The sequence below is a fragment of the Rhincodon typus genome, chromosome 2 (genome assembly GCF_021869965.1).
Source record: "Rhincodon typus isolate 14 chromosome 2, sRhiTyp1.1, whole genome shotgun sequence".
Taxonomy (NCBI): domain Eukaryota; kingdom Metazoa; phylum Chordata; class Chondrichthyes; order Orectolobiformes; family Rhincodontidae; genus Rhincodon; species Rhincodon typus.
This window is the reverse complement of record NC_063333.1, coordinates 120,780,601-120,844,651: the sequence shown is the minus strand read 5'-3', so window position 1 is coordinate 120,844,651 and position 64,051 is coordinate 120,780,601. Positions and strand designations below refer to the sequence as shown.

General features: G+C 40.8%; 1 long non-coding RNA gene across 1 annotated transcript; it reads left to right on the top strand.

Moving 5' to 3' along the window:
• The first annotated feature begins 4,642 nt into the window (after positions 1 to 4,642).
• On the top strand, positions 4,643 to 30,187 carry LOC125486674. Its single transcript, XR_007265322.1, has 3 exons — positions 4,643 to 4,744; positions 19,503 to 19,507; positions 30,177 to 30,187. It is a non-coding gene; the product is annotated as an uncharacterized LOC125486674 (long non-coding RNA).
• The last annotated feature ends 33,864 nt before the right edge of the window (positions 30,188 to 64,051 follow it).

Sequence of the window (64,051 nt, the reverse complement as noted above, 5' to 3'; positions counted from 1 at the left end):
CACTTGTCACTTGTCAGCCCAAGCCTGGATATTGTCCAGATCTTGTTGCATGTGAACATGGACTGCTTCAGTGTCTGAGGAATCACGAATGGTGCTGAACACTGTGCAATCATCAGCAAACATCCCCACTTCTGACCTTATGATGGAGGGAAGGTCATTGGTGAAGCAGCTGAAGATGGTTGGGCCTAGGACACTATCCTGAGGAACTCCTGCAGAGATGTCCTGGAGCTGGGATGATTGACCTCCAACAACCACGACCATCTTCCAATGTGTCAGGTATGACTCCAACCACTGGAGCGTTTGCTCCCTGATGGCCATTGATTCCAGTTTTGCCAGGGCTCCTTGATGCCACACTCGATTGAATGCAGCCTTGATATCAAGGGCTGTCACTCTCACCTCACCTCTGGAATTCAGCTCTTTTGTCCACGTTTGAACAAAGGCTGTAATGAGATCAGGAGCTAAGTGGCCCTGGTGGAACCCAAACTAAGCGTCACCCAAACTAAGCGTCACCGAGCAGGTTATTTCCGAGCAGGTTATTTCTGAGCAGGTGCTGCTTGATGACACTGTTGATGACACCTTCCATCATTTTACTGATGATCAAGAGGAGACTGATGGGGTGGTAATTGGCCGGGTTGGATTTGTCCTGCTTTTTGTGTACAGAACAATTTTCCACATTGTCGGGTAGATACCAGTGTTGTAACTGTACTAGAACAGCTTGGCTAGGGGAACGGCAAGTTCTGGAGCACGAGTCTTCAGTACTATTGCCAGAATGTTGTCAGGGCCTTTGCAGTATCCAGTGTCTCAGTTTCTCGATATCACGTGGAGTGAATCGAATTGGCTGAAGACTGGTATCTGTAATACTGGGGACCACTGGAGGAGGCCGAGATGGATCATCCACTCGACACTTCTGACTGAAGATTGCTGCGAATACTTCAGTCTTATCTTTTGCACTGATGTGCTGGGCGCCTCCATCATTAATATTTGTGAGTTCTTTAATTGTTCACTACCATTCATGACTGGATGTGGCAGGACTGCAGAGCTTAGATCTGATCTGTTGGTTGTGGGATCGCTTAGCTCTATCTATCACTTGCTGCTTTCGCTGTTTGGCATGCAAGTAGTCCTGTTTGGTTGATACCTCATCTTCAGGTACGCCTGGTGCTGGTCCTGACATGCCCTCCTGCACTCTTCTTTGAACCAGGGTTGATCCCCTGGCTTGATGGTAATGGTTGAGTGGGGGATATGCCGAGCCATGAGGTTACAGATTATGCTGGAGTACAATTCTGCTGTTGTTGATGGCCCACAGCACCTTATGGATGCCCAGTCTTGAGTTGCTAGATCTGTGCGAAGTCTGTCCCATTTAGCACAGTGATAGTGCCACACAACAGGATGGAGGTCGTTCTCAATGTGAAGGCGGGACTTCGTCTCCACAAGGACTGTGCAATGGTCACCCTTACCGGGTAAAAACAAAGAAAATGCCAAATAATTATAGGCAAGTTAATTTCACTTCAGTGATGGGCACATTGTTAGAATCAATCCTGAGAGATCAGATAAACTGTCATTTAGAATTGTAGCGACTAGTCAAGGATAGTCAGCATAGCTTTGATAAGGGGTGGGTCATGCCTTACAAATTTGATTGAATTCTTTGAGGAACTGACAAGGAGGATCAATGAAGGTAGTGCAGGGGATGTTGTCTACATGCACTTTAGTGAGGCACTTGACAAGGTGGCAGATGGAATTCAACTCTGCTAATTGTAAAGTTAGGGATTTAGGGAGGTCAAATAATAAAAGGGAATACGCAATATATGAGAATATACTGACAGGAGTGAATGAAATGAATGAACTTGGCATGCAAGTGCACAAGTACCTAAAGGTAGCAGCACAGGCAGATAAGATTATAAAGAAGACATATGGAATGCTCTCTTTCATTGGCAGAGGTATAGAATACAAAAGGATGAAATTTTATAAGACACTGGTAAGGACATAACTGGATTCCTGTGTGCAGTTCTGGTCACCACATTAATGGAAGGACATAACTATTCTGGAGAGAGTGCAAAGAAGATTTGCTAGAACGTTGCCAGAGCTGGAGGACTGTAGCTACGAGGAGAGACTGGAGAGGTTGGAGTTATTTTCCTTGGAACAGAGAAAGCTGAGGGGTGACATCATTAAGGTATACAAAATTGTGAGGGGTAGAGATAGAGTCGGCAGGAGGAATCGGTTTCCCTTAGCAGAGAGTTTAAAAAAAACAGGGATCACAGATTCAAGTTAAGTGGCAGAAGGATTAGAGGAGACTTGAGGAAAACTTTTTTACGTAGAGGGTGGTAGGTGTCTGAAATTCACTACCCGATTTGGTAGTGGAGGCAGAGATCCTAAACTCTTTTAAAAGATACTTGGATCTGCACCGTAAGTGCTGTAAACTGCAGGGCTATGGGCCATGTGCAGGAAGATGGGATAAGAAAGGGCATGGACAAGATGGGCTAAATGCCCCTTAACGTGCTGTATCATTGCTATGGTTCTAAGGAGAGTACTGTAGGGGCACTGGCGGCGCGGGGGGGGGGGGGGGGGGGGGGGGGGTGCAGGAGGTGGGGGGATGTGCACAAAGGAAGATGTAGCCCGAAATAAGTCGCTGTTTGTTTCTGTGCAGCGCTGGCTATTGTCAATGGAAAAGGCTTTTCTGCCTGCCGACAACAATGTAATTTACTCCCATATAGACGAACATTTTGTTGGCGTGAACAATAAAACCCAGAAGCCTTCAGACCTCCAAAAGGGGAAGTGATGTCTGTCTTTTTGTAGTGAAAAATACCTAAAGCCTGAAGAATACCACTTTATTTTCTCGCACCACTTGCTTTTAGCTGCGGCTTTTAACCAATAGGTCAGACGCTTTATAAGTTGTGAACAAGTTGCTCTGAGCCTCCTGCAAGCCAAGTGAAAGCACCTGGAGAAGAGAGATTGCCAAACATCAAATTCTGGCAAACCAATAGGATCATCTCAGTGAACCCTGTCGACAGGGACCATTGAACTGCTTGCCCAGCTTTTCCCTCCATCAATTATACCAATTTTTAAAATTTATCTGCATGTGTTTGCAGGGTGAGTTTTACAAGGAGGTTAGGATTTAAATATTAGAGTTATACATAAACAGTCCATGGTTATTTACTTGTAACAAGAATCTATTTATTTGTAATAAATAGCAGTTCTTTTTAAGTACAGCAACCTGATTCACGTTGTCACCCTCGGTCAAGAAAGACAGGTAAATCGGGGAATTTTGTACACTTTGATAAATTCTTTAACTTATGTGATGACTCCTGAAATAGCGGGGCTTGATTTCCAGGTGTGCTACCCTAGTGAGGCGTGGCTGTCAATAATAGGTTTGATAGTCACAGCACAAATAGCAGGCCCTTCCCACTCAGCTCAGGAATTATATTATAAATTTGATTGGTAATAGCCCAATCCTACCTTTCCTGAATTATCAGTAACATTAAACTTTTCAATATTTAATGTTGTTCATTAGCATTATCTTCTGAAACACAGAAATTTGATTTGATGACAATGGCTTCTCAAAAATATTTATAGCGTACCCCAACTCAATGGTTGCTGTTTGAAAGCTTAAGTTCACGATACAAAACATTAGCCAGCAGAACCGACAAGGTAGTGCAAACATTGAGGTTTTACTCATATTGGACAACGTGAACCCTAAACACTCCTATGACAAATCACCTTTTCACTGGCAAGTTTCCCAGAGATCTCAGGAACTTGTGCTAGAGGCAGTAATATTATACATGTGTTTAAAACAATGCAAAGTAGCTGAATTTTCACATACTAATTATATAAATAGCTGTACTAAATACTGATCTGCTTGTCCAACATTATTCCATCGCCTCTGGTGACCAGGTTATTTGCATGCAGTCAAGTACTTTTTCATTAAATCCATAAGGGAAGGCAGGTATAGTCGTGCTTGAAATTTCAGAATATGGCATTCCCTCCCCAATTCCCATCCACTTAGGGATTTAAGACTCTCCTCAAACTATTTAATGATCTTAAAAAGGAGCAAAACACAAAGCAGAGATTTTTTTTTTAAAAATGGTAGAAAACTATTGAGGAGAAACTATGGACTTCACATAATACTGCAAGAATATGTCTCCTTCCAAACACAACATTCAATTTGCCAATCTTCTAGATTTTAACACTTTGAGATCCTCAAGACAAGGCATTTGCCAAATCCAAACCAGGCATACACAAAGATCCAAGAATTGTAGGTGTAACGGTGGCTCAGTGGTTATCACTGCTAACGCATAGTGCCAGGGACCCGGGTGTGATTCCAGCCTTAGGCGACTATCTGGGTGGAGTTTGCACATTTTCCCTTTGTCTGAGTAGGTTTCCACTGGGTGCTCCGGTTTCCTCCCACAGTCCAAAGGTGGTTGGCTGGATTGACCATGCTAAATTGTCTTGCAGCGTCCAGGGATGTGCAGATTAGACGGATTAGCCATGGCAAATGGGGGTTACGAGGGGAGCTGGGTCTGGGTAGCTGCAGATTCAATGGCCCGGACGGCCTCTTTCCACACTATAGGGATTCTACACTTCTATGAACCAATGTAAACTTCTTGAAAAGCTGAATTTTTTAGGTGACTTATTAGAAAAATATTCTTACCCCAATAATGCTCAAGCCTTTAATGTAGTCCATCCGTGGTTGGGCTTGAGGAACACATCCAGCAACTACCACCTTTTTATTCTGTTCTTGAGCTTTCCTGAAGTAGAAATAATGTGATATGAAATTACATGATTTTACATAGAGTAACTAATAAAGTCAAGAAAATTGTAACTACAATTATTAATTTGGTACCTCTAAAATTCTGAAAGTACATTTACTTCTTAAGTCTCTTTAAAGGTCAGAACTGAAGTGATCCATGTTTACTACAAATCAAACTAAAGCAGCCCCTTTATCAAGTTTTTCCATAGTTATTACTACTCAATTACAAGTTTGATTCGCAAATATTTCCAATGCAGAACATACATTTAATATAATGGAACTCCCATGAATACAAGTATGCACACCCACAATTTAACATCACTACAAATTTGATCCACAAAATTCAATCAAAATACTGACTTTTCCAATTTAATTGTTATGAACTGCATAACCTGGTAAATGATACAATTAAATATGGTCAAGTTTACTGCATGGTTCTTTAACATTGTGACAAAGCCCACACAGAGATGTTGCAGGGTCACAAGCTGGAAAAGTTGAAAAAGCTGACCAACTTCAAACTGGTACTAACAACAGAGAAAGCAACTCAAAAACAGCCCACATATAGATCACTAACTACAGTCATTTTAGTTTATTTGAGTTGGAGTTACCGATTCATTGCAAACACTTTTACCGCAAAAGTATAGAAAAAACGTGGGACATCCCTTCATTTCAAGTAGTATATTGTACAGGTTTCCAAATAAGATAATGAATTTGTTATAAGATTTCTCAAACAGTTTTCGCATTTATAGAAATGCTATGTGTGTCTCCCTTGCCTTCGGTTTATGTTGCCATTTTCCTGTGTTTCATTGAACAACATGGTTCAATTGGTAGAACTCATCTCTGAATCAGAAAGGTTGTCGGGTTCACACAGCAGACTGAGCAGTCACCCAGTCTTTTTTTTGGTCTCCATTGTAAAGCAAACCACATTGTGAGCAACAAGTACACTAAACTAAAGTGAAAGAAGCACAAGATGGTTGGAGTGTTTGGCAGCTTGTACAGTTACGACAAAGGAGGTAAAAGAGCAATTGTTACATTTCCTACAATTGCATGGCAAGATGCAATGGCAGGCCTTCTAATTTCCTGACATTTTAATTCACTATAATGCTCTTACACTCACATCTCTGTCATCAGCCTCCTAGAATGTTACACTGAAGGTTAGTGAAAGCATGACGAATAGCACATCACATTGTGATTGGGTATTGATCTTGACACGGAGTTCAACATATTCAGATCATGAATTCTGCCCTCCAGTTTGATTTCTTTTTGACCAGATGTATTTTTTTTTTTATCTTGTTTTCATGTTTTTAGTTTAACAGGTCTATCCTTTATTCTTTTCTTCATCACAGCATAGTGGCTAAGGGCGGCACGGTGGCTCAATGGTTAGCACTGCTGCCTCACAGCGCCAGGGACCTGGGTTCAATTCCACCCTCGGGCGACTGTCTGTGTGGAGTTTGCACATTCTCCCCAAGTCTGCATGGGTTTCCTCCGGGTGCTCCGGTTTCCTACCACAGTCCAAAGATGTGCAAGCTAGGTGGTTTGGCCATGCTAAATTGCCTGTAGTGTTCAGGGATGTGTAGGTTAGGTGGACTATAGGGGGATGGGTCTGGATGGGATGTGTTGAGGGTCATTGTGGACTTGTTGGGCCGAAGGGCCTGTTTCCACACTGTAGGGATTCTATAATTGATTCTGTGATCTATGATTGACTTAAAATCTGTTTCTAATCCACCTCAAAGGATTCATTGTGAACAGCCGTACAATTTTTTTTTTAGTATCTCTATACCTGATTCTCACCAGAGAGCCTATTAAGATATAGCTAATCTCACAAAATATGACATTTACTATACATTGCTGATCAGGTGCATTATCTTTTGTTAAGAAGTTAAAGGACAAAGAATCAGCCATCATGATGACCACAGAGGTAAAAGAGGTAAAATTCAAGTAAATGTTCAGATGTTGCATTGCTTGCATTTCAAGGACCTAAAGTTTGTAACAGGAAAGAAAACTGACTCACTTTTCTAAAAAATTAAAACACCTTAGAAGTTGGAGGAATACACAAACATTACAATGACCATGAACAAAATCTGGTGGTTATAGAAAATGTCAGAATTTTCATGCTGAAGAATAATTCATTGTATATTGTGAAATGCAGAGATTAGGCAATATAAAAAAAAGAACAGAAGGTTAAAAGGAAAACATGGAATCATTTGCCCTTGGAAAAGGAAAACATATACACAAATGCCCAAGGGCAAAAAAGGACTCAAAGCAAAAGAAAATCAAGATATGAAAAGCACAGAATTAAGATTAGAGGTGGGCAGATGCCTAGGTACAACGAGAATAATACCAACAGGATCTGTTGTCTTTTGACAAACTAAATGGCAGGAGAAAAGTCAGCTAAGTGCGAAAATGTAAAGTTGTTTAGTTTAGCAGGGAGAATAAAGTAGTTCTGGGTAAGTCCAGAACTAAGGAACACTGTTAGGGATCACCGTTTTAGGACAGAAATTAGGGGACTTTTCTTCTCTCTGTGGGTTGACAGACATTGGAACTCTGTCTCTGAAGGCAGCACAAGCAGAGTCATTGAGTATGTTTAAGGCCCATGGTAAATACTGTAGATTCTTGTTAGACAATAATTGAAGGTTAATCAAAGGTTATTGGGTTTACATGAGAATGTGGAATTTAGAACACAAACAGATCTTATTGAATAGCAAACAAGCTGGATGGGCAAAATTGAGTTCATTGTTTCACTAATGCCATTAAGGGAAGGAAATCTATTAGGGCCATCAACCCCTGTTCAATGAAGGGGGCAGGAAGGTATGCCAGAAGCAGCATGAGGCATATCTAAAATTGAAGCACGTAGCTGTACCACCTACATGCCAAACAGCAGAAGCAGCACACAACAATCAGACCTGAGAAACTTAGATCTGATGCAAATAAACAATCCCACAACCAATGGATCAGATCTAAGTTTCTCAGTCCTACCGCACCATCATGCATGATTGTGGACAATTAAGCAAATAACAGGAGATAGAGGCTCCTCAAATATCTTCACTCTCAATGATGGGGGAGTCCCCAGCACATCAGTACAAAAGACAAATCTGAAAAACTTGTATCCATCTTCACCAAGAAGTGCTGAGTGGATGATCCATTTCTGACTCCTCCTGAAATCACAGTATCACAAATGCCAATCTTCAACCAATTCAACTCACTCCACAAATAGAATAGAATAAAATATCCTTCATTGTCACGTGTACTCCGTTGCAGATGTCCAGTGAAAAGCTTTTACAATGTCTGCCTCATCTAGAAAGGAATAATTTGATTAGGGATAATCAACACGGTTTTGTGAAGGGTAGGTCGTGTCTCACAAACCTTATTGAGTTCTTTGAGAAGGTGACCAAACAGGTGGATGAGGGTAAAGTGGTTGATGTGGTATATATGGATTTCAGTAAAGCGTTTGATAAGGTTCCCCATGGTAGGCTATTGCAGAAAATACAGAGGCATGGGATTGAGGGTGATTTAGCGGTTTGGATCAGAAATTGGCTAGCTGTAAGAAGACAGAGGCTGGTGGTTGATGGGAAATGTTCATCCTGGAGTTCAGTTACTAGTGGTGTACCTCAAGGATCTGTTTTGGGGCCACTGCTGTTCGTCATTTTTATAAATGACCTGGATGAGGGCGTAGAAGGATGGGTTAGTAAATTTGCGGATGACACCAAAGTCAGTGGAGTTGTGGATAGTGCAGAAGGATGTTGCAGGTTACAAAGGGACATAGATAAGCTGCAGAGCTGGGCTGAGAGGTGGCAAATGGAGTTTAATGCGGAAAAGTGTGAGGTGATTCACTTTGGAAGGAGTAACCGGAATACAGAGTACTGGGCTAATGGTAAGATTCTTGGTAGTGTGGATGAGCAGAAAGATCTCGGTGTCCATGTGCATAGATCACTGAAAGTTGCCACCCAGGTTGATAGCGTTGTTAAGAAGGCGTACAGTATGTTAGGTTTTATTGGTAGAGGGATTGAGTTTCGGAGCCATGAGGTCATGTTGCAGCTGTACAAAACTCTGGTGCGGCCGTACTTGGAGTATTGCGTACCGTTCTGGTCACCGCATTATAGGAAGGATGTGGAAGCATTGGAAAGGGTGCAGAGGAGATTTACCAGGATGTTGCCTGGTATGGAGGGAAGGTCTCGTGAGGAAAGGCTGAGGGTCTTGAGGCTGTTTTCGTTAGAGAGAAGAAGGTTAAGAGGTGACCTGATAGAGACATACAAGATGATCAGAGGATTAGATAGGGTGGATAGTGGGAGCCTTTTTCCTCGGATGGTGATGGCTAGCACAAGGGGACATAGCTTTAAATTGAGGGGTGATAGATATAGGACAGATGTCAGAGGTAGGTTCTTTACTCAGAGAGTAGTAAGGGCGTGGAATGCCCTGCCTGCAAAAATAGTAGACTCGCCAACTTTAAGGGCATTTAAATGGTCATTGGATAAACATATGGATGATAATGGAATAGTTTAGGTTAGATGGGCTTCAGATTGGTTTCACAGGTCGGCGCAACATCGAGGGCCGAAGGGCCTGTACTGCGCTGTAATGTTCTATGTTCTATGTTCTATGTTCTATGCCTCTTATGGCATTATCTTAGGTGCAAGTACCTAGGTACAAATCATGAGAACAAAAGAGGAATAAAAAGTAGTTGCATTACTTTACATGACATCAAGCAATGGCTGATGACACTGGGTACTACAAAGGTTATGGGCCCTGACAATATTCCATTAATAGAATTAAAGAGTTGGGCTCCAGAACTAGTTATTAACATAGATAGGACAGCTCCAATACTGACATCTACCTAACAAAGTGAAAATTTGCCCATTTATGCCTTGTGCAAAAAAGCAGGACAAATCCAATTCCACCAATGACCACCCAAACAGTTCGCTCTCCAATTATTAGCAAAGCAATGGAAACGAAAACTAACAATGCTACCATGCAGCACTTATTAAGAAAGTGACTGATGCTCAGCTTGAGTTCTGCAGAACCAGTTATTGTCCTCAAAACGGATTTGGTCCAAATAAAAGGGTTGAGTTCAGAGATGAGGCAAGAATGACTTGAAAAGCAACGTTTGAATAAGTTTGGCATCAAGGAGCCCAGACAAAACTGGAATCAATTGAAATTGGGAGAAAACTCTCTGCTGGTTGGAGTCATACCTAGCACAAACGACGACGCTTGCAGTTGTTGGGAGTTCAATCATCTCCACCACAGACATCAGTGCAAGGTTTCCTCAGGGTAGGGACCTCAGCACAACTATCTTTATCTCTTTCATCCATGACTTTCCCTCCATCATAAAGTTAGAAGCAGGGATGATTGCTGATGATGGCACAACGTTCAGCACCATTTGTGGTGCCTCAGATACTGAAGCAATCCATGGTCCAAATGCAGCAAGCCCTGGACAAGTAACATTGGTGCTACACAAGTGCTGAGCAATGATTATCTTTAACGAGAGAAAATCTAACAACTGTCCTTGACATTCAATGGCATTACCGTTTCTGAATACCCCACTATCAATATCGTAGTGTGTACCATTGGCCAGATGTTTAACTGGAGTAGGCATTTAAAGCTGCCTACAAAGGCAGGTCAGACGCTAGGAATTGTGCAGTGAGTTACTCACCTCTCTACCACCTACAAGAGGCAAGTGAGCTGTATGATGGAATACACTCCACTTGCCTGGATGGATACAGCTCCAACAACACTAAAGCAGCTCATCCAGGCCAAAGTAGTCTGCTTAGCATCGTTCCATCACCTTAACCATTCACACTCAATTGCACAAGTGCATTGTAACTGTATTGTGAACAATCTTCAAGATGAAATAACCATCAATAATACCTTCTAAACCCATCATCTCTACTCCTAGAAAATCAAAGACAGCAGATGCATGGGAACACCACCACCTGTAAGTTCTCCTCCAAGATACACAGCATCCTGACTTGGAACTTCAGAACTACTGCTTTATCATTACTGGATCAAAATCATGGAACTTCCCTCATAACTGTACTCAGAGTGTCCCTAAAGCACGCAGACTGCAACGATTCAAGAAGTCAGTTCATCTTCTCACAGGCTATTAGGTAAGGCAATAAATGCTGAAATCGCTAGCAACATGCATTGTTCCATGAAAGAAAATGTCACAGAAAAGGCAATTCAACTCAACCAGTTTATGCCCATGTGTTTATGTTCCATTTGAGCCTTTTTAACATACTTTATCTAAATTGAACATAAGCATCTACTGTTCTTCCTTAGTTTAGTCTTTATGCTCACCTGCCCTATATTTATGTTTCTTGATATACATCAATTTATACCTTTAAGAAAGAAGGGATGTAAGGAGAAGCCTAGGAACTATAGACCTCAGAGTCTGACTTCAGTGGTGGGTAGGTTGTTGGAAGTGATTCTGAAAGATTGGATTTATATGCATGTACAGAGACAAAGCAAGATTAGGGATAATTGGCATGGTTTTGCATGAGGGAAGTCGTATCTCACAAACTTAATTCAGTTTTTTGAGGGAGTAACCAAGAAGATTGATGAGGGTAGAATGGTAGACATTGTTTACTTGGACTTTAGTAAAGTCTTTGACAACGTTCCACACAGTAATTAGTAAAGTTAGATCGCATGGGATTCAGGGAGAGCTTGCCGGTTGGATACAAAATTGGCATAACAGCAGGAGACAAAGAGTGATGGTGGAGGGTTGTTTTTCGAACTGGAGGCCCGAGACCAGCGGTGTTCCATAGGCATTGGTGCAGGTGCACTTTTGTCTGTCATTTATATAAGTAATTTAGATTAAAATACAGACGGCATGATTTGTAAGTTTGACACCAAGATGAGATGACCCCACAATTGGTGGTATAGTGGACAGTGAAGGTGGTCATCTATGATTACATAGAGATCTTAATCAATTGGGTCAATGGGCTGAGGAGTGGCAGATGGAGTTTAATTTGGATAAATGTGAGGTATCACATTTCAGTAAAACACACAAGGGCAGGACTTGCACAATTAAACACAGGCCCTTGAGTAGTGGTGTAGAACAGAGACACTCAGGGGTTCAGGTACATAACTCTTTGGTTTTTGCATCACATATAGATACCGTGGTTAAGAAGGTGTTTACCATGTTTGCCTTCATTGCTCAGACTTTTGAGTATAGGAGTTGGGACATTGAGGTTGTATAAGATGTTGCTGAGGCTTCTTCTGGAGTACTCTGTCCAGCTCTGGTCACCCTGTAATAGGAAGAATATTATTAAGCTGGAGAGGGTTCAGAAGAGTTTTACCGGGATGTTGCTGGGAATGGAGGGTTTGAGTTATAAGGCGAGGCTGGACAGGCTGGGACATTTTTGACTGGAGCATAAGGTTGAGAAGTGATGTTTCAGAAGTTTATAAAATCATGAGGGGTATGGATAAGGTGAATGGCAGGTGTCTTTTCCCTAGGGTGGGGGAATTTCAAGAATGGGGGCATATTTTTAAGTTACAAGGTTTAAAAGACACCTACGTTAATACATGAATAAGAAATGTTTGGAGGGTTATGGGCCAAGCACAGGTAGGTGGAACTAGTTTAGTTTTTAATTATGGTCGGTATGGACTGGTTGGACCAAAGAGCCTGTTTCTGTGCTGAATGACTCTGTCTTACCCCACTCTCACCTATTTACTCCCCCTTTACTCTCTCCACATGGACTTGAATCCCATCCTGATTCAGGCAGAGTCCACCCCAATGGTACACATCTTAGCCCCAAAAATTGTGCCAGTTTCCCAGAATAGGAACCCCTACACTAGCCCACCAACTATGTGTTAATGCTCCTGACTATTCTGTTCCTATGACAATTTACACGTGGCTCATTGAATAATCCAGAGTTTATTAACCAAGCATGCCAAGCGTCTTCTTAACCACCCTATCTATATGTGAGCAAACTTCAAAGAATTATGTACCTGAACCCGAGTCTCTCCATTCTGCAACAGTACCCAAGGCCCTATGTCTAACTGTACAAGCCCTGCCCTTGTTCGTTTTACCAAAATGTGATACCTCGCATTTATTCAAATTAAACTCCATCTGCCACTCATCAACCCATTGACCCAAATGATCAAACTCGCTTTGTAATCATAGATCGCCTTCTTCACTGTCCACTATAACACCAATTTTGGTGTTATCTACAAACTTACTATCCATGGCTTCTGCGTTTTAACATGGATTGAGGATTGATTAATGGTCAGAAAATAGAAAACAGGAACAAATAGGCAGTTTTTGGGTTGGCAGAGAAACCAGAAGGGTATGTTAAAGATTCAGGTTTGAACTTCAGCTATTTATTATTTATATCAGTGACTTAGATGAGGGGACTGAAGCTAACGCTTCCAAGTTTGCTGACAATACAAAGTTAAGCAGAAAATCTTAAAGAGGATGCAATGCAATATGAAGAAATCTTAAGTTAGTGAGCAAGAACATGGCATGGCAGATTGAATAATAATATTGCAAGTGGGAAGTTACCTACTCCAGAAGAAAAGAAAGATAATTTGTTTATAATGAGGGACTGGTAAACATTGGTGTTGACCTGTTTATTCGTGTGCACGATTCACAAAGTTAATATGCTGCTGCATCCAGCGATGGAATCCTGTTACAACTTCACAGGCCTCTGCTGAGACTGCATCTTGAGTAGTGTGCTCACTTCTACGGAAGGAAAGATATAGTGGAGTTGGAGTGAGTGCTAAGATGGTTCACAAGACTGTTACTTGTGACAAGATGACAGTCCTATAGAGGATAAAGGAGCCAGGGTAATATTCCCTGAAATTTAGAACACATTTCTATACCAACGATGGAGTGATGAAGAGATCAAAAGAAAAGACTATTCACAAGTGATATTAAAAAACATAATTTGGTTAAAAATGAGGTACTCGAACAATCTGGACAGGCCAAGTTCCTTCCTTAGAATTGAATATTCACTGAAAGCGCCAGAGCTGGACAGAAAGAAGAAAGTAGCGATGGTCAAAGACACGTTCCAATACTGCAATATGACTTGCAGAAAAATTTTCTGGACACATCTATGCGACTACAAAAGGGCAAAGCCATTTAAGTGCAGGTAGGACACTTTCTCAATAGCCATATCCTAAAAACTGGAAGAGAAATTGAAGATAAAAACGTGTAAGGAAGGAAAAAATCAATTGGGGCAAGTGACACCGATATGGACTCTGGGTGGCTTGAAATAACCTGGAGAAGAAGCACAATAATGCCACAGGTATCCAATAAGAATATGGTGACAAATGAGAGCCTTGTCATCTCCAATGACCTGAAGATCCATCGGCACATATATTCAGTATAGAAGCAGTGAGTGTTCAGTCTGCACCCCAGGGTTTTCAAACCAGCAGAGAAACTCTACAGTCCAGCAGAGCATGTACTTGGATAAGAGGCTATACAACGTACCTAATCTGCGCCCAGTTTGTGTCTTCCAACATGCTGGCCCTGCACCAAAAACAGGCACTCTTCAGGAAGAGTTTTGTCATGTGCTACTTCACCATAAAAAAAAGCATCATGTTATTCATGCTATGAGGCCTCTCAGATACAGAGGGGAAAGGAGGTTGTTCTGCCTAGTAGCTTTAAAGGAGATCGCTAACAAAATTTTTGCCTCCACATTCCAGAGATGCAAGTTCCTATTGGGTGGTATGGGTCCTACTAGTGTTGGCTAATGTCTGTTACCTCAATCAAGTGTCCACTCTTTCCTACTAGGCCTAAGACCAAGAGTTTAATAGGCCATTCAATTGTAAGGTGCCTCATAGATCAACTCAAACACGACCTTACCTGACACTTGTATTCAATGATAGTAATTGTAACAGATCAGGAAGTTGCAGTTCAAGTCCCAGTTGAGAAACTGCAGCATAAAATCTACAGTAACATTTCTATTCAATAATGAACATAGTCTGTTAGAGGTGCCATCTTTTGATGATACATTAAACTGCTCTCTCAGACAATTCCCCAACACTACTGAATTCTCCTGGAGTCTTGACGGACTTTTATGCCTCACCCACCATTTAAATTATCATCAGACAATTTACCTCATGGTATTTATTGTAATTTACTGTGCACAAAATAGTGGTTGCATTTCCTATTAGAGTGACTGTCTTTAAGTGCTTTGAGACATTTGAAGTCATAAGAAACACAAGAGAAATGTAAGGCTGCCTTTCAATGTACCCTCTCTCAAACACATGCACAAAGGAAAAATTAGGAGAAGTGGTTTCTGGCAAGTTCTTTCTTGAATGCAATCCAATTAATAAATTTTTTACAAGGCAGTTTTTTGGTGACAACTGGCACCTAACACTGCTCAGTTACACAAGCTAAACACAAAATATTGTACATGTCAATACTCAAGAAAGCATAAAATGTTCATTGGCAACCAGTCACCACCCAACTATTCTGTTTGTTCTCAACACAAAAGCTAAACTGTCTGAACAATACTAACACAAACAAACTGGAAATCTGAAAAAAAAGCAGGCACTAGAAATACACAACAGGCTTGTTAGTATCTAAAAATAATACAGGTCTTGGATGTAGGCCTTTTGGCAGAACCATAAGCTGGTGGGTAAATTAACCTTGGAATAAAACTAAAGACCAAAGGAAAGCTGAAAAGAGGCTAAAAAGAAATGTTGGAAATATTCAGGTCTGAAAATATCTATGAAAAGGAGGTAAAAACAGAGTTAAAGTTTCAGGTTAAGAAACTTCTGCCAGAATGTCAGATGCATGGAGATAGTAAGGGCAATTAAGAGTAAGAGACAGATAAGGAATGTTAGATTAGACAATGCAAAAAAGAGACAAAGGGCTGCATCTTACTTTTTCTGGTAGGTTCCAATTGCATCGGGTATTTTGGGAGGTTTCGTGCCACAAGGTTTAGCAAGATTTCTCGCTGCATATTAACAAACGTACCTCATTAGTTGCCCACTCACCCCATACCATCCCTTTCATCCGAGTCTAGCCCAACATTACCACTTGCTGTTTCCAGAATAACTCGGCACTCAACAGATATCCTCCAGAAAACTGGAATCCCTTGCTTTAAAAAGGCCAATCAGCACACAGAGAAGCATTGGCAATTTGCTGTTACCCCTCGCTGGTAGCATAATGATACAGCAGACAGAACGCTCAGCTGTCACTGAGACACAGTTACTCAGCTTGTCACTGACCATTAGGAGAGCATCAGATACAGACAGGCAATCAGAAAATTTCAAAAGTGAACTGTTATTTACAGCCAGAAAAAGTGAACACAAACACAATGAATACAGGATGTCAATTGCCACCACAATCCAAACCAAATGACAGCATTACAACCAACAATTACAACCCATGACGATCTGCTGCAGCCAACTCTTATCTACACCACCTTGTTCTCTGGTCAACTTCTCTGTCTCTGGCTTGCTGCAGTGTTCCAGAGAAGCTCAACGCAAGCTGGAAGAAGACCTCATGTTCCGCTTGGGGACGCTGCAGCCCTCCAGACTCATTATCGAGTTCAATAATTTTAGGGCCTAAACTCTCCCAAGTTCCAGCACCCTATCCCACACACCAGGCTTTGTTATCACATAGCCTGCCATTATAAACTACCTATTGTTAATCACTAACAGTCCCCATTAACAGCCCCTCACCCTCCTAGCCAGATCGTTACTAACTCCTTTGTCTATCCAACTCAACTGCTCTTTGTCTTCGGACTCTATCCTTTATTGGCATTGCCGGAGAGGGTAGTGGAGTCGGCCTCATTAGGGGCATTTAAGCAGCTATTGGATAGGCATATGGATGATAGTATAAGGTAAGGGTGGAGGTTAGATAGACCTTAGGTTTAGGGTAAAAGTTCAGCACAACATCGTGGGCCAAAGGGCCTGTACTGTGCTGTACTGTTCTATGTTCCAAGTTATCATATCATTTACTCCCTATCCCATCTCCTTCCCTATTTTCTGCATATAAACCGACATTTTCCCAGCTACCATCAGTTCCGAGGAAGGGTCACTGGACCCGAAATGTTAACTCTGATGTTTTCTTCACAGATGCTGCCAGACCTGCTGAGATTTTCCAGCAACTTCTGTTTTTGTTCTCATCTACTGGAACTAGGTATGAAAAAGGTTCTGTTTAAACTTCAATGCCCAATGTAGCTGAAGTCTGTCATGGAGAAGGACAGCTTCCTCTTCCCCAAAATCCTCCTCCTCCTCAGAAGACTGCTTCCATTCTCCCAGTTCCTCAGCATCAGCGCATCGTCTCTGTACCAATGCTTCTGTAACGTTGATCTCAATACAGTTTTCAACATAAAAAGTAATAGTGCTCTTTTGTTTAAATATTTCAAGAGTCTCAATGAATGCAGTACTCTGTACCTGTGAACATAACACAAGTTAACATAATAGCTCGCAAATGATGTCTTTAAATACATGCTGATCTTGCTGGCAGAAAAAAAGTGCTGCTCTGAAATCAGAAGCATACCGACATGTGTGTGTTCCCTTTTTTGTGATGTAAAGCAATTGAAAATATGGAAAGTTTTTTAGAACACAGAACATAGAACAGTACAGCACAGCACAGTACAGGCCCTTCGGCCCATGATGTTGTGCCGACCTATTATCCTACTAAGATCAAACCACCCTGCATACCCTACGTTTTACGATCCTCCATGTGCCTATCCAAGAGTCACTCAAAAGTCTCTAAAGTATTTGACTCCACTACCACTGCTGGCAGCGCATTCCACACGCCCACCACTCTCTGTGTAAAGAACCTACCTCTAACATTCCCCACTATACCTTCCTCCAATCACCTTAAAATTATGCCCCTCGTAATAGTCATTTCCGCGCTGAGAAAAAGTCTCTGGCTATCCATTCTATCTATGCTTCTCATCATGTTGTAAACCTCTATCAAGTCACCTCTCATCCTTCTTCGCTCCAATGAAAAAACCCTAGCAACCCTCAACCTCTCCTCATAAGACCTACCTTCCAGTCCAGGCAGCATCCTAGTAAATCTCCTCTGCACTCTCTTTAAAGCTTCCACATCTTTCCTATAATGATGTGACCAGAACTGAACACAATATTCCAAGTGTGGTCCAACCAGAGTTTTACAGAGCTGCAGAATAACCTCGCGGCTCTTAAACTCAGTTCTCCTGCCAACGAAAGCCAACACACCATACGCCTTCTTTACAACCCTATCAACTTGGGTAGCAACTTTGAGGGATCTATGGATGTGGACCCAAAGATATCTCTGTTCCTCCACACTGCTAAGAATCCCTGCCATTAACCCTATATTCTGCATTCAAATTCGATCTTCCAAAATGAATCACTTCACACTTTTCTGGGTTGAATTCCATCTGCCACTTCTTTGGCCAGCTCTGCATCCTGTCAACGTCCCGTTGCAACCCAACAGCCCTCCATGCTGTCCACAAATCCACCAAACTTCGTGTCATCAGCAAACTTACTAACCTACCCTTCCACTTCCTCATCCAAGTCATTTATAAAGATCACAAAGAGCAGAGGTCCCAGAACAGATCCCTGCAGAACACCACTGGTCACCGAGCTCCAGGCTGAATACTTTCCATCTACTACCACCCTCTGACTTCTATTGGACAGCCAGTTTTGTATCCAGACAGACAAATTTCCCTGAATCCCATGCCTCCTTACTTTCTGAATGAGCCTACCATGTGAAACCTTATCAAATGCCTTGCTAAAATCCATATACACCACATCCACTGCTCTGCCTTCATCAATGTGTTTTGTCACATCCTCAAAGAATTTAATGAGGCCTGTGAGGCATGACCTCACAAAGCCATGCTGACTATTGCTAATCAAACTGTGCTTTTCCAAATAATCATAAATACTATCTTTCAGAATCCTCTCCAATAATTTGCCCACCACAGAAGTAAGACTGACGGTCTGTAATTCCCAGGATTATCCCTATTCCCTTTCTTGAACAAGGAAATGATGTTAGGCAACCTCCAATCATCTGGTACTACTCCAGTGAGGACGCATAGATCATCGCCAAAGGGGCAGCAATCTCTTCCCTCGCTTCCCGTAGCAACCTTGGGTATATCCTGTCTGGCCCAGGGGACTTATCTATCCTCATATTTTTCAAAATTTCTAGCACATTCTCCTTCCTAACATCACATAAGCACAGAACGCCTTGGGGTTTTCCTTCAGCCTATTCGCCAAGGTTTTTTCATACCCCCTTCTAGCTCTCCTAAGTCCATTCTTCAGTTCCTTCCTGGCTACCTTGTAGACCTCTGGAGCCCTGTCCAATCCTTGCTTCCTCAACCTTAAGTAAGCTTCCTTCTTCCTCTTGACTAGGCATTTCACATGTCTTGTCATCCAAGGTTCCTTCACCCTACCATCCTTTCCTTGCCTCAGTGGGACAAACCTATCGAATACTTGTAGCAACTGCTCGCTAAACAACCTCCACATTTCTGTCGTGTATTTCCCGGAGAACATCTGATCCCAATTTATGCTCCACAGTTCTTGCCTAATAGCTTTGTAATTCCCCCTTCCCTAATTAAATACTTTCCCATACCGTCTGCTCTTATCCCTCTCCATGACGAGAGTAAAAGTCAGGGAGTTATGATCACTATCACCGAAATGGTCTCCCACCGAGAGATCTGACACCTGGCCTGGTTTGTTGCCAAGCACCAAATCCAATATGGCCTCCCCTCTAGTCAGTCTGTCGACATATTGAGTCAGGAATCCTTCCTAGACACGCCTGACAAAATCTGCTCCATCCAAACTATTTGCACTTAGGAGGTTCCAGTCTATATTAGGGAAGTTGAAGTCACCCATGACAACAACCCTACTACTTCTGGACCCTTCCAAAATCTGCCTGCCAATCTGTTCCTCAGTGTCTCTGTTGATATTGGGGGTCTCTGGAAAACTCCCAATAAAGTGATTGCTCCTTTCCTGTTCTGACTTCTACCCATACTGACTCAGTGGACATACCCTCCTCCACTACCTCCCTTTCTGCAGCTGTGATACCATCCCTGATTAGCAATGCCACTCCCCCACCTCTTTTGCCTCCCTCCCTATTTCTTTTGAAATATCTATACCTCGGAACATCCAACAACCATTCCTGCCCCTGCATTATCCAAGTCTCTGTAATGAACACAACATCGTAGTTCCAAGTACTGATGCATGTTCTAAGTATGTCACCCTTATTCCTGACACTTCTTGCATTGAAGTAGACACACCTCAACCCGTCGCACTGACTGCCACTTTGTCCTATCAACTGCTTATCCTTCCTCACAGATTCTCTGCTTGCTGTACACTGGCGACTCCATCCTCTGATCTGTAGCTCCAGTTCCCATCTCCCTGCCAAACTAGTTTAAACCCTCCCAAAGAGCTCTAGCAAACCTCCCACCCAGGATATTGGTGCCCCTCCAGTTCAGGTGCAACCCGTCCTTCCTGTACAGGTCCCACCTTCCCCAGAAGGTATTCCAATGATCCACATATCTGAAGCCCTCCCTCCTATACCAGCTCTGTAGCCATGTGTTCAGCTGCACTCGCTCTCTATTTCTGGCCTCACTCACCCATGGCACCGGCAGTAATCCTGAGATTACTACTCTGCTTGTTCTGGCTTTTACCTTATTTCCTAACTCCCTATATTCACTTTTCAGGTCCTCATCCCGTTCCCTAGCTATGTCATTGGTACCGATGTGTATCACGACTTCTGGCTGCTCTCCCTCCCCCTTAAGAATCCTGAAGACTCAATCCGAGACATCCCTGACCCTGGCACTCGGGAGGCAACATACTATCCAGGAGTCTCGCTCGGTACCACAGAATCTCCCCTCTGTTCCCCTAACCATTGAATCTCCTTTTACTATCGCTCTCCTATTCTCCCCCTTCCCTTCTGAGCCACAGAGCCAGGCTCGGTGCCAGAGACCTGGCCACTATGGCTTTCCTCTGGTAGGTCATCATCCCCAACAGTATCCAAAGCGGTATACTTATTATTGAGGGGAACGGCCACAGGGGATCCCTGCACTGTCTGCCTATTCCTTTTCCCACTCCTGAGTCACCCAGCTACCTTTGTCCTGTAACTTGGGTGTAACAACCTCCCTATAACTCCTATCTATCACCCCCTCAGCCTCCCGAATGATCCAGATTTCATCCAGCTCCAGCTCCAGCTCCCTAACGAGGTCTGTGAGGAGCTGGAGTTGGGTGCACTTCTCACAGGTGAAGTCAGAAGGGACACTCGTAGTAACCCTTACCTCCCACATCCTACAAGAGGAGCATGCAACTGCCCTAGCTTCCATTCCCTCTACTCTAGATTGCCAAAAGAATAAAAATAAACCTTACCTTTCCAACCCTCCACACAGTCTTTTTTCTTGGACACTATACCATAATGATGACACTATTACTATTTTTCTTTTACTTTGTCCAATCTTGGTTTGGAACTGAGACTTGAAGTCGAGAATTGAACTTTTAAATTTGGACAGGAACTTGATTTAAGGAGAAGGAGAAAACAAAAGACTGACAGATCTACTCCAAAACCTTAGACAAAAGACTGACGTTTGCTGTTGGGAACTGATCTGAAAAAATAATGCAGGTAAATATCTGCTCTAAGAATACTGCAGACAATTTACACTGAGATGATGTTATGCGCAGGGACTGCCAGTTGGTTGGATTTTGAATTGGTCACTGAAGGGAGGATTGGTATTGGCCAGCCAACCACAGAGAAAGTTGTAAAAGGAAGAAAAAACAAAGTGAACTAGCTCTGACTGGGTTTTAGGCTGGAGGCAGTTTTGCTTTCAAAGTTGCAGGACTGAGTTGATTTTATTTGGTTTTGCTGTTGCTAGTTATTCTCCAGTTATTGATTTGATCAAAGTTCTGAGAAAAGAAGCCCAGTTTGTAAGAAAAAGGTAAGAAGTCTCCAGCTGTCTGCTGAAGCTGCTTCCAAGGAACGTATACAATATGCATGCCTGTAACACAATGCATCATCCAAAGATTTCATGAAGGCCTGGTATTCATCATTGAAACAGCTAAGTAGTTGGCAACCTATGATTCTTCTATTTTCTTTTATACCTTAATTGTGTCTGTGTCTCTGTCTGTTGGTTGGAGAGTAGGGGTTTGTGATTAGGTTTAGATCATAGATATTAGATTGCCTTGTTGTTCATCTGTGTTCTGCTAAAGTTACATGATTAATAATAAATTGTGATTTTTTTTGTTTAAGTTATGAATTTGGTGCCCAAGATCTTTTATATAGAAAGCCTGATTGGGAACAATTAAACAATTGTTAGGAGGATCACTGAGCATTTTAAGGTCACTGTACTGCAAATCCAGCGATAGGGAGGCTGCAAGGTGCAGGGCTGGATGAACACAGCAGGCCAAGCAGCATCGGAGGCTGATTTGGTTTGGCTTGCTATCCCTGTGATATAACATCAATCAATTCAACAGGTTATCTCAACTATCAAAATATATTTCATTGCGCTGCCTTTGATCCCATCTACAAGTAAAGAGATACAAAAAGCTGGAGACTGTGATAGAAGAGTATACTGTAACAAGAAAACTAGAAGGCTGTCACATCAGTTAACAAAAAGCTGTAGCTTCAAGTGCCTTTGATGAGGCAAAATGATGGAAAATACCAGATAATAATTATAAGCCATCATATTCAGAAAAAGTCAAACAGCACATTTATGCAAATAATGTGGCTTGCCAAAACAACGTTAATTATGTTACTGTATCTGTGGACTCAATTGTAAAGGCTGTTCCATACAATTACATTGCCATGAAAATAAAAGCAAAATACTGTGAATGGTGGAAGTCTGAAATGAAAACAGTTCTGGACAAACTCAGTGGCTCCGGCAGCATCTGTATGGAAAAAACAACTCCACTCGATGAAGACAGGTTAAACCACTTACATCTGGCCTCACTTCATCAAGCATCTGATCAGTTCAGAGTTTAAGAAATACATGCGAAAACATGAATATTTTGTTCATTCCAATATGCTCCCTTGCCTACCCCTGCCCAGCTCCGAATGCACACTCACCGTCTCTTCCCTCACTCTGATGCGTGCAGTCTATTCCACCTCCCACAAACACAGCTGGAGCCACTTTATCTGCTCACAACCACCCTGGCCTCCTTATCCCTTGTCTTGTCCTCACTGTTGACCCAGCACCACCAATCACAGGTTTACTCTCTCATGTACTTACTGCTCTTTCAATTATATTCTGTTTCTGGAGGAGTAACAGCAGCTGTACCGGAGGAAGAACTGGAGCAGCAGCATTACAGACAGAATTTGAGATTGGAGCAGGAGATCCTCACAGATTCTGTCTCAAAGAATATGCTCTTCTGCTCCTCTATTTAACTTAACAGATTTTTCCATGCTCTGTGCCTTTATCTCATCAGAATTATTGGGGAAACCATTTTAACACAAGTTCATGCTTACATACAACACGGTTCACTTGACACCCTGTGGTAAATTTAAGGTGCAGCATATCTAGAAGTGGTGTACCTTCAATTCATACCAAGGAAACCATATTTCACAGAATTTCGGAAAAGGGCAATAAATTACAGGAAGTTCACCACCATCATTATGTTTGAGTGATATCAAAGACATTTTGGAAATGGATTTGTTCACTGACCCTGTTTAGTTTGAATGTTGTTTGGAAGCATTCTTGAACTGAAGGTTGAGATTTAAAAGGCTGCAGATTCCAAAGGAAAGGAAAGGATCCAAAATGTAAAGCTCCATCATTTTGAAATTCGACCAATGAATTGATTATTACTGAACACTTCTATTGTGAGATGAGTCCTGAGGGGGTATTAGATTAGAAAGTTGAATGTACAGACAAAAAGCAAAGTTGAAATGAGCACGGACAACAATGGTAGTCAAACTAAAGAAGGCCAAGGACCAGAGATGGGGAAAGCATTGCCAACCAGACAATTAACTTTGGATTATATCTTTGTGCGAGGAGATCGCAGGAAGCACTTCTTGACACAAAGGGTGGTGGAAATCTGGAAGAGTCACTTCCAACAACCTGAGGCTTCATTTCAAACTATGATTAATACATCTGTATTATTCAAGAGTTGTGCCCATTTTAAAACATTAATGGTTATATGAATACTAATTATAAAAGCTACAGCACTTAATATTTGCTTTATTTAACTTCATGTTACAGTATGGTTAGCTCAATATGCCGCTATGCTGTCCAGTTGTCTTTTGTACTTTAATACACCATGTTCTTCATAATACACCTTGAAAACCTTTAATACACCTTGAAAAATCAATGTAAAAGCTTCTTAAAACTTTTCTGAGGATTTAGCTACAATTTCATTGACACTTGCATTATGTGCCAGGAATAACTACTGCAGCTGGGGAAGCCTGTACGCTGCGTGTTAATTTTCCTCATTCATACAAAGGCAACTGCCTGGCCTGCACTTTTACATGCTTGTCAATACTTCAGAAAATTCTGACTATGGCCATTGATCTCTGTAAACAGCGACTCACACTGACGTAAGATGTTTGAATTTCTCTTTGATCACTGTTGCTGGTGTGTTTCCACTGCATCAAATAAGTCTTTACAGTATCTTGCACTCTGAACTTCAACATCAGCAGGAATTTGAATGGAGTATGTTCTAATTATGCTTACTAGCTATGTACCTATGGTCTCTCCAGATGCCTCAACAATTCAAAAGCAACCTGCAAGGAAGAAAACTACACTAGCTACTCACAAGTGTCTGAACTCCTATAAGTCTAATGCAGGAAGGCAGGGGGATGTTCAACTCAGGAATATTTTGCTGCAATCTCAGCAATCGGGGGCTGTAAAAGCTGCCCAGAGTTACTGTACAATCTTTATCAATGACTAGAGAGCAGATAAATGTTTCTAGCCAACCGGAATGCTGTCTATGTTGCATTTTTGGCTATTTACAACTTAATAATATTCAAGTGAAATCAGCTAGGCATATTAAGCCACCCTGTATAGGTCATTAGGTTTTCTGGATAAATCTACATCAGAATAGACAACGATGTTCAAAATGGAATTTGCAACAGTGATATATTCCCTACAGGGTGAAATGTAGGAGCAACAAGCCTAGAGAACCCAGGATGTCAGGACTAGATAAGAAGGAAAAGACAGGCTTTTTACAGGTACAAAAAGAGAAAATTAACAGAGACCCTAGCAGAAAATGCAGGAAGTTCTCAGGAAAGCAATTAGGAGAGCAATTAGGGGGCATGATAATGCACTAGCAGGCAAGATTAGGGACAACGCTAAGAAATTCTATATGTATACCAAGGGGAAGATGATAACCAGGGTAAGTGTAGGGCCCATTGAGGACCAAGAGGGCAATCCACATGTGGAGCCAGAGGTCATTCGTAGGGTTTTTTTAATAGGGTATTATAACAAAAACTTTGTATCTGTCTTCACTTTGGAGGATTTAAGTATAGAATTCCGGAAGAGGGACTGTGAGGTTCTTGAGCAGCTTAACGTAGGGAGTGAGGTGACTTTGGAGATTTTCGCAGGCTTAAAAGTGAACAAACCTGCAAGCATAAATGAGTTGCATCTCAAGCTTTTATGGAAGAAAGGGAGGAAATTTTTGGGTTTTGATCCAAATTTTTAATGCTTCTCTAGCCACAGGGGAGGTGCTACAGGACTGGAGGATACTCAATGTGATTACACTTTTCAAGGAGGCAGAGTAGAGATACACCACAGAATTACAGACCAGTGAATCTCACACGAATGGTAAAGAAACTATTGAAGAAAATTCTAAACGGCAGAAGTAATATCTACTTGAAGAAGAAAGGTTTGATCAGGGATTGTCAGCATGGCCTTTGTCAGATGGAGATCATGCCTGACAAATTTGATTGAACTTTTCAAGGTGATGACCAGGTGTGTACATGAGGGTAGTACAATTGCTGTAGCTTAGGTGAATTACAGCAAAGCCTTTAGAGTCATATAGAATAGAAACAGACCCTTTGGTCCAACTAATCCATGCTGACCATAATCCCAAACTAAACTAGTCCCACCTGCCTACACTTGGCTCACATTCCTCCAAACATTTCTTATTCATGTACACTTATTCAAATGTCATTTAGATATTGTAACTGTAACCCATATTCTCCACTTCCTCTGGAAGTTCATCCCACACATGAACCACCCTCTAAAAAAAATTGCCCTTCACGTCTTTATTAAATCTTTCTCCTCTCACCTTAAAAATATGCCCCCTAGTCTTGAAATACCCCACTTTAGGGAAAAGCCAACTGCCATTCACTTTATCTATATACCTCGTGATTGTATAAAGCTCTATAAGATCACCTCTCAACCTCCTACGCTCCAGTGAAAAATGTCCCAACCTATCCAGCTTCTTCTTATAATTCAAACCCTCCATTCCCAGAACATCCTGGTAAATCTCTTCTGAACAGTCTCCAGCTTAATAAAATCCTTCCTATAACAGCAGACCAAAACTGGACACAGTACTCCAGAAGGGGCCTCACCAATGTCCTGTACAACCTCAACACAATGTCTCAACACTTATACTCAAAGGTTTGAGCAATGAAGGCAAACATGCTAAACTCTTTCTTTGACAAGACAATGGGAGACTGATAAAGAAGGTAAAAGCACATGGGATCCAGGGTAACCTGGCAATTTGGATCCAAAATTGGCTTAGTGGTAGGAGGCAGAGGGTGATAGAAGGCTGTTTGTGTGACTTGAGAACCATGTCCAGTGGCATACCACATAAATCATTCTGGATCCGTTATTGAGGATGTATATAAACAATATGGAAGAAAATGTCAGGGGGAGAGGAGGAAGAGAAAAGAGGATAAGTGAGTTTGCAGACGACATTAAAATTGAACAAGTGGCTGACACTGAAGGAGGGAGGTCTCAGGCTACAGGAGGATATAGATAGATAGGACAGATGGCCCACCAGTTGCAATGGAATTTAACCCTGATAAGTGTGAGGTGATGCACTTGGAAGAAATTAACATGTCAAGGGAGTACGCAATGAATGACACGACATTAGGAAACTCAGCGGAACAGGGGGATCTTGGGGTGTTTGTCCACAAGTCCCTGAAAATGACAGGACAGGTAAATACCATGATTAAGGCGGCATACAGGACACTGCCTTTTTTCAATCGAGGCATTGATTATAAGAGCAAGAGGGTTATTTTGGAGCTGTACAACACATTGGTTAGGCCACAACTAGAGTACTGTGCGCAGTTCTGGTCACCGTACTATAGGATGTGATTTCAGTGGAGGGATTTCAGAGGGAATTCACCAGGATGTTGCGTAGAATGGATCAGTTTAGCTATGAAGAGAAGCTGATAAGCTCAGGCTGTTTCCTTTGGAGGAGACCCAATTGAGGTGTATAAGATTATAAAGGGGCTTGAACAGTGGAGTGATTGTAATGAGGTTAGTCAGGTGGACCTCATAGAATAGGAGTTCCCTGATTGTCTATTAATCTGATCCAATCAAGGAATTCTGGCCAATGGATAAGAACAGGAGCATCAGACAGCCTGTTCATGCTGGAGGTTCTGAGTGAGCTGTACCAGTGTCAAGGACTTTCCACGTGTAAACACAGGGAGACTTGGTGATGGCATACCAGCCTCTGTGGAGTTATTTCAGTGGCAATAAGAGAAAAGCACGTTCCTAAAGAAATTCACTTGCAACAGTTATTTTTGATTTGGGGTGAGCATTTCTGGCATCATGCCATTATGTGGAAAGCTTGACTCGTTTGATCCTGCTGTCGAAGACTAGGCCCAGTATGTGAAAAGAACGTATTATTCTTTCCAGCCAAATGACATTGGGGTAAATGAAAAGCAATGAGTAATTCTCCTGACAGCATGCGAATCCACAGCTTCTTTGGTTATTAGGAGCCAACTTTCCCTGAGGCACCAGACACCAAAAACCTTCCAAGAGTTGATGAGAAATATTACAAGCCCAGGCCTCCCTAATTCTGAGATGCTATTGGTTTTACTCAGCAATTCGAGAACCAGGGGAATCTGTATCAGGATTTTTGATGAGGTTAAGACGATTGGCAGAGGCATGTGACTTTGGTATAACTTTTAACAAGACGCTGAGACACTGTTTGGTATGTGGGATTAATGATGTAACCATGCAAACATGCTTATGACGTTCAAATGGACTTCAAACAGGCACTACAACTAGCTTTATCATTGGAAAATGCGGCAAGTGGAGCATATGGGTTGCAGGGTTTTCCAATGGATGTGGACACCCTCAAGAGTCTGACTAATATTGGGAACACTACTTGAGTGAAGGCAATTACATAGCCTCACTCAGGACATATCCTGAACAGAGGGTCTCTCGGTCAGCTCACAGCAAAACCCAACAACAAAGCCAAGCCTTGGCCAAACAGTTAATATTTTCTTCAGAATCCGGGCTGGCAAGCTATTGTAGTTGCTGCCAATATGTGGACTTGAGACAACAAAAGAATCCCACTAGACCTACACTGAGTAAGAGAACTCTGAGGCCAGTATGCAGGCAAGTGCATTCCCTGGAAAGTACATTGGTTCTGATTTGGACATTGCTAAGCAATCAAAATAAACATCTGGTTAAATGGTCATCTGCTTCTAATAGAGATCGATTGGAGAACGAGCCTTTGACACAATTCACTCTGGACTCCCAACCATTAAAGTTTATGCAAGACCTCGGCTAGATTGAGAACCTATACCAAGGAATCTTTATAGATTAAGAGTACAACATCTGTCCTGTTCTTTTATGAGAAGCAGCTTGTTTAGTTACTACTGACTGGAATAAAAGGTTCAGGCTCAAGCTTGATGAGGTAAAATTGGTCAAGAAACATTCACCTAGACTGGCTCAATGTTTTTCGATAAGAAAATGGCTGCCTCAGTGAAGTCCTAACTAAATTCATTGAAGATTTTCAGTAAGACCGAGGTAAGAACTACAAAAGGAACCAAGGCCACCTTGCAGGTTGACCAGGAAGCAAGTCAATGATTCTGCAAGGCCCACCCAGTGCCATTTGCCTTATGGGCAAAAGTACAGGCAGAAATCAGAAGGCTAGAACGCGCAGAGATCATCAAACCAGTACAGTTTGCATAATGGGTAGCACCAGTCATAGCAATTTGAAGCCTGATGGATCTGTCCGCTTTTGTGGGGATTTTAAACAAATGGTAAACTGCTTTTCGTGGCTGGATAAATACCGAATCCCTCGCATAGAGGATTTATACGCCAAGCTGGCAGTGGCTAGACATGAGGCATGCATACTTGCAATTGCAATTAGATGAGGATTCCCAGAAGTATGCTATGATTAATGTTCATAAGGGTTCATACCAATATACAAGACTGCTATTTGGGGTATCGTCAGCCTGCGCAATTTTTCAGCAGATGATGGAGAACATTTCACAAGGTCTACCCCAGGTTACTACTTATCTAGATGATGTGCTAACAATAGGGAGACCAATAAGTGCACTTAGAGAACTTGGACACAGTCCTTAGGCATTTCTCTCAGGCGGGCCTTAGAAGGGAAAAATGTGTGTTTCAGGCACCAAAAATGACCCTCTTGAGTTACATGATTAATATGACCGGTTACACTCATTGGAAGATAAAGTGAGGGTGATCAAAGGTGTCCTGGCTCCAACATTTGTACCAGAGATTAGGTCTTTCCCTGGGCTCGTGAATTATTATGGAAAGTTCATACATAACCTGGCCTCCATCCTGGGATCTTTGCATCAACTTTCAAAGGGTCAGCTTTGGAAATGGTCACGAAGCCTAGCCGTAACTTGCAGAAAAGTGAAGAACCAGCTATCATCCTCTAAGGTATTGGCACACTATGATCACAAGCGAGATCTGGTATTGGCATAGGATGCCTCCTTGTATGGCATCAGGTGGTATTAGCTCATCAGTGGCCAAAAGAGGAATGCCCGATAGCGTATGCATCCAGGCCTTTGGCTAATGCAGAGCATAACTATGCCCAGATAGAGAAGGAAAATTTGGCGGTCATATTTGTAATCAGGAAATTCCACCAATACCTTTACAGATATAAGTTTGTAATAATAATGGACGACAAATACCTGGTAGGTCTACTTAGCGAGGACAACACTGTGTTGCCCACAGATTCAGACTGAATTCAGCAGTGGGCTCTAATACTAATTCTGTATAATTACTAGTTGAAACACTGTCTGGGATGCCAAATAGCAAATGCGGATGCATTGAGTCGCCTCACTCTAGCAGATGCACCGCCGGTGGTACTACCACTGGAAGAGTCCATAATGGTTTTAAATTTTCTCGGCATGCTTCCAGTCACAGCTGACAATATCAGACTTTGGATGCAGAAAGATCTGGTGCTGGCAAAATTGAAAAACTGGTGGTGACGGGGGAATCCAAAGGGCGTCACAATCAGAATTGAAAACTTTCTGGAGCCGAAAAGACTAGATCACTGTACAGGATAGCGTATTATTATAGGGAGCAAAGAGTGATTGTCCTGAGCAAAGGTTGCCACCAGATACTGGCTTAACTCCTCCAGGGTCATCCTGGAGTTTCTGAAGTGAAGGTGCTGGTGATAAATTATGTCTGGTTGCTAGAAGTGGATGTAGACAGAGTTGCATTGGTGGGGCAGGGCCCAGAGTGTCAACAAGGACAAAAATTACCAACAAAATCTCCCCCACATTCATGGGAATAGCCAGGTAAACCCTGGACTCAGTAACATGCCAACTATGTAGGTCCTTTCATGGGCTCAATGTGGGAAGAGAACAGGGATGATGGACGGAGGGTAAAACAGCATCAGGATCACCAAAACCAGACACAAGACTCCACTAAGCAAGTGAGACAGTTTACGTCAGGTGATGAAGTTTGGTATAGGAACCACGGGAATGGCCCTGCATGGGTAAGAGGCATGGGTGATGTGAAGCCAGGTCCAGTGACGTATAAAGTTTAGGTAGGTGCAATGGTCCTGAACAAACATATGGACCATATGAAAACTGTAAATTCACACATGGTCTGAGAGAAAAACATGCCCGGCTCCTCGACACCCTATTCAACCGTTTCGGAACTCGTGGGCTCTCCCTCTCTGTTAAGCTTTGAAGACATCTCAGAATCTGAGATGGACACAACAGATGTCACCACCTCAACACCTTTGCCACCTGAAGACAATAATGAACTTTTTCCAAAATGCTCCAGGTGCATGAGGCAAGCTGCTGTGCTTTACACGTCCCCGTATCAGAAGTAGAGTTGGAGGAACCTGACTCGGCGCTGAAATGCCCCAAGGAGGAGATATTTTTAAAAAAAGAACCAGCCTCAGACTCAGAGGGGAAAGGCTATAGTGAGTGTAACGAGGTCAGAGATCCTTGATTGGGGCTGTTAATCTGGTCCGAACGGGGAGCCCTGACTGACAAACAAGAAAAGGAATATCAAACATCCTGGTCACACACACAGCTGACTCTGAGGGTGCTGGATCAGTATCAAGGACTCTCCCCATATTAATAAAGGGTGACTTGGTGACAAGATACCAACTTCTGTGGCCTATAGTCTGATTCAGGCACAGGGATAATTACAAAAGATTAAGAATAAGGTAGTGCTGGAGACAAACCAAATGGCTGGAGTAAAATGATATGTATAACAGTTGCATGCGGAGGATCTAACCACAGTAAAAAATAACCCAAAACTGTAAAAACTAATTAAGGTAGAGAGATCATAGCAAGTTATCAAGGTGATGGTGTCAAAACATAACAGTAAGGAAGATTTTACACAGAACAGCATGGTGGGTTTGCACGTAGCACACATGAACCCAAGATCACGGATGAGGCCGCCTTCATGAATATGTAACTTGACTGTCAGTTTCTGCTTGGCGACTCTGTGTTGTGTATCTCAAGGCCATGGATACTACCATCAAACCACAGATTCGACATGGATACTACCATAACACATGGGAACTCCACCCACCACGTACACAACAGATTCTCATGTGACTCAGCCAATGTTGTCTACCTCCTATACTGCAGACATGGATGCCTCGAGGCATGGTATATTGGCAAGACTATGCAGACGTAATGACAACGGAGGAATGGACACGGCACAACAATTGCCAAACAGGAACAATCCCTCCCAGTTAGGGAACAGTTCAACAGTCAAGGACCTTCAGCCTCTGATCTTCAGGTAAGCGTCCTCCAAGGTGGCCTTCGAGATACACAACAACACAGAATCACCAAGCAGAAACTGAAAGCCAAGTTCCACACCCATGAAGGCCTGAAACTATTGCAGTCCATACTGCATATTGGTTAATTTGGTGAAACTAAATCTATATTTTTGTATTAGCATCCTACACCAGTCACTCCAGTTGAATAAGGCTGGAGGTGGGTGCTGCAGCACAAATAGTTGAATCAGAGTACCAGGTCCCTTAGCTAATAAGCAAGTTTGGTTTTATTAATTCAAAGAAGGACACAAAGTAAATTATGTTAAGTGCATTAAATTTACACAAGTACATTTAATGCTTTTAACTTTGCACAAGTAACATTTTATCCGTGGATTAAACACTCCCTTGAAAGATTATGATCTAGTCAGCATTTCAAGTCAGTATTCTCATATTAGGCACCACATCACAAGAGTAAAAATGACTGAATACAAGATGATTCAAGATAAAAAAAAACGTGAAGTAGCATATGGCCTTACTCTTCAGTTAAATATTCTGCATCTATCAAAGTTGAATGACAGTCAAGTTAAATGACAATTCAAATTGATAGTAAGCATTTGTTCTGGGCACTGAAAAGCAGGATTTCTTTCCTCGTTAGGGGCAAAACTTATGAGATATTGTTTCCTAGTAAATAAAAATACAATGTCATAATCAATCATGACAGAACAATGCCAGCTGTTTTACATTTGAAAAGCACCTTAAAATAACAAAGTGGAAATCACATAATGAAAACTCACAAGGCAATCAACATCTGCTGCTGTGCCAACTTTGTGGCAACCAATGTAGTTGTGGTAGAGCAGAGTATTCAAAACCAACTAGTTTTTATACACTGCCAAGAATCAATCATGCTCAAAATTCTCCGATGTGCAAATAACTAATCAAAAGGAAAAAAATGAAAATAAAGCCTCAAAATAAACCTTTTTAAGGACACAAAGATAGAGCATGATGTTTGGTATGAAACTCAATATTGAAGCACAAATTACAAGAGGTCCCAATTCCTCCTGTTTACATTCAAGTATCAACATCACCTCCTTCAACAGATACGCACACATTATTTGTCAAATTGTCATTATTGAAATGAAAATATTGGATTGTTTGATGAACAAACCAAAATGTGCAAAACAGACAGGTGCAAGAATTGTAAATAATTACAGCTTTAGATTCAGATCAGCCCATCACATGGAGTGATGTTAAATACAAGTACTGCTGATGCGTATGATAAACTGCTGTTAAACAGGACTTTAATGTATGTTTCTATTGTTTGCTGCAATACAAAAAGCACATTACCATTTCAGTATTCTTCAGAAATTATTTTGGGCCTTGTCGAAATCATAACAAAATCAGCTATGTCACCCTTAACTTTTGAGGCTCACATACAGGCACAAATTTAACAAATAAATTTGTAGATATTACAAGGGCATATTATTGCAGGCAAGAGACTCAAGATAGGCAATGTCCGAAACATTAGCAATATACTGCAAGTTCAATGTTGAAAAGTGGAAGTATAAATAAAGTGGTAGAATCAGTCAATAAGAGAAACGAGAGCTGACCAAATTGTAGTCAGAACTTTCTTCAGAGGTTTTTAAAGATAGAAACAGAAAGAAAAGCAGACGGTTGTATAGAGATTTCCAGATAGCAGATCTGAAGGAACTGAAGAGTTTGCCACAAGATGGGAGCTGGGGCGGGGGGGTTGGTGGTGGTGGTCGGGGAAAGAGAGGGTGGGAGGACAAAGTAAATATTTCGGGAATGTAGGTGAGAAAATAAGATTGCAGAAGTAAGGAAGTGCAAGATTATGGTGCAAGCAGATGACAGCATGCGGAATTCAAATTTCTTATATTTTTGACAGGCACTCAATAAGAAGGTCAGTAAGATGGTAGTAATGGTGAAACAGGGCTTGAAAACAGGAGAGAAGCACTCAGGTTTATAGGGGATAATGGTCCACCATGCAGGAAACTGAAGCCATCAAGCCCAAAGGAACAAAGATAAAGTTTATGGATTCAGTAAGGATGAAAGTCCAGGTGGGGCTGAAGAGGAATGACGAAGTTTTAATTTCTGCATTATCAATGTTAGAACATGGTTTTTTCAAGTTCAAGTACAAGCCAAACAGGACCAGGTTTTCTCAGTTCTGATTTATTCTAAACAGATTACAAAGGAGATATATTGCATGCAGGGTGCTGAAGATACCTAAAAATCAGAAAGATAAAGGTAAGAACATTTTTAAATGACCGAAATTCAAGGAAACCAGGACATAGCAGCAGTTTGGGCGGAGAAGGGGAATGAAAAAGGCTAGAGGTCACTTTTGGGAGTTGCATACAGGCCACTTAAAAGTAACCACATTAGAACAGAATTATTGCAGGAATTTTAACCTAAATATACACTGGAAATACCAGATGGGGAAAAAAAGGCTTAGATGAGAAATTTGTTGAATACGTCAGGTATTAGACCAGCACATTATGGCACCAATCAGAAAGCAGGGTTTACTAGACCAACAAGATAGGATTAATTATTGACCTCATAGTGAAAAAACCCCTTGGCAGCAGCAACCATACTATTACTGAATTTTATATACAGTTTTAAGAGGAAAAAGTGGGGACTCAAGACTATATTTTGAATTTAAACAAGGATATTAGGAGGACATGAAAGCAGAACTTGCAGAAGTAAATTGGCAATTTAGGTTAATGGATAGGTCAATAAAGATGCATTGGAACCATCTAAGGGAACTATCCACAAAGCGCAGAAAAGATAAATTCCAACAAGTAAGAAAAACAGACACTATCACCCACCATCTGCGGTTAACTAAAAATAATCAAAGATGTTTCAATCTCAAACAAAAGATATATCATTATGCACAGATAGGTGGAAGGACAGAAGATTGGACAAAATATAAAAAAAGGAAAGATTAATAAGAAAGGAAAAATTATAGTACAAGTGAAAGTTAACCAAAAATACAAAAACATTTAAAAATAAAAGGGTTACCCATTTAAAACAGGGACGAGGAAACCTTCTTTTTCCCCCGAAGGTTAAATCGCCTTGGAATTCCCTTCCTCAAAAGGCAATGGATGCAGAACTTTTAAGTATTTTTAAGGCAGATATAATTAGATTCTTGATTACCAAAGGGGTGAAAGATTATCAGGGATATGAAGGAATGTACATTGAGGTTAAAATCAGGTCAACTATGATCTTATTGAATGGCCTTCACTTGTTCCTTGTTCACATGTTAAATCTTCCACCACTCAATTGACTCTGTGCCTGCAAATTGAACAGCAGCATCTGCCAAGGCGAGGCTAGCGCCCTGCAATCCACTAGGGTGAATGGTGTGTAGGCTGAATCCTGTGTATGGGATCCACCTAGTCTCAGAAGTATTGCGTTCCTTAAAACACTATTTATAGCATAATAGATACACACATTCTCTTAGACGCTGATAGAGTGTCTGCCATTCTCTTGTTTGATCATACATCTCTCCACCTTCTGCACCCTAACACACAATTTTTAAACTTCCAATGAATGTCTCCTCCACCAAATTTTCAGATTTCACAGGATTAGTTGTCAGGGCGCTTTGGCCAATCTCCTTGTAACTGTTGAAAGAACAAAGATGTATTCTCAATCTCCTACCCATCCATAACACTTAAGGCTGTGATCTATTAGCTTGGTTATGCAAACTCACATTTCTTATCCAATGTTACACCTACATTCTGAAGCACTTTCATGACTGTTCTAACTCTTTGATCAAGTTCTTCTTTTGTGCCTCCTATATTGTTAGTTTGTCCTCCATGTGTACTAATGAGATCTGGCCAGCAGATTGCTGACTGATTTGTGAAGGCGTGGATGCCAAAGATCATCAGCCTGACAACAACGATTTGATTGGTCCTCTGTAGCTGGGCAGCTAATGGATGTGAATGATATTAGAAGAAGACTTCAGGCTACTGCAAAGATAGAAAGTGTGCATTTCTCTCCAGTAAAATAACTATTCCATAGCACCATTTTTTTTTTGGTCTGTGTCTGTTTGTTTATAAGTATGTATGAGGGGCAAGGGTGTTTTAAAAGGAGTTAGAGTTTTAATTAGTAGAGTTATGAGTCAACAGATGATATTTGTTTACATGCAATTAGAATCTATTTATTTGTCATCAGAGTTAAGTGCAGAAATCTGACTGTCTTTTCTGGTAGCCTGTATCTGACTATCAAATTACTTTAAATCCAGAATTTGACAAAGTTTTAAACTTTTCTGGCGATTCCAGAAATAATAAGGCTTGATTTTCAGTACGTTACTGAGGCATGACAGGGTTAAATATACATTCCTGCTTAACGGAGAACACACTTGATTCTAAATGACAAAGAAATTCTGAGTTTTCTTTTCATGTACCCAACATTTGCTGTGAATTGGCTTTTTATTCTCAATTATGTTCCTCCTGGTCCTGTTATTTCCTCTTATCGTTTAAGCCATTTAAAGGCTTGATAAACACCCTGTCATCTAGTTTAAACTCTGTGGTATGTTCATTCACACTCTACCACTCATTCACAGAATTGCTGACTTCTCCTATAATTTGTTTTGTTTTGCTTTGCTTTTGTGATGTTTCTACTGCTTAAACGTCCCCCATTTCTTCACCTTATTTACATTAGAATTCTGCAAACTTTTCTGAATTCCTCATTCTCTGACAGTTTTGGCATTGTATTCCCATTACTAGGCAATTGCCCCAAGTGGTTTTTTTGTTTCCCCATCTTCCCACCACTGTCCCCACCCCAGCCCCAACACTTCAGGTTGGCAGCTCACCAGTTTTTCTCCATTGTTGCAGCTACACTTTTAGTACATTTTCTCCCTCTCAGCCTATGGACTGAATCAGCTCAGTTACTTTCGGTCGTGATTCTTCAAGATTCCATCAAGCGATCACTTGGTTCTACCTCCAAATTTCAGCTTGCCAGTTTTTTGTTCACATTAAATCCTCTCTGGCTTATAAAAGTCTGATAAGGCTTCATCTGAAACTCTGACCATAACTTGATTATTTATTAATTCTACCCTCAGCTCCTCATGCTCAAGTTTCTGCTAGCCTTGAAAGGTATTCATGAACTAATTCATGCTTTTCTCTGACCTCTGTTTTCTCAGATTACATTCACATTTCTACCCATATGTATTGACACCCTCAATACTACTTCATGTAATGCAATATTTTCATTGACATCTTGTCTTGTTCACAGTGGACCCCATTACATACAGTAGCACCCGGTTGTTTCACTTTTTTTTTGTAAATTCCTGGAGCTGTTTTATATCTTAAACCTTTTTGTTCCCAAACTTCATAAACCTTTTCCTCTAAACCTCCCAAAATAGAAGCCAATAGAAAATACTGTTACGTTAGTAACAGATGTTAAAGGCAATATATATGTCCAAGTTATTGGTGTTGCTGATGATGACTATGGATGCTGTCTAGGCTGAAAGGTTTTGTAACAAGCATGAACAGCAGCATTTGCAATAAAAGCATCAGACAGAAAAGTATTTGACACAAAAATACAGTAGGCATTTCAAGATGCTACACTACTTTGTATGGCAGCAGCAGAGCAGTCAGCAAATTCATTATTGCTACAATGCATGTGAAACAATGCTTTGACTTAATAAAAACCAAATGCTCAAAAAACTGACATTTAAAGTCATTGGATAAATTTCCTTGTCAGTGTGAAACAAGTGTATCTACAGCTGATTAACAAAAGTATCAATTGTGGATGTCCTTTCTAGTTTGAGTGGAAAAGTTTCAAAGGTTGCATTTCAACTCCAGTGCATACCAAAGTGTGATTTGTGTCACAATTAACACTAATGTAGTTGCATTTATTGAAGATTCTTTTCAAAGAGTGTCACATTAGCACCTGTCAGGTCTGATTAAATGTCCCAAATTGGCAAGCTACATAAACCTCATGTAATATCATAAAAGCCAACAGACAGGAGACCTTCATTTGGTTGGGATGAGCTGGATCTAAATTAAGACAACAGAGACTGAACGTTTGTCTCGGTGATTATGTCGCTGTCCTTCATACCATTTGCAGACAACTATTGTTTCAACTTGTAATTATGTGAATGTAGGTTGATTCATTTTGATATACATTTATAGCTGACTACTTTGTATTATATAACCACTTGAAGCAGAAACCATTGAAAGATCTTTCAGCCCTCCTGGAATCTGCCCATGTGCATTGCATGTCTGCACTAATAACATTTGCATTCCCTCCGCAGTGGCTTACAAGTCACAGGATCCAGACTTTCAGTTTTGCCTGCAGATTTCCACTCTTGGCAAGGAGGTTTATTCAGGTCAGTAATAGGCAAACTCTTGCATGGTCTGAAGAGGCAAGATGAATATCTGGGAACTATTTAAAATTGATGTTTTGGACTGATCAACAGTGGCTTATTAACTCACCAATAAAATCATGTACTCAATAATCTCAAACAGGAAGGCTTCAGTGAGGAGAAAAGAATTGGAACCTGCAATTCGGCCAGTGCCAGAATGTCAATGGATTCACAAATGCTCAGTCTCTGAATGTTGTAAGAAACATTCTTGCAATAAACTACATTTCTCTTGCAAAAAGTACACAAACAGCACCTAAATAGCAAAGATGAAGGACCTCGTAGTTAGCTTTATCCATAATTTGTGCAAGGTCAAGAACATCAGTTTTAAATGGTAAATCATTTACTTTCAAGGAGATTCTTCCTTCCAACACTTCCCTTTGCATTATGTTTATTTTAACTAATATTCTGCACTCCTCCTCTTTAACTAAAATGTCTGCAACATCCCTCTTCTGCACCTGTGCACAAGTTACTATGTACATCTCTGACAGCTCCTACTCCTCCCTTAGTCACCCTCTTGCTCTTAACTGTATTTAATGTATCCTCTATGCTTTCCTAGTTTCAATTTTCACTTCACTGATGTACTTTCTATATGTCTTTAAGTGTCTTAAAGATTTTTTTTGACACTGTCGTAAGCTGGTCATATGTCTGTGCCTTACCTTACCCAGTATGCTTCAAGTATACCAAAGGGAGACTACATTTGGCAAAACCGATCTTTTACTTTGTGGGGGACATGTCTACACTGTATCTATAGAATCTAACTTTGAATACCTCCTCACTATTTGCCATCTATTTTCCTTAACCAGTTCACTCAGCATTGTAAAATTTTGCCTTATCTCAATTTACAACTTTACTGCTGTTCTATCTTTGTCCCTTTCCATAATGACACTAAACCTAACTGTATTATGATTGCTTTCTCCAAAATGGTCACCCACTGTTATTTCATCCACCTACCCAACTTATTTTCCTCAGACTCAATCCAGAATCACACCTTCTCACATTGAGCCTGTTACATGTTGACTAAAAAAAAATTCTCTCTCGAACGCACTTCAAAAATGTTGCAGCTGGTTGATATTTGGGTAGTTGAAATACACAATTATTATTGCCCTATTGTTTTTGTACATAGAAAGTTACCTACATCCTCTCTTTTCTAACTGGTTTCCACTATTTAGGAATCTATAATGCATGTCCAGCAGTGTGAATGCACACTTTTATTTCTGAGCTCAATGCATACATTTGGTGCTTCATTTATAAGAGTTTGTAAGAACTGGGGAGCTTAGGGGCTGGGGGGTAAGCGGGATTCAATAACCAGGCACTGAACTGAGCCAGGGCTTTAATACTATGGCAACAACAGTAGAAGAGAAGCTGGGAATTCTGTGGGAAATTATGCAACTACTGACTCCCAAGTACGTCCACCATCCACAATTCAGGAATATGATAGACGACCACCATTTAACTAGATGAGGGCAACTGCTCCAATAAACTTTGACTTTAAACTATTTTATAATCTAATTGGGAAAATGTATTCAGCAAAGCATTCAGTTCAACTACCCTTTGTAATTGGAAACTGGTTACTACAGCAATGATTGCATTTTACTTTTCAGAGTTATTAATTCTTAGTTGTAACCTACTTTGTGTGTGCAAACATTGGAGGTTGGAATTTAATGGCATTGTGACAAAAATTATAAATGGACTGAAACAATCTATTTTCCTTGTCCTGATAAAAAACACTCAAGATGAACCACAAGGTAAATAGGGCTACTGAACTTTATTCAGTTATTTCAAATTCATGAAAGAACAGTGATGCGCAGTGAATACCTCTACAAACTAGACAAAAAGTAAATGACTTCTGATAACCGCACCTTACACTTACTTGAAAACATTTATAAAATTCCCAATAAAAACTGACTGTTTAGTGGTGCACTGTGTCCTTTCAATACATTAAGGTTTGAATTTATTTATTTAATTATTTTAGTCTCCCAGCACCCTGAAAGAAAAATGTTACACCAACTCTTTGAAAGGACATCAAGAAATGCAGCACATTTTTATAACCTATTTTAATTTTAATTGCAAGAGAAAACAGGATGCTGTTCATTCAACCACACCACAGTGCAAACAATCCAATCCTTGAATTGCAGAGCACAGTTTAGAATTGCTGAAGCAAAAAAATACTAAAGGCAAGTTCTGACATTGTTAAATCCCCTTAGTAAAAGTTACCATGCAATATAAATCATATTATTTCAATTCTCACAAATCTAAGGCTCCAGTAATTATTAAAATAGCCAATTTATGTTTAATTACATAAACGATTGGCTGAATCACAGCCATCACTAACACGTACATAGCAACTTTCTTAGCTGCTTCACTTCAAACATATCTAAACGCAATTATATTACCTAACCAATGACATTCTATTATAGATAAACATGACTGACAGCAAAAAGAAACAAGACCTCAAACAAAACATCAAGTGGAATGTCACAGTTTCAGAAAGAATTTCTTGGTCCCTTATTTTACATAGAAGAATAACAAAATTGTGTGGGACTATTCAAAAATAGACAAATGGCCCATCAGTTCTGGACAGCAATTTTCTTTAAGAAATAAACTATACTTAATCTAAACTCAGCGTCTTGCTTATTTTTCTTGTAATTCCTCTTTTCCAAGCAACTACTTAATACTTAGAAAACAAATTATGGCCTCTACATCGACAACTTGTGAGAGAGGGGATTCCGTATTCTAGTTAGCTTCTAATGAAGATGATGATCACATGAAATTGATTTGTCATCTGTTTAGAACCACAGCCTTACTACCTACATAGAGATCATCAAATCAAATATTTGACTTTTTTGGAAACTGTACCAATTCACTAACTTAAGTATCCTGAGAATCACACTGGGTCAATCACACTTTTCTCCACAACCTCCCTTGACTCTTTCATTCAGTCACTGTCAGCAATGACTCACTAACAAGTATTTTTCCACCTACGAAATTCCATGCCACTGGTCACTCCATACGTTTCAAGTAAACTTAGTGTTATGGGTAAATTACTACAATCTACTATCTTTAATTCAGCTACTTATTAATGAATCTCACATACAATCAAACACTGAAATAATTATTTAAACTTTATTGCATGCAGCAACAAAAATAAGACCTCTCAAAGAAGCAAGTTAAGCCACATAACCGAACTTGGCTATTACCCAATTAAAGGTGAAATTTAGCTACAATTAGTCTGTCTCTGGATGTTCAGGGTTCAATCTTCATAGTGTTGTTCTCTGGAGTTTTGCCACTGCAGGACCCTTCAGTTGAATTTGTATACAATTTTCTGTCCTTCACATTTGCCCTGTGACATTATTGATGATCCTTTAGATTCATTCATCCACAATGCTGACTACTCCTTTGGAACCATTAAGTCTGGAACTTGCTTTCTTATCAGAAGTAGCTAAAAACCGAAAGAACTGAGGATGCTTTAAATCAGGAACAAAAAGAGAACTTGCTGGAAAAGCTCAGCAGGTCTGGCAGCATCTGTGAAGAAAAAATCAGAGTTAATATTTCGGGTCCGGTGACCATTCCTCAGTTCTGTTTTTGAATCAGAAGTAGCTTCGTTCCTTGCTTGAAGACACAGCTTTCCTGTGACTAACTCCTTAAGTTCTTCTAAAGGGTAATTATTTGTTCTTTCAACATTAGGTAGCCATTTATCAAGCTGTTGTTAAAACAGTTTTGTTTAAGTACTTTCAAATTCATCTTCTCCCAGACATGGCTAATTGCTTTCAATTCTTGTATAACAGTTTGTCCTTGTCCCTTAACAGTTTATTCCAGAAAGAGTTACTGCTACTTCTTTCAATCTATCTTATTAAAGTACTGAAGTCAAATTAATAATAAGAATGGTCATCTTTTAACAGTTGCTGAACTTTCAAAGATAACATCGTAGTTGCAAAAGATTGGCTTAATTTCAGCTGTTGCCAGAGCGAGGGATAGTTTATAATTAAGGAACAGAGTTTAAAGAGAAAACTGAAAACAATTCAGTCTTCAAACTCATTGGAAGGAAATTTCTGCTCATCCAATACCATACTTTGAATACATAGTCTGATATCTTAGCAACAGTGGAGAGACAGAAGGAAATGTTGGTGAGTTACAGTGAGAGAACATCAGCATCCATGTGAAACTAAAGTCATGCATTCTGATTAGAACAAAGAACAATACAGCACAGAAATAGGCCCTTCGGCCCTCCAATCCTGTGCCGACACATTTTGCCCTTCCATACTAAAACTGTCTTCACTTACAGGATCCGTATCCCTCTGCTCCCTTCTTATCCATGTAATCATCCAAGTGCTTCTTGAATGCTGCTTACAGTTGGAATGCGAAACTCATTGCACATTTTTAGTTATCAAAAAGCCAAAATGGGTTTATCAAGATAGGCCTTTATTGATAATTCTAATACTTTTTTTGCAAAAAGGGTGACTAAAGTTGTGCATAGAGGAATATCAGTGAACTTTATTTATGTGGACTGCCACAATACAGTCGACGAAAAATCCCTGTAATGTATTGTTAGCTAAATTTCGTGGAATTAAAGGGAAATTATTGACCTTGTTAGTGGAACGTGTCAAGATCCACTTAGGAAAGCGCGCTGATACTCAAGCCACACTACTCCCAGGACCAGCACAAAAGATTTAATCAAATTACTCAATGTCCCCAATTTTCTTCTCTAATGAACTCAGTTAAAAAGAAAACACTGACCGTGTTTGTGTACTTAACAAGAAACTATAATTCATTACGAAAAAATCAGTTCGAACCACAGACAAACAAAATATGATCAATTTATAATTCTCGAGCTTAAACTCTACCCATTCTTAAACTAGCACACATGCATGCAGACAAGCAAGATACTACTGGGGATAGATAGCCTCTCATAACAAAATAGCAGTGGCACCAGGTCCTGGGCACCACGGCTGGATCTTCTGTTAAGCAAGATCTGTCAAGGTTCAAACAAGCAACTGTTACAGTGGACTCTCCAGTCAGGGGTATATACAGAAAATTATGCGTCCACGAGCGAAACTTCAGGATGATACGTTGCCTCCCTGGTGCCAGTGTCAAGGATGTCTCAGAGCGGTTGCAGCAAATTCTCAAAGGGGAGGGTGAGTAGCTGTCGTTGTATACGTAGGTACTGACGACATAGTCAGAGAAAGGAATGAGGCTCTGTAGAATAAATATAGCAAGTTCAGCAGGAGGTTAAAAAGCAGAACCTCAAGGGTAGTAATCTCTGGATTACTTCTAGTGAGAGTAGGAATAGAAAGACAGGGCAGATTAATGAGTGGCTGAGGAGATGGTGCAGGGGACAAGGATTTAGATTTTTGGATCATTGGGATCCCTTCTGGGGCAGAAGTGACTTGTATAAAAGGGAAGGGTCGCACCTGAACTGGGGAGGGACCAAGATCCTGGTGGGGAGATTTGCTAGTGCTATCTTTTTGTGTGTGCGCGTGCGTGTGCGTGTGGGGGGGGGGCCTTTAACCAGTACAGATCACCTTGACAGGATTGTACTATAAAGCCTCCCAATGCTAACAGGAAACCGAGGAGCAAATATGAGGAGAGATGTCAGATATCTGTAAGAAGAATAGGGCAGTGCTACTAAGTGATTGTAACTTTCCAAACAGACTGAGTCTGTCATAGTATTAAGGGCTTGGATAGTGAGAAATTTTTTTAAATGTGTTCAAGCAAAACTTGACCTTCTCTCAGGAAATAAGGCAGAGCAAGTGACTGAAGTGTTACATGGGGATCACTTTGGGACCAGCGATCCTAATTTTATTAGTTTTTAAATAGTTATAGAAAAGGATAGGCCTTATACAAAAGTTAAAATTCTATATTGAAGCAAGACAAATTGTGACGGTATTAAGATTATTCACAAGTAAGTGGACGACTGGCAAGTGGGAGGCTTCCAAACATGAGATAACGAGAATTCAGAGACAGTATGTTCCTGTTAGAGTGAAGGGCAAGGCTGGTGGGAGTAGGAAACACTGAATGGCTAGATATATTGAAACTCTGGTCAAGAAAAAGGAGGTATAGACAGTTGGGATCAAGTTAATCCCTTGAAGAGAATAAGGGGAGTACAGGCATACTTAAGAGGGAAATCAGGAGTACAAAAAGGGGATATGAGACAGGCTTTGCAGACAAGGGTAAGGAGAATTCAAAGAGATTCTGTAAGTACATTAAAGGCAAAAGAGCAACTAGGGAGAGAACAGGGCCCCTTAAAGATCAACGTAGCCATCTATGGAACCACAGAAGATAGGCGAGATATTAAATGAATACTCTGCATCAGTATTTACTGTGGAAAAAGATATGGAAGCTAGGGATCTCAGGGAAATAAACAGTAATGGCTTGAAAACAATCCACATTACGGAAGAGAAAGTGCTGGAGGTCATAAAAAGCATAAAGGTGGCTAAGTCTCTGGGACTTGATCAAGTGTATCCCAGGACATTGTGGGAAGCTAGGGAAGAAATTGCAGGGTCCCCAGCAGAGACATTTGTATCATCTACAGACACAGGTGAGGTGCCAGAAGACTGGAAGGTGGCTAATGTTGTGCCTTTATTTAAGAAATGTTTAAGGAAAAGCCTGGGAACTACAGACTAGTGAATCTGACGTAAGTGGTGGGTAAGTTGTTGGAGAGGATTCTGAGATATAAGATTTACATGCATTTGGAAAAGGAAGGACTGATTGGGGATAGTCAGCATGGCTTTGTGCGTGGGAAATCATGTCTCACAAACTTGATTGAGTTTTTTTTGAGGACGTGGCCAAGAAGATAGATAAAGGAGCAAGGAGCAAGGAGGCAACGTTCCACCTGGTTGCCTGGTTAGTAAAGTTAGATCACATGGGATCCAGGGACCTAGTCAACTGGATACAAAATTGGCTCGATGGTAGGAGGCACAGGGTGGTGGCAGAGAGTTGGTTTTCAAAGTGGAGCCCTGAGACCCACAGAGATCAGTGTTGGCTCCACTGTTGTTTGTCATTTGTATAAACGATTTGGCTGAGAAAATAGGAAGTATGGTTACTAAGTTGCAGATAACACCAAAATTGGTGGTATAGTGGATAGTGAAGAAGATTGTCTCAGGGTACAATGGGATTTTGATCAGCTGCGCCAATGGGCCAAGGAATGACAGATGGAGTTTAATTTAGATAAATGCAAGGTGTTACATTTTGATAAGACAACAAAGGCAGGTCTATTAAAGTTAATGGTAGGGTCTGGGAATTGTTGTCAAACAGAGAGATCTTGCGGTGCAGGTACATTGTTCCTTGAAAATGGCATCGTAGGTAGACAGGATGGTGCAGGCAGTGTCTGGCATGCTCACCTTCATTGGTCAGACCATAGGAGTTGGGACATCATGTTGCGGTTGTACACGACATTGGTGAGGCCACGTTTGGAGTACTGTGTATAGTTCTGTCCTGCTATCGGAAGATTACTAAATTGGAAAGGATCCAGAAAAGATTTACAAGGATGTTACCAGGACTGGAGTGTTTGTGTTATTAGGTGGGACTGGACAAACTGGCACTTTTTTTTTTCTGGATCGCAGGAGGTTGAGGGGTGACCTTATAGAGGTTTGTAAAATCACGAGGGGCATAGATAAGATAAATAGCAAAAGTCTCTTCCCTAGGGAAGGGGAGTTCAAAACCAGAGGGCATAATTTTAAGGTGAGAGGGTAAAGATTTAAGAGGCAACTTTTTCACAGAGGGTGGATTATATATAGAATGAACTGCCATGCCAATGGTTGATGCATGTACAGTTACAACATTTAAAAGACATTTAGACAGGTACGTGAACAGGAAAGTTTTAGAGGGATAAGGGACAAATACAGGGCAAGTGAGACTAGTTTAGTTTGGGATTACATTTGGCATGGACAGATTGGTCCAAAGGGTCTCCTTCCGTGCTGTATGACTCTATGATTATCACTAAAAAAAACAAATTTTATGGGTGGAGAAACAAAAATTTAGAACACAGTTCAATAGCAGCAGTCTACAGGATTCACTCAGGTGTCATTTTGTTTCATCCAACTTCTTCCAACTTCCAAATTCCTTGTTCCCAAGTCCTTTGCAGACTCGGGACAGGTGGTACACTAATTTTTCAGTTTATCAGCAACTGGTTACAGGCAGCAACGTATACGAAAATGGTGAGTGAGATTAGCTAGCTATCTTCAAATTTTTTGTTTATTCTATGCTAGGAGAGAGGAAATGTTGGTGTTTTACAGCCTGGAGGCTTTCTGTCACAGTTTTATTCACACACAGGCTGTATACCTTCAGTAGCCAAAGAGTTGTCATGTTGAGCAATTCAGACTCACAAACTGATCCTGGTTGTAAAACTGATGTACGGTTTCTGGGTAACTGCACTGAACACATATCCGCGGTGTCAATCTGTTCAGCAAACCTCCCCTACTTCTTAAACTAAGCAACAGTGTAAATTCATCTCAATTAAGTCAAGTAACTTATTTTAAATCTGTAGCATCTCCTCCCAAAACTTCCTGGAAATAAAGATGTTTTGATTTCTCATTTAGGTCCTTATTCCAAAAGTGAAGGAGAATAAAAAGATGTGGTCTTTAAAAATGGCTCACCAGTAGGAGATGTTCTTTAAATGTTTAAAATTAAAAGTTATACTGTAATGTACTCTTCTGTACATACAATTTATTACGGTTGATGTGATCCAAAGCATTCACACTGGATTATGTTCTGTTTATATACTACACGAGAAAAATAAAATTTGCAGCATAGGTTAAAACTGACAGTGTTTCTTTGTAATGGCAAAATGCTTGCCATAGCATAACAAGAGAATAATTAGTCTATTTCATATGGGAATGTAACAATTTAAGGCTACAACGTACACATCATACACTTGTGCATTGTTGTTTTCAGTTGGCTCAACTAGGACAAGAGTAAAATTACAGCAGTAGTTCAGTATTACAGGCTAAATCCTTTAACAGAACAAAAATCAAGTCAATTTATTATCTATTTTATAAACTACAATATTAAAGAGATTTGTAATGTTCTCAACATCTCCCAGATGTTCCTGGGATTGTGTGAACTCTCAGTGGCCAAGTAGAGAACAGCTGCTCAAGAACATATTGCAAATCTGTAGCACAATCAGGTCATTCAAAGGCCATTGGAAACCACAAGAGTAAAGCAAAGGTTGTTCAAAACATCATCTGCCTAACTGGGAAATAGTTCAGACAAGAAGTGGCAGAGCCAGGATTGGCCAACTTTGGGGCAAGGGATCAAACTTAGGATTTGGCTAATTTGAAAGGAAGAATAAGCTGGCATCTGAAGCAAAGGTTAGGCCAGCAATCAATATGGATGCTTGAGTCAGATGGCAAAGGTTCTTGCAACGGAAAACAACCATGTTGGCAGTCATGAATATGATTTGGAAACAGCAGGCCTCTGTTTCGCCCATTGCTGTCACCACTTGAGACTACTACCTGTATGTATTTGTAGGACAAGAACAGCACAGTTCAGGTGAGGACTGTCTCAACAATACAGCTCCCAATTCCCATGTAATGTTGCCAATGCCTCATGGATCAATAATAACATTACCTACATAGTTGATTGAGCTACGTTTTTATCTCGCTAATCTTCTTTACCATATGCCAATTTACTCATGGACAAGTAGTCATCTAGAGATTATCTTTGTATTTCTGCTATTTCTATTTTTTAGCCCCTACAAGTTTATAACCCCCAAGAGTCCCTTCTCATCCTACCCTACGTTGCTGGTAGCCATGTGAACCATGACAACTGGATTCTCCAGTTTATAAAGAAAACTTTTTTTTTCCACTACACCCTCAAAATTTCCCTTAGCTCATGAAATCTTGAAGGTTCATTCATGCTTGCTAGGCCTTGAATTTACTTTGGTTCTCCTTATTATTCCAATTATTTGAGAAGATAACATCTATTAGGGCCTTTCCATTAGCATTGTGGCTCCATACATTCCCTCGTTTCCTTACCAACCCATGACTTTGGCGACCTGATCTCCTTGTTCGGATTGCCTGCATCTATCCAACTGCCTTCCCATAGTTTTCCAAACAAATTCTTTGATTTACTTTCTACAATAAGGTTCTTCGGGGGCCAAAAAGATAGCTTTCACTAAAGCAAATCATGCTGCTTTTCCATCAAATTTAAATTGGGATTCAGCCCCACATAGGTTCCATGTGATGACTGAAGAAGTTAGTGTTTGCTCTGTTTGAAATGCAAGCCTAACAGACTATCACATCCTGTTAGGTCTCTCATTTTGGTGAGATGTACACTTCATCACAGCATAGCTACAACTGTCTCCATCTATATCCAAACTGAACTTCCTCCTTTCTATCAGCCAGCATACGTGAATAAATCAAAGGTCCCACCCCAAATCATTATTCTATGGAAACGTGACACATGGGGCTTGTTTCCAGGTTTTACAACAATGTAAAGACCGCGTCTTTATAATGTTTTTTAAAGGCTGTTCACTGAAATGAGAAAAATGTGTTTTAAAACCAGTGCTTTAAAAGGATGGTTACACGGTTTGAAAGCAAGCAATGTGACACCCATTGTAAGCATAGAGCCTGTACAGCTGTTTGAACAAGTAGTAATTAAAGTGGCTGCAGATTAATTGGAGCCAAGGGATTCTGTATACAGATGAAGCTGGATGGCATCAAGAAGGTGATTGGTCTATAGACTAGTGACCAGTTACTGATGGACAAGGGCCCTTTGCTTGCCAACAACCATGTGATTGAAACTCAAGTGACTGAACAGCTTGGAACGAGAAACGAGTTGCAGAGAAGGGTTTTGATCCCCACCAGCTCATGAGGTGTTTTTCTGATCTGTGCAGTCAAAAATTTACTTTTAACTGATTTCTTCAGGTTTACCTTTCCTCTTGCAGTTACAGTAAGCTGTAACTTTTTAGATTGATTCATCAGAGACTTTTTACAAGTAAAACGGCCACCTTGTGCCTCTTGCTAACCAGTGGAAACATGTGGTAAAGGGAAGCCAGAAAGAAACTTTCAGTTCAGCAAGACCCAACGCAACAGAATTTGTGGAGAAAGACTACTAACCTGCCTTTTCAGTTTTATTCCTCCATCCATGTTCTTTCCCCGTCTGTCTGTATGCGTGCGTGTAAAGGTGATTTTACAAAGAAATTTGAGTATTAATTCATACAGATATAAGCTGACAGTTTGTCTCTATTTACCTCTGTAAAAGTAGGTAGAGGTATCAATAGATATACTGGATCTACCAAGAGGTTAAGAAATTGGTCATTTATTCGTTAAGTTTTTTTTTATAAGCTGTGAGCTTGCAAGAAAATATGGATTTTAGCTTTCAACTATAATCAACTCTAAACTGGTCTGAATTACATTCACTTCAGGGTTGCTTATGGTTTCTCAGATGCCCCTATTAATTCCTAAAACTAAGTTGCATTCTCAAATACATAAGCCATCAGCTAAACATCTGCAACAATATCATCATTCCTTCTTAGGTCAAAATCATGGATTACCCTCCATAACAGCACAGTTGGTGTATCCAAACCACAAATTGTGTGGTTCCAGAAGGCAGCTCACCATCAGGTTCTCAAGAGTAATTGTAGATAGGCAAATAAACGTTGATCCTGCCTGTAGCATTGACATACCCAGGAACAAATAAAAGAGTCATTTCTTCGCAAATTCATGAACAAAAGTCACCAAAGCAGTCAGGCAAATAGAACAGCCAATAATCAAGCAAAACCAAAATAAACTTCTAAATAATTGAGATTGATATGGCTATATAACGATTTTTATTTCATTTACACAGTTACAATAAATATATTCACTGTTAATGGCAGTCCTATGGAAACTGTTTGGATGGCTGGAAACGAGCTTGTTTAATACTTGACTTAGCTGTTGGAAAGGTCACAACACAGGTGACAGCGTCTTAACATTTATCGACTCGTTTGGACAGTCATCACAAAAAATTTAAACAATTGTTCACATCGATTCAGCATTCATAAAAAGACAGTAATTTTGAGTAGCTATTAGGAAATCCTGAGTACAGAATACTTTTTTTTTTGGCAAATAAAGGGCACAAACAATCTAAGGAATTTCCTACAGAAACTCCTTTCTGCCTACATTATCTTAACAATTTCAAATATAATGCTTTGAGACAAGAAGAACAATCAGACCACATTATCCAATATATTTCATTTCATGATTATAAATGTATGAAGTATGGCTAGTATAGTTGGTGAGCCGCAAATGTAAATAGCCGCAAGGGAATATGATACAGTGACAATATCAGAGGCCTGGTTCCAAAAGCTGAAATTACTAAATGTTTAATTTTCTGGCATACAAACTATTCAGGAAAAAATATTTGAGGAAATATTGTAAAGAATTAGCATTGAGTTATCGAGTCATGCAGTCATAGAAAATGGAAACAGACCCTTCAGTCCAATTCGTCCGTGCCAACCAGATATCCTAAATTAATCTAGTCCCATTTGCCAGCATTTGGCCCATATCCCTCTAAACCCTTCTTATTCATATACCCATCTGGATACCTTTCAAATGCTATAATTGTACCTGCTTCCACCATCTCCTCTGGCAGCTCATTCCATACATACACCAATCTGCGAGTGAAAACATTGCTCCTTAGGTCCCTTTTAAATCTAAGGTCAGGAGAACACTACAGTGCTAAGAAGAGATAACATCTTTGTGGGGCCAAAGGCTGAACCTACTTAATTGAAATTAAGATTACACTATTATGAATTTCACATTATCAAATAGTAGGAAGGAAGTATGAGGTATGATGAATGAGGTGCTACTTCCTGGACCTCTGTCTCCATCTCTGGTGACTACCTTGAAATCGATACCTATTTCAAGCCCACTGACTCCCACAGCTACCTAGACTACACCTCCTCTCACTCACCTTCCTCAAGAATGCAATCCTCTACTCCCAATTCCTCCACCGCGTCTGCTCCCAAGATGGGGCGTTGCACTCCCAAACATCCCAGATGTCCTCTTATTTCAAGGACCGCAACTTCCTCCCTTCAGTGGTCGAAAATGCGCTCGACCGCATCTCTTGCGTTTCCCGCACCTCTGCCCTCACATCCCCTCCCCGCAACAAAAACAAAGACAGAATCCCCCTTGTCCTCACATATCACCCCACTAACCTCCGGATTCAATGTATCATTCTCCGCCACTTTTGCCACCTGAAATCTGACCCCATAACCAAGGACATATTTCCCTCCCCAACCTTATCTACTTTCCGTAGGGACTGGCCTCTCTGCGACTCCCTCATCCGCTCCACACTCCCCACTAGCCTCACCACCCCTGGCGCCTTTCCCTACAACTGCAGGAAGTGCTACACCTGCCCCTACACCTCACCACTTACCTCCATCCAAGGAACCAAAAAGACCTTCCATATCAGACAGAGGTTCACCTGCACATCTGCTAATATGGTCTACTGCATCCACTGCTCCTGATGTAGCCTCCTCTACATTGGTGAGACCAAGCGGAGGCTCAGGGACCACTTTGTACAGCACCTACACTCTGTTCGCGACAGACAACAATACTTTCCAGTCACGAACCACTTCAACTCTCCCTCCCACTCCCTGGATGACATGTCCATCCTGGGCCTCCTCCAGTCTCACAATGACGCCACCCTGAAACTGGAGGAGCAGCACCTCACATTCTACCTTGGGAGCCTATAACCCAATGGTCTCAATGTGGACTTTACTAGTTTCAAAATTTCCCCACTCCCCAGCCTTATCCCATGACCAACCCTCCCTCTCAACCCCGCCTCCTTGACCTGACACAACCTGTCCGTCTTCTCTCCCACCTCACTGACCAATCCCCACCACCGCCTACCTGCACTCACCTATCACCATCCCACCTACCTTCCCCAGCCCCACCCCTGCTCTCTCTATTTTTTTCAGAGCTCCCTTCCCCCTCCCCCATTTCTGAAGAAGGGTCCAGACCCGAAACGTCCACTTTCCTGCTCCTCTGATGCTGCTTGGCCTGCTGTGTTCCTCCAGCTCCACACTGTGTTATCTCACTCACCACTATCTCTTTCAAGCCCTCCACTATCTTAGAATTACCAGATTACTGATCAGATGTCCTCAAATTAAATTTTACAAACACTGAAGTTATTGAACTGAGTCTTTGTCATAAACTTCATTCTCTAGCCAATGTGTTCATTCTTCCCCGGACAGTTTGTTGTGGTTGAACGAGGCTCCTGGTTAAATAATGTCTGCATTTTAAAATATCAACCTCTTTCCAAACACATCCAAGGCCTAATCCCTCTGTCTCCGTCTCCACCTCCACCTCCACCTCCAGCCCTACACTGCTAAGGCATCTGTCTTCCTCTAATTCCAGCCTCTTGATTATGCCCGATTTTAATCGCCCACCATTGATGGTCACGACTGCATGAATTCTGTCCCTAAACTTCTCAATGTCTATTTTCCCCCTTGTAAGGCACTTCTTAAAACTTACAACTTTGACAAAATTTTCAGTCATTGCTCTAACATTTCATGAGGCTCAGAGTAATATTGTCCTTTAAAGCCTCTATAAAGCATCTTGGAGATGTTTCATTGCATTGAAGACGCTGTGAAATCCAAATTGTTGCTAATACTGTTGTTTAAAGGAAAATGGTTCAGGTACAGCCTAGGTACATTCCCACAAGGGGAAAAGGGACAGCAACTGTATCAGAGCTCCCTATTGATCAATGGATTTAGACAGAATAAACTAGAATAGGAGGCAAATGTCAAATGTTAGCAGGATATATTGACAGTACAAGAGACAATCAGCCTGAATATACAATGCACAAAGAAGAGAAGAGAAAAGATGGGTGGGGACAAAGCAAACACATAAGAACAGATAAGAAAATAACAAAGAAGGGGATCTAGAAAGTCTTTACAGACATTGGAACACTAAAACAATTTCCAAATGAGCAATTGGGCTGTTTAGGGAATAAAATAAAGATCTGCTAGTGGGGGCAAAATGGATGGCTGCAGTACTAAATGAGGACATTACCAAAACTACAATAAACAAAAAAGGTTAGCATGATACTGGATGACATAAAACTGGGAAAAGTAGTGGTTACCCTGTCTGAATGGGGAGCTTCACAGATTGCTGAGGGAAGCAAAGGCAGAGGTAACTAAAGTGTCAGCCACAAACTTCAGACAAAGGGATGGTGTCAGATGACGGGAGCATTGCAATTACACATGTTCAAAAAGAGAAAATTAACCTGGCAATTACATGCCAATCAGATTAATATTGGTGATGGAATGACAACGAAAAAAATTCAGGAGAAAAAGAACAGCTGCTTGGACAAGCATGAACAAGTACTCAGCAACAGCAGCAAGGAACTGTTAAGACCAAACTGTGGAGCAAAAGATAGAGGAGGAATAGGCTATTTGTTTCCTTGAACCTGTTTCACCATTAAATAAGCTCATCATCAGCAAGACTGTGGACTTCATTCTATTTTCCTGCCAACGCAACCAACTACTCCCATCCCTGATAACCCTCAACCTTCCTTGGAGGTCAGAAATCTGATTAATTCAGCCTTAAACATATTCCATGATCCTACCTCCTTTCCTCTCTGTAATACAGAATTCCAAAGATTACCAACTTTGAAAGAAAAAATTCCTCTTTACTTGTATTCATAGGAGCCCCCTTATTTTAAAACTGCTCCCCAGAGATTGCAGTTCAGTCTCATTAACGCCTTAACAATTTGCAGAAGACTTTTTTATATCCCATTCCATTACAACAAATAATAACATTCAATTTACCTTCTAATTATCTTGTTTGCTGCATGTTAACCTTTTGTGATTCACATACAAGGACAGCTTTCCCTTTCTGTACTGTTTTGTATTTTACTGCCTAGATCCTCATGTTTTGTATGCAGAATTACTTTCCTTCTGCTTTCTATGCTGTTGCCTCCTACATGGATCATATTTCCCAGACTTCCCTCTCCCATTGCAAGTTCCTTTCCATTCCTAGGGAAGCTGAGGTCCTGTGAAGGGAGAGAAGTGGCAGAGGCAGCTGACCAAATGGCATCAATCTGATTGACAAAAAAAACTCATAAGCCCCTCTCTTGTTAAAACCAAATGTGGAAGATACAGAGGAGAATGTTTTCAAATGATGCTTTTCAATCAAGAAAATAAGTCAGGGTTGCCTTCAATCTAGGATTATTCTAGAACACAATGAGCAGTTTTGCCAGATATGAACATTTTATTTTTTTTTTGTAGAATGTGGGTGTCTCTAGCTAGCCAGCATTTATTGCCCGTCCCTAGTTGCCCTTGAGAAGGTGGTGGTGAACTACTTTCTTGAACCACTACAGTCCACCTACTGTGGGTTGACCCACAATGACATTAGGGAGGGAATTTCGGGATTTTGACCCACAACAGTGAAGGAACAGTGATACAGTTCCAAGTCAGGGTGGTCAGTGGCATGGAGGGGAACTTGCTGGTGGTGGTTTTCCCATGTACCCACTGTTCTTGTCCTACTAGATGGATGTGGTCATGGGTTTGGAAGGTACTGTCTAAGTCAATATCTGCAGTGCATCTTGTAGATGGTACACACTGTTACTGCTGAGTGTGGAGGTGGGAATGGATTTTTGTGGATGTGGTGCCTATCAAGCAGGCGGTGTGTCCTGAATGGGGTCAAGCTTCTTGAGAATATTGTTGGAGCTGTACCCATCCAAGCAAGTGGGGAGTATTCCATCACACTCTTGACTTGTGCCTTGTAGATGATGGACAGGCTCTGGAGGGGTCAGGTGGTGAGTTACTTGACAAAGTATTCCTAGACTCTGACCTGCTCTTGTGGCCACTGTGTTGATGTGGTGAGTCCAGTTGACTTTGTGGTGAATTGTAATCCCAAGGATGTTAATATTGGGGGATTCATTGACGGTAGCACCATTGAATGTAAAGGGGCAATGGTTAGATTGCTTCTTATTGGTAATGGTCATAGCCTAGCATTTGAGGCATGAACATTACTTGACACTTGTCAGCCCAAGCCTGGATACTGTCCAAATCTTGTTGCATTCAAATATGGACTGCTTCAGTATCTGAGGAGTCACAAATGGTGCTGAAATAAGCAAATTGTGCTGTTTAAGTGGTCTAGACAGATCTGGCAATGAACGTCAGATAGATAGATTTTTGATAAGCAAGGGGGTAAAAAGTTATTGTGGGTGGATGGGAATATGGAGTCAGATCAGTCTTGATCGTATTGAATGGGGGAGTTGACTCTCAAGGGGCCAAGTCACCTACTCTTATTTCCAGTTCATGGATATGTATGTCAATCTAGTGTCTAACATATTAACTTAAGCCTGGGTCCCTGGAACTTCAGGAAGTAGAGACATGGGCTATACCAGGAGGAATGGCCAGTTTTGGGTCCAGGATGGATTCAAACCTAAAAAGCAAAAGCAATTAAAAACAAACAAGCCTTTGTCAAGCACTGCCTAAGAACTTCACTAAGAGTTAAGCAAACTGTCAACAGGATGAAGGCAACACCATCAGCACATTCCAGAAATAGGCAAAAACCAAGTAGGAATTGCATTTTCCTTTTCTTTTTAATTCTGCCAAGGCTATGCTGATAGAAGGCAAGTGATTAATCAATTCTGATTGCTAAAATGCAGACGTTATTTTACAACTATACAGTTGCTATATTTTTGAACAAAGCAAAGTCACAGTTTGACAGAGACATCAGCAAATTGTCAACCAAAAACTAGTGAGAATGCTCAACAAACTTTGAGAGTTCCAAATAAATTGCAATGCATTTTGAGAATGTGACCCTAATGTCTTTGTGACTGGCTACATCAAAAGGTACTCAACCTTACAGCCTAGATGAAGGCAAAAATTTGAAAAATGCACAACAGTTTCAAGCTTAAACAAACAGTTTTTATGCAAATGAGTGTTCTCTGAGCTCAAAAGAAAACATGCCATTAGGGGATTTTAATAATTTGCATGAGAAAATATCTTACACTATAAACCATAATCAAATTAGACTATTGTGAAATGAAAATAAGAAGAATTTTGCAAACATCACAGTTGTTTTCATAGGTCACATTTAACTGAAAAACATTTAAAATGCAAACCAAACAAACACTTGCTGCTTTGTAAAAATGATTATCTGTGCTACTTATTTGATAAAATTCACTTGCTGTAAAACATACTTCAAATTTAACTAACAGTCAACTATCCACAGAGAACATCCATTTTAATGTCATTTTGTTTTCAATTCTAGTTAAGTTTATGAGCCGAGGCTGAACCACAGACACTAAGATGCAGAGAGGGTGAAAGTTACCTGGATTCTTTGTACCAGGAGGCAGTAAAACTACTCAGGAAAGGATCTTCTGATTTGATCAGTGGTCAGGAACCGGAGGATGTAACTGTGAATGAGTCAACTAAGGGGACCCAGAGGACAGTTACACTCCTTCTAAATTCTCCAGCCGCTATGCAGACCTCTGCAACCAGCCTAGAGGTAACGCTGGAGGGTAGGAGTGCAAGAGTGCAGGAGTATCAGCCTCAACAATTGTCCAATAAGTCTGAGGTTCTCTCTGCCACTTTAAATGATAGCCGGGGCTGCAAGGTTAGTGAGCAAATTGATCATGGCACCATGGTACAAGAAGGCATTCAAATTGGAGAAACAAGGAATAGAACAGTAGCAGAAGTAGTTGATATTATGAGAAGGACTGATACCATTCCCTGTAGCAAACAGCAAGAGTCTAGACAGTTGCATTGCCTGCCCAATGTTAGGATTTGGGACATGGGCAACTGCTCAGGAATGGAAAGGAACTTGCAATGGAAATGGAAAGTCCGATAAATATGGCCTATATAGGGACCAACAGCATAGATAGTAGAAGGAAAGAGATTCTGCATACAAGATACGAGGATGTAGGCAGTAAATTACGAAGCAGTATTTCAAATGTTATAATCTCAATTATTCCCTGAGCAGCATGCAAATAGGGTTACTGGAGAAAGTGGAGGTGGCATCAATGGGACAGTCTACACATGGACATGGGTTTTGTTGGGCAGTGATAATATCCCTATCTCTGGGCCAGAAGGTCAGAGTCCATGTCCCACCTACCCCAAAGTTATGTCAAAACATGACAGATCAGATTGATTTAAAAATGGGATTCTTGAAACACTATCCTTACCTCTAAGCTCAGAGGTCAGGGTTCAAGTCCCACCTGTTCCAAAGGTGGGTCATAGCATATTGGAATAGGTTGATTAAAAATAATACAGCCAGAAAATCCAGGTTCAAGTCTCACCTGCCCCGGACACAAATATCTACGCATGAACCATGCTGGGGCCAAAAAAGGGAAAACAGTAATACTGTAATTGAAAGTCAGAAAATGACAAGAAGAGGCAGAGAGAAAAGAGAGAAGCTATGTTGCACCCATAACAAAACAAAGCAACTGACAATGCATATTAAAGAAAATAAACATGATCTGATAGCCATTGTGGAGACATGGCTTCAGGATGACCAAGACTGGGTCTGAATATTGAAGCGTATATGGCATTCAAGAAAAATAAGAAGCTAGGTAATGACGGAAAGATAGCACAGTTAAACAAGGATGTGCAATTAGAGGTTACCTAACTTTAGAAAATCAGAATTTAGAATTGCTTTGGTTGAAAAGAAGTCACTGGTTGGAGCGATCTACAGGCCAAACAGATACCACCATGTGGGGCAAAGTATATTAGAAATACTGGGTTCTTGTGATAAAGGAACAACAGTACTCGACATATAAAATGTAAAATCAGACTGGTTGCAGTAGTCTAGATGAGGAGTTCATAGAATGTTTTTCAGGGTACTTTCTTCAAGCAGCACGTTTTGGAGCTGACCAGAAAGTAGGTTATATTAGACTTTGTATTATGTAATAAGGTCAGAGTAATTAATAACTTCAGAGGGAAGACAACCCTAGATTGCAGCAACCACAATAATTGAATTTTACATCCAGTTTGAAACGGAGAAGACTGGGACTAAGATTGGTATTTTAAACTTAAACAAGAGCAATCACGTGGGCCATGAAAGGTGAGCTAGCTACAGGAAATATGCACACCAGGCTAGGGGGATTGCTCAATAGAGACACAGTGGACAGACATTTTAGGGGATATTTCAGAATCTGCATATTCCTACAATAAAGAAAAATCTAAAGGGAGGATCCACCATCATAATTAACTGAAATAGTCAAGGGAAAGCATCAAACTTCAGAAAGTACACAGAACTACGCAAAGATAAAATTCTGAATGGTCTTGACAAGGTGGACATGGAAAGGATGCTTCCTCTTATGTCCAGAACAGAGCACTGTTTTAAGATTAAGGAACAAAAGATGGGGAGAATTTTCTTCTCTCAGAAGGTTATATAAATTTGGAACACTGCCTCAGGAGGTAGTGGAGCAGCGGGTTATTGAACATTTTTAAGACAGAAGCAGCTAGATTCTTGTTTGGCAGAGAAATCAAGGATTATCGGAAGTAGATGGATATATGGAATTTGAAACCCAAATAGATCAGCCATTTTACTTCGACAAAACAGAGGTTTATTATAAAAGGAATATAAAAATTTAAAAAAAAAACTGTATGCTTTGGTAAATTTTAGTCACTTGGGACTCGAATTGTTTAATTAAAACTGCGATAAGCCTCTTCCTAAATCCACCATACAAACTGAGCTTCATTACATTTCACTTAAATAACCATTTTTGGATTTTTATTCCAAGACTACTGGACTGGAACTAACACTAGCTTTTCATTGCAAGGTAATCAAATGTACTAAATCTTTCATCTCCTTCTCAAAAGCACTGCTATATACAGCCATCCTATTCTAAGGTCTTCCCAGAACTGGAACACTACTCAAACTTAAAAGTGAAACTAAAAGCATCTCAGTTTGGGTGTTCCCCTTAAACTTAAAATAAACCATGATTCCAACACTCTTGAACAAATCTATGAGGCATCACATTTCCCATACTGAGTCACAAATAATCTAAAATAAACAAAAGTGCACACACCTATTTGTTATGCTTTTTACAAAATTTCTTCACACAAAGTGAAATGGCAACAATCTAATAAATACTCACAGGCAATTTCAGTTACGTGACACAATTTATTAGAATCACAAATGTACAATCCTTACCCCTTACATAGAATATTACATGTGAACAAAGATGATCAGGCTTCTATTCTCTAGGTCCCTAATTTTCCGTCCCATGCTTAAGAGTTGTGCTCACTATCACAACGATGGTTCCTTCCTCCTTTACGCCATCAGATCCTTCTTTCATACCTACGTATGTGTTCGTGCTTCCGGTCATGTGCTTTTTACTAAGCAAGTCTGTGGTTAACCATTTATTTTTACTTTTAATCACCTATCTGCAGCAAAGTGTTGTTAATTTATGGGTTACTATTGTCAGCATCTTCCAGTTTCTGGCTACAAGATAATTTAACTTTTTAAATCATTACCACTACTACATGGCGGTCAATTTGTTCAAGCTGAAACTATGTTTTCATATGAGTGCCCTACATTCCTCCCTTTGATTATGTAAAACTCCCAGTTTTTAATGAATACTCTTGCATTGCTCCCAGCAATGATTGTTGTATTTCTAACCTCACAATCTGTACCCTCGTTTGTCAAATTAAGTACCTGAAGTGACATATCAATATCATTAGCAACTATGACCAGTACTATAAACAGGCACATTACAATTACATTATTCAAAACCAACGATTCAATTATACACTGGTGCCCAGTTACACAAATCATCCAGGTAGGTATTTGAATTTTATCAATGTCCTTTCCAATCTCCTGCGTCTTGTCAACATTTTTGATGTATGTCCTGTAGGTGAATTTCAACTGTTCCTTGGTTTCTCTCTGATCTACTGGTAATAGCTGTAGATTTTGCTCATACTTATCCCGATAATTTCGTATCTTCCTTTAATCCTTCAGTAATGTAAATAGTCACCATTGTTTCTGTACATTGACAAGTCTGAATTGTCCAATCCTGGTGGATATTTGTGGATTAATTGACAATTCAACATTTTATTTCAGGCACGCTACATTACCGTAAGGGTATTGCTTAAATATTGTTATACTATATATTTCATTCCCTTTGTATGCCATACATGCAATACTGAGATAGATGGCCCTTGTTTCCATTGTAGGTTTCATAGCCATATTATTAATAAATCCATAAATTGCCTCTTTTTCTGCTATGTCCATCTCGTGTAGACATGACACTATTCCTTGTCTCCTGCCAGGCCCCTCCATCTCTGTGCCTACTAACTCACTGCCCTTTACTACATAAGGTGAATTCATCTATTCCCTATCCACATCTCTTCCTGTATTTTCCCAATGATTTGGTCTTCCATTAACAAATCCCATAGCAGCAAAGTCTCTTCTTCTTGTACAGTTTTTGTTAAACCATAACTTAGGTATCTTCCTAAGGGTGCAGGTGGTGACATTCCCATTTATCTTTTCTTGAATTAAGCAATGTAATTCATTATTCACCCAGCTAGATACTTCCCCTCTATTCAACTCATCCAAATTCACCCATAGCTGCTCTGTCATCCAGTTACCACATATAGTACATAAGTTTCTATGCTGTAGCTCGTTATAATTTTACTTTTATGCCCCTACGACTTAATTAATGATCTTGGCCTGTGCTTCTATAATCTTTGTTACATCAATTTCTATCTTTGCTGTCACCTAATCAGCGTCTCCTTGTATTTGAGAGGAGATCTTTATTGTTATTCCATTGACTTCTTTGTACACCAACCTCTGATACAGGATGGGCACTGCACACAGACCACTTTACCATTACTTACCAAAGCATCTATTTTAGTTATGTCTGCACACTCCATGAAATCTAGCCCTTCATATTGGTTCAGGTAATCGAAGTAGGTTTCTCAACCTTTCCCCAACCTATATCTTTATTCTGCCCTTTCTGTGCTACTTTTGTTGTCCTCTTGTTCCTACCCTAACTTCACTCCCCATCTTCTAGAGGTCCCACATTGAATCATACACCTTCAAACTACATGTCCTTTGTCACAACTTAAATCTTCACACATAATAAACCCGCCACTCAATTTCACTGCTATAAATATTCGCATTGGTTTAACAATGGCAAGGCAACACATTCTTCACCTGTCAAGTGGCAGCATGGTACTGTCCACATTTCTGTCAACATTGTCCACTTGGTTATATATATTGTCAACATTTCATCTTTGCAATACTCATTGAGTTCTTCATCCCTTATCATGATTCCTGGTCCTGTTCTGCCTACCATTTCCAGTATTCCCAGGAGTAGAAATGCCCAATTCCATATTTCATCCCATCTTCTGTGTTACTTATAAATCAAGTGCAATTTCTGCTCTTATTTACAGTTCGTGATATCACAACCACCATCTCCAGTTCACCTCAACCATTGGATAACCATGCCACCAGGTGACTTTTTAGCCCAAATTGACTGGTATACCCTCTCCCTGTTTAACATATTCCTGTCCAGTGAAGTAGTCAGCCTTGATTTTTTGGTTGCCGTGAACTGCAATTCCAAGCATAAAGGTTGGACTGTTCCAAATGTTTTGGTTTCCATCTACTCCTGCAGCCTCTGTTATCATAGCCATCACCTGTGCGGGAGTTCCATGCCCATCCCCATCATGCAGTGGGCACAGCCAACATCAGCCCAACAAATTAGCCTCTTCTTGGCCATCAAGATTGTGTTGGGCTTTTAATTAGGTTACTGTGGCAAGAGTTGCAAATGGGCCACGAGTACATGAAAAATGGGGACTTCCTTTTTCATTTTTGCCAGTTGGGTTATGCCGTATGGGGTCGTATAAGTCAAAGTTTGTCCTCCCACCTGCCCATCCACTCAACAAGTGATCATACAGGCCATCAGGTGGGGCTTCCTCCAGTGGATCATGCCACAATTGATTCCCATCATTGTCCCTTTCCTCATCACCATAGCATGAAGTGGCCCAAGCTAACCAACATCTCCCTCAGTCATCCTGACACCTTTCCCCAAATGAGTAAATAATCACCCACCCCGCATAAGTGCTCAACCTCTGAGAAGTATCTTGTATGATTGCTTCTGTCATGTGACCATGTAGCTGCTTGCTTCTGCAGAAACTTTCAGTGCTGTTTGTACATCACTGCATTTCTCTTCTGCTTTGGCAAGCTCCACCTCTGCCTTCTCAGTTTCTTTCTCAGCCTTACCAGTGTTCAGCCTTTTCGGCCTGAGTCTGAAACTGACTTGGAAAATAATCTGTTTGTCCCGATCAAGTTGTGAACTTTGAATTTCAGTCTCTTGCCCAATGACTTAATCCTTCAAATTCTGATTTTCTCTTTGACATTCAGCTAACTGGTCTTCCAACTTCCTACTAGTTTCCTCTTGTTCTCTTAGCTTCTTAAAACTTGCCATAATGGCAACATTGTTTCCTACCTTCGGCCTCTTTTCCGTCCCCCGGTCCTAGACTGGACTTGTCCTACAAGTGTGTTCCTGCAGATCCCTAACATGCACACTCCATGACCATACGTTCTTTTCATCATGAACAATTTTTCTCGACATACTTAAGTACCTGCTTCCAGTTGGGTCTCACTTCTGTTGCATCCTGAGTTGTGATTAAAGATCATTTCAGTTTGATTAGTCAGAGGAGAAATCCATTCTGTCAATATGCTAAATGCTGTTGCCCGTTTTACTAATATTTCTTTATCATCTAATCACCCACTTGTCTGGAGCATTGTGTTAGGTTATCTTATTTTGTCTGGTTTCTGCTTTCAGCGTTTTCTGATTTCTGTCTGTGTGTCAATTGAGGCTATTACCTTTAAACACTTGCTATCCCTACTGCATGCTAGTCAATTTAGTCAAGCGAAAACTATATTTTCATATTAGCGTCCTACATCATTCATTCTACAAATATCATCAAAAACTGTTTTTATAAAATGACCATGGTTACAGAAAGGCTTACAAGTTATTTAATAACTTCAGACATACAGAAAACACCAGAACAAAAACAAAGTTGCTGGAAAAGCTCAGCAGGTCTAGCAGTATCTGTGAAGGAAACAGAACAGTTCTGAGGAAGGGTCACTGGACCTGAACCGTTAACTCTGTTTTTACCTTCACAGATGCTGCCAGACCTGCTGAGCTTTTCCAGCAATTTTGTTTTTGTTCCTGATTTACAGCATCCGCAGTTCTTTTGGTTTTTACATAGTAAACAGTGGTGTTTTCTAACTCAAAAACCAAATCCTAACTCACCCCAAATGTCATTAAAACTTATTAACGGAAATCCCAGTTTCCATCACAGTAACATCACGTAAGTGATGTAAAGGAGAATTCTGAGATAACAATGTGTAGAGCTGGATGAACACAGCAGGTCAAGCAGCATCAGAGGAGCAGGAAAGCTGATGTTTCGGGCCTAGGTCCTTCTTCAGAAATGGGGGAGGGGAAGGGGGTTCTGAAATAAATAGGGAGAGAGGGGGAGGCAGATAGAAGATGGATAAAGGAGAGGATAGGTGGAGAGGAGACAGACAGGTCAAAGAGGGGGGGATGGAGCCAGTAAAGGTGAGTGTAGGTGGGGAGTTAGGGAGGGGATAGGTCAGTCCACGGAGGACGGACAGGTCAAGGGGGTGGGATGAGGCTAGGAGGTAGGAGATGGGGGTAGGACTTGAGGTGGGAGGAGGGGATAGGTGGGAGGAAGGACAGGATAGGGAAGCGGGGACAAGCTGGGCTCTGATGCTGCTTGGCCTGCTGTGCTCATCCAGCTCTACATCTGGTTATCTCAGATTCTCCAGCTTCTGCAGTTCCTACTATCTCTAAAGGACAGTTCTGTCATGTTCTCTCATATGGCTTTAGCCATGGTGATGTGTGTCAGTGACTTGCATTTTGGATCAGTTTGCAGACAACTTGGAGAACTCTTGCAGACCACTGAGAACCACTGATTGAAACAACAA